Source organism: Triticum aestivum, chromosome 6A, assembly GCF_018294505.1.
Source record: "Triticum aestivum cultivar Chinese Spring chromosome 6A, IWGSC CS RefSeq v2.1, whole genome shotgun sequence".
Lineage (NCBI taxonomy): Eukaryota > Viridiplantae > Streptophyta > Magnoliopsida > Poales > Poaceae > Triticum > Triticum aestivum.
In genome coordinates, this window is record NC_057809.1 from 345,423,048 (window position 1) to 345,495,136 (window position 72,089).

Sequence of the window (72,089 nt, forward strand, 5' to 3'; positions counted from 1 at the left end):
GCGTTGAGTTACGGACGAAACAATCTGACGTTGTAGCAGAATCCAAGTCAAACTACAAGCCCAAAGGTGTTGCATCACCTCCACTTGGGCCCATGAGCCTTGTACGACCTAGGGTTAGTTTTAGGCTGCCTTGGGACGTCCTCCCACCTCCTTGGCTGCCACCCCTTGCTCCTATATAAGTAGATCCATCTAGTAGCTTTTTCCTTGGGATTTGTTTAGTTAAAAGTTAGCCATTGCAACTTCGTGTACTTCGTTTGTTTCCAACGACCAGACCAAGACCGCTTCCGGATCCCCATAATTATTAATACTTCACATATATTTGCAATATTTAGATTGCTTTATCATATTCTTGCTCATTCTTCGATTGCTTGCAGGAATAGACCTTCGTGGTCGGGCTGACCGTGCTTCCAGCATTGTCAGTAACCTCAGGAGATTGGTTTAGCGATTGCTAAGGCGCAACGTTGTGCACGTTTGTAGTCAGATCGTCAAAGTCATCTTCACCAACTCGATAGTTATCATCTCATCGAAAGATCGGGACCCTCACCTCTATCAATAAGTCATTTTGACGTAGAAAAAATAAGGGCAGGACTTTCGGTACGGACCACCGCCGTCTCGAGGCAGAAGTTGGGCAGGATCACTTTTGCCCTCTGGTGGAGCAATTCCGCCAGGGGAACTTCCCTCCCGGAGGGGAAAATCATCGTCATCATCACCAACAACTCTCCCATCTTTGGGAGGGTAATCTCCATCAACATCTTCAAGAACACCATCTCATCTCAAACCCTAGTTCACCTCTTGTGTTCAATCTTGTTACCGAAACTATAGATTGGTGCTTGTGGGTGACTAGTAGTGTTGATTACATCTTGTAGTTGATTACTATATGGTCTATTTGGTGGAAGATTATATGTTCAAATCCAATATGCTATTTAATACCCCTCTGATCTTGAGTATGATTATCATTTGTGAGTCGTTACTTTTGTTCTTGAGGTCACTTGAGAAATCATGTTCAAGTAATCATCTGAACTTGATATCTGTTCGATATTTTGATAGTATGTATGTTGTGATTCCCTTAGTGGTGTCATGTGAACGTCGACTACATGACACTTCACCATATTTGGGCCTAAGGGAATGCATTGTGGAGTAGCAATTAGATGATGGGTTGCGAGAGTGACAGAAGCTTAAACCCCAGTTTATGTGTTATTCCGTAAGGGACTGATTGGATCCAAAAGTTTAATACTATGGTTAGAATTTATTCTTAATTCTTTTCTCGTAGTTGCAGATGCTTGCGGTAGGGTTAGTCATAAGTAGGAGGTTTGTTCAAGTAAGAACATCACCTAAGCATCGTTCCACCCACATATGAAATTATCAAAGTACCAAACACGAATTAAACCAACATGATGGAAGTGACTAGATGAAAATTCTGTGTACCCTCAAGAAGGCTTTGCTTATTATAAGAGACCGTTTTGGCCTATCCTTTGCCTCAAAAGGATTGGGCTACCTTGCTGCACTTTTGTTACTACTATCATTACTTGCTCGTTACAAATTATCTTGCTATCAAACTACTCTGCTACTTACAATTTCAGCACTTGCAGACATTACCTTGCTGAAAACCACTTGTCATTTCCTTTTTCTCCTCGTTGGGTTCGACACTCTTACTTATCGAAAAGAGCTACAATTGATCCCCTATACTTGTGTGTTATTAGTGGCATAGTTGGCTGCGGCTATATGAGCAGACTCCAACTCTAAAGTGATGTCATGGAGCCAGTCATCAGCATCAAGGGGGTGAGTTGAGATGCGGTAGATGACAGGGTTGAGACGTGCAAGGTATTGCAGAGTCACTGGGCTGGTTGCTGATTCATATTGGGAAGGGAGAACTGAGCCATGACATTTTCCATAACTGTCGGTTTAGCTAAAACCGTTGGATCGTACCAGCCATGTATTCGGGCGGCCACTTCCAGCGGATCTAACCATCTTGCTTAAATGCAACAGGGGCAGTTTATCAAGGGGTGGAGCAAGTATATGGAGTCACTCATGATGCAATCAGGTCAATGAGCAAAGGCGCGGCATGTACAAAACAATAGTCATTGAAGACATATAGTTACATATACGAAGCCAATTACACGTCGTTCATATGAGTTTGAGACAAGAGAAACATCATAAACATACTAGGCGGCACACATGCACGTGATGGAGGGCTACAATAGCAAGACATATCAAAGGCTACATCAGCTTCAGATAAAACCACTAGAGTGAGGGATATGCAAGAGACGACGCAGGGTGCCCTTGATAAGAGGATCTTGCGGTCAGTGAACAATGTGAAGCAGATCTCGGCCCTCTATTCGAGAAAAGGGTAATACAAATCTCCGGGTGGATGTGATCACGAGATCCTAATGTTAGGTTTAGTAAAGTCATTTATCCCGAATAGAAGAGAGACCAGAGTCCTAGAGTATAGACAAGGAGTAAAAGATCCTAATATCACCCAATTTGGCTACATGGGCCCATAAGCCACACATCCATGTTAGTAAATCAATTTTTCAAAGACTAGACTCAACTTTGGCCAAGGAGTTGGAAAGGGGGTTCCTACAGACAGTCGGCTCTGATACCAACTTGTGATCGCCCCCGATTCGACCGTACACTAATCATACACGCAAATGTGTACGATCAAGATCGGGGACTCACGGGAAGATATCACAACATAACTCTAGACACAAATTGAAAATAATACAAGCTTTTTATAAACAAGCCAGGGGCCTCGACAGATCGAATACAAAATCTCGATACACAAGAGTCAGCGGAAGCAACAATATATGAGTATTGACATAAGTTAAACAAGTTTTGCCTTACGAAGGATAGCACAAACATCACCGATCAAAGAGGCAAGGCCTCCTACCTAGTACCTCCTAACTGCTCTTGGTCATCGGTGGTCTCCACGTAGTAGTAGGCTCCGTCGGGGTAGTAGTAGCAGTCGACGGGGGTAGCATCTGGCTCCTAGGGTCCACTAACAGGTTGCAACAACTAGAAAGAAGAAATAAGGGGGGAAAGGGGTAGCAAAGCAACCGTGCGTACTCATCCAAAGTACTCGCAAGCATCAGATCTATACTAAGTATGCATTGCTATGAAATGGAATGATTGTATCTATGGACTATACTGCAGAATGCCAGAAAGAAGGGAATGCCTATCCTATCAAAGACTAGCATCTTCAAGCATCTTGTAGCATTCAAAGGAGTACATAATAGCATTTTATAATTAACAAGCATGTTGTAGCATTAATGCTCAGAGATCCTTCCTCGACTCCCTGCGAGAAAGAAATCCCAGAGCCAACATATCGATCACATATCTCAAGTATCCATTCTAGTTGTAACATATCAGGATACAAGTCTGAACGTCCGTTAGCATGGGCATGGCTATTCGAATAGATAATCTTCCATGCAGGGGTGCACCACATTACCCAACACACTTGATTACTCTGGCCAGACACACTTTATTCAATGTCCAGCCTCAGAAGATCAACACGTCATAGCCCTACCTAGGCTCAGTACAAAGGTCCTCGCCGATCTACATCCTAAGCACTCCGGGGTCTTGGGCCCATCGCTCGACGCACTCCGGGTCATAGCGTGCAGGGTGGATACCAGCACCACCTCGGATGGTTGGCACAATTCGGCCTTGCCACAATGTTGAACTGGACGGAGTCGAGGGTGATTCCTCGGGTTTTCCACCTTGATGTTTTAGACACTCGGTTACCTTGACTGTATTTCAGACCTTTGTTAAAGTCGGGCGGGCCAAGTGAACACCCACGAGAGACACCTATGAAAGTCGGGCGGTATCACCCTCGGCACTTGATAGTAACACTATAGAGATCTCATCAGAAGTGATGTACGAGGTATCACCCTCGGCACTCAATAGTAACTCTGCATAGTCGTACAACTAAAGGGGGATGAGGTGCTATATCGGTCTCTGGTCATCGATCATGTTAATCGAGTCATTGGTGAACAAGCTGGGGAATTGGTGACGCGGCACGGGGACAACGACGGACGCGGTTATCACGATGGCGCGGGCGCGGCAGCGTCGGCCATGGTGCGGGAGAGTGAGGGAGAGGAGCTGGGGAGGAGGAGGCGTGTCTACGAGCTCGGGGGAGAAGTGGGTGACCGAACCAGGGCAGCAGAATGGCGAGGGGAGGAAGCAGGGCGGCGGGCAGCTGCGTGGCGCGCGCTGGTGCAGGTGTCGAGCACCTGCCTGCCTGCCTGGCCAAGCCAAGCAGCTCGTTAGAGCGGTGGCTAGGTTGGGCTGGCAGGTGGGCCTGCTAGGTGGGCGCCAGGGAAGCCTCTACTCTCTGTGCTTTCTGTTTTTCTTTTTATTTATTCCTGTTCTGTGTTTTGAAATAGTAAAAATACTATTCCAGTTAGGAAAAACCTAAAAATATTCAGAGGCACATTTGGGAATATTCTCAACAGCATAAAAATACTTACAGGATTATTTGGGCATTTTAAAATATTTATAGGATTTAAATTGCCCAAATGCAAATAGTAATGATTTAATCCAATGACCTTATGTGTCCTAGAAAAAGGTGACCCATTTTGTCTGAGGTTCTAACCCCAAAACAAAAAGGGTGGACTTTTTAGAAGGGCATTTCAGGTTCATTGAAAAAGATGTTAGTAAACCCTAGTTGTTTCCAGGGGGGTGCTGGGGGTTCTGTCATCCCCATTTCAGTTTTCTGGAAGAGTAGACATGATGCAACACTCTAATGCATGAATTAGCTAGGATGTGACAACTCACCCCCACTCAAAAGAATCTTGTCCCGAGATTTATGATCCGTTGGGAAGAAGGTGGGGTACTCAAGTCGAAGACGATCGTCCCTTTCCCAAGTGGCTTCTTTCTCAGAATGGTGTGACCATTGAACCTTGAGAAACTTGATGTTATGGCGTCGAGTGGTACGCTTGGCTTGATCAAGGATACGGACAGGATACTCCCGATATGTGAGATTATCTTGGAGATCAAGTGTTTCGTTGTCCACTCCACGGATAGGATCCGCGAATCAACTCCTGAGTTGAGAAACGTGGAAGACATCTTGAACTCTGGAAAGATGCGGAGGTAGTTCCAACTGGTAGGCAACTTCTCCTCGTATGGCAAGAATGCGAAAGGGTCAAATGTAACGAGGAGCCAATTTGCCTTTGATACCGAAATGATGGGTTCCCTTTAAAGAAGTAACCCGAAGGTAAGCCTTCTAGCCGACTTCATAATTCATGAGCTTATGTTTGCGGTCATATTGGCTCTTTTGACGAGATTGGGCTGTTTTCAATTTCTCACGAATAACACGAACCTGCTCTTCTGCTTCCTGAATCATATCCGGGCCAAAGAGTTGTCTTTCCCCGGTTTCTGACCAGTTAAGAGGCGTTCGGCATTTTCGTCCATAGAGAACTTCGAAAGGAGCTTTGCCCAAGCTAGATTGATAACTTTTGTTATAACTGAACTCCACGAATGGAAGGCATTTCTCCCATTCCATACCGAAAGATATGACAGAAGCTCGGAGCATATCCTCCAGAATTTGATTTACTCGCTCTACTTGACCACTTGATTGGGGGTCGAAGGTGGTGCTAAAAGAGAGACGAGTTCCCATAGCATTTTGGAAACTTTCCCAAAATCGAGAGGTGAAGAGACTCCCACGGTCTGAGAAAATTTCCAATGGGACACCATGAAGAGACACTATTCGGGAGATGTAAAAGTCACCCAGCTGGCTAGCGGTAATACTCTCACGAACAGGTAGGAAGTGGGCTACTTTGGAAAGACGATCGACAATGACAAAGATAGCATTATTCCCTCTCTTGGTCCAGGGAAACCCAGTAATGAAATCCATACTGATTTTATCCCATTTCCATTCAGGAATAGCCAAAGGTTGAAGGGTGCCAGCAGGCCGTTGATGCTCTCCTTTAACACGACGACAGACATCGCAACTAGCAATGTATTGAGAAATTTCTCTCTTCATCCTAGTCCACCAAAACCTCTGGCGTAGGTCTTGGTACATTTTAGTACTATCGGGATGAATGGTGAGAGGGGATTCATGAGCTTCCTTAAGAATCAGCCGCCTCAGGTTTCATGCTTTGGGAACCACTAAACGGTTTCCAAAGTATACAACACCTTGATCATCAACAGAGAAACAATTCGTGACTCCTTTCTTAATGTTTCTCTTAATACGGGAGATCCCGGATCTACCTTCTGTGCTTTGATGATCTGATCCGTAAGGGTAGGTTTCGCCACCAGGGTGGATAGGAGTCCTTGAGGAACAATGTGAAGGTTAAGCTTACGAAATTCCTCGTGGAGAAGTGGTTGACTTTGTTGTAACATCAGGTTGTTACAATAAGATTTACGACTTAGCGCATCAGCCATGACATTGGCTTTGCCCGGGGTGTAAGTTATTCCTAAGTCGTAATCCGAGATCAACTTGACCCAACATCTTTGCCTGAGATTCAAATCTGGTTAGGTGAAGATATATTTCAAACTTTGGTGATCAGTGAAGATCTCGCAATGATTACCGAGAAGGTAATGTCACCAAGTTTTAAGTGCATGGACTACAGCTGCAAGCTCTAGATCATGTGTGGGATAGTTTTCCTCATGTGGGTGTAATTGTCGTGAAGCATAGGCAATTACCTGACGATCTTGCATGCGTATGCAACCTAGTCCTTGTCGCGAGGCGTCGCGGTAGATACTAAAGTCCTTGGAGAAATCTGGTGGTACCAGTACTGGAGCAGATGTCAGGCGTCTTTTCAGCTCCTGAAAGCTAAACTCGCACTGTGGGGTCCACTCGAACTTTTTATCTTTCTTGAGGAGTTCAGTTAGAGGTTTAGCAACCATGGAGAAATTCTCGACGAAGCGGCGACAATAGCTTGAACTCGCTCGGGATTGATAGCAATACCCTTACCAGAGATTACATGGCCTAGATAGGTCACTTTTGGCAACCAAAATTCATACTTGGAGAATTTGGCATAAAGGCGATGCTCTCGAAGTTTCGTCAATATCAGCCTTAGATATTCGACATGTTCTTCCTCTCTCTTGGAGTAGATAAGTATATCATCGAGGTATACCACGACGAATTTATCCAAATACTCCATGAAGACCGAGTTCATTAACCGGGAGAAGGTGGCTGGGGCATTGGTTAAACCGAAGGACATAACGGTGTACTAGTATTGGCCATAACGAGTAACAAAGGCCGTTTTAGGAATGTCCTCGTTCTTGATTTTGATTTGATGGTAGCCCAACCTCAAATCCATCTTGGAAAAGACTGAGGATCCAGCGAGCTGATCATACAGATCGTTGATCATGGGAAGTGGATACTTGTTCTTGATAGTGACCAAGTTGACAGGTCGGTAATCTACAACCATCCGATCCGTTCCATCCTTCTTCTTGACGAAGAGGACGGGGCAAGCCCAAGGAGAGGAACTAGGATGGATGAAACCCTTTTTCAAGGACTCATCGAGTTGGTTCTTAAGCTCGCCTAGTTCTAAGGGTGCCATCTTATAGGGTCTTCTAGAAATTGGGACGGTTCCTGGAACAAGGTCTATCACAAACTCGACATCCCTGTCAGGTGGAACACCTGGCAGTTCTTCTGGAAAGACATCCGGGATGTCTCGGACTACCGGAATATCTTCAAGGTCTGGAAGGGGGTTGGCATTTAGGGAGTAAAGCTGGCGCTTGGCCACTCGAGTTAAGACATTGACTGTCTTGCCCGATGGGTGAGTAAGTTGAACGGTTCTAGTGGCACAATCAATCTTAGCATAATGAGCTGACATCCAGTCCATACCCAAGATGATGTTTATGTCCGAGGACTTGAGAGCTATTAAGGATGCAAGGAAGACAAGTCTATCGACAAGAATTTCATTCCCATGGCTTACTCTAGAAGTTTTCCATTTGGAACTCGGAGTTTGAATTACCATGGAAGTGGGCATGTCATAGAATGTCGTGTTATGCAATCGAGCATAGCTCTCAGATATGAATGAATGAGATGCTCCAGTATCAAAAAGAACAGATGTCGGACGGCAATTAACAAGGAGCGTACCAAGGACAACGTTAGGATCATCATGAGCCTCCTCAGCTGAGGCATAGTTGACATGGCCACATGTAGTGGTGGCTGGCTTAGCGTAGAACGTCTTTCCCACCGGCTTACCACGGCCAACGGACTTTCGAGACTGGTTGGGGTTGCTGTTCTAGGGGCACTCTCGACTGTAGTGACCCGGCTCTACACACTTGAAACATGTCACAACATTGGGGCGTGGAGCAGCATTAGCAGCGGGGCCACCACAGGGCTTAGGCGGTGCAAACTGCTGGTTGGGGCGAGGCGCCTCAAAGGATGGCCTCGGGGTGAACCTGGGTGGCAGCGCCGTGCTTGGAATCCACACCCGACGCTTCTGAGATCTAGAGCCGGATGAAGAACCAAAATCACGAGAGTGCTTGCGTGAAGCATCATAGTCAGTCTGGCCTGTCTCATCACTGATGGCCTTATTGACCAACTTCTGGAAGGAGGTGCACTTGTACAGACAAAGATCGCGGCGAAGCTCGGGGCTAAGTCCATTGTGGAACCTTTCCTGCTTCTTAGCATCGGTGGATACCTCTTCAGGAGCATAACGTGCTAGATTTCCAAACTCACGACTATATGCATCCACGGTCAGTCTGCCTTGGGTGAAATTGTAGAACTCTTCCCTCTTACAATCCATGAGACCTTCCGGGATGTGATGCTCATGGAAAGCCTCACTGGATTCAGCCCAAGTAGTGATTTGGCCGACAGGGCGCATAGCCTCAGAGTTTTCCCACCAAAGGCTAGCAGGGCCTTCGAGGTGATAGGCAGCATAGGTCACCTTATTAGCTTTGGCCACATTGGCAGAACGTAGCTTGTGGGTGATGCTGCGAAGCCAGTCATCCGCGTCGAGGGGCTCGACGGAATGATTAAACTTGGGTGGGTACAACTTGATAAAGTCATTGCTTGACACCAAGTCATTTCACTGATGACGTGGAGTGTTCTTCTCAATCCGCTCCAGCAAGTGGTTAGTCTCACACTTGTTTGTTTCTGCCTCCAGCATAACTTCGGCCAGAGAAGGCGGGTGAGGCAGATTCTCATCTGTAGCTGCACTGGCTTCCCCCTGCCCTGGGGCAGCACGGTTGCTGCGGGTGGTGACCATCCTAGGAAAAACAAGACAATGGTTTAGACAAGGATGGCACAATCTTGGAAAGGAAGTGCAGAATGTAATGGATAACATGGAATGCTGAGATGTTCACTGTACGACATGCTAATATAGAAACTGCCATATATATATATATACCATCGGTCATACACACCGTACATAGTTTAGTACAAGCCCAGGCTAGAGTAAAACTACGGTGAAAGATGTTACATCTCATCGGAGGCATTCCGAACTCCTATACATTATTTTCCTACACCTCCGGAACGTGATACACACTAAGTCATATCCCACGGGTCACGCAAGACTATGGAGAATACAACTATTACAGTACTAGTGAAACAACTACTAGCTCAGACAGCTCCGTAGTAATCCTCGTAAAAGTCACTGCCAAAACCTGGAAGCGGAACATGATCATCTGGGAATAGACGGTCCTGCGGAGCTTGCGGGCCATAGGGACTCGGATGTGGCCTTGGCCCCACAAACGGTGGCAGACGGGGACCACGAGGAGGGGTGATGCCTCCTACATCGCGCCAGTCCAAACAATCTGGCAATCCAGACTGCACGGGGTACAGGTCCCTCATGTCCATGTATCCCGCCTGCACAGCAGGTGCAAAGCGAGTCAAAGTGGCCCAGTGATCAGAACGAGAGTTGAAGAGCTCCATACGCAAGGACCGATTTTCGCGGTCCTTGTCCTCGAGCATCTCGGAAGTGGTGCGGAGTAGTGACTCCTCATGTGTAGAGTCATAGTACAAAGCCTGATAGTACCCCTGTGCTCCAGAGAGTGAGGCTGGCATGTAGCGAAAATTGGTGTTCTGGAGCAAGGCAGTCCTGGCTCGAATGATAGTCATCATTGAGTAGGCTGCGTCCTCCACGGATAAGATGGAGGGGTTCAGTGGCTCCTGGATAAGATGGATATATCCTGAAGGTACAAAGGTAGTGGCTCTGGTTGAAGTCTCGGAACTGCTCTTCGACGGTATATTCAGGATACCATCGATAGCCTGTCTCGACCATCACTTGAACCAACATGGCCGTGTGACCGGGTACATTGAGGCACCGAGTCAGACGAACCACTTGGTTCTGGGAACGGGTGGCCATCTGAAAGCACAGAATAATGCAAAGGCTTTAGAATATTCTAGGAGAAATCGGACAGCATGACGGCTGTAAATGCTGAGAAAAAGATTTGATACATTCACAACATTTTGCAAAACCACTCAACAACATCATATCAAGGTTCTGGTTCAACTGACAACATACTAAAAGTAGTAGCAACTATACTGAGGCTTGTAACAACAATCCTATAAGCTACTACGGATTAGTAACACGTGAACCTGATAGAGAGAAGAGAGCCTAGTCCTTAACCCACGTGGAATGAGAAGAGAATGACTCTGATCAGAGGTCATAAGGTAAAGGAGTAAAAGAGCCTTACGTTCCCTCCCACAATCAATTCCCCTACATATAACTAAAACATTTCTAGACTCGACATCGACCAGTTTGGCTCAACGAACCTACAGGCAGTCCGGCTCTGATGCCAACGCTGTCAGGACCCCGATTCCAAGTCACATCGATCTAGCCGGTAACACCGCATATCACTTTGCGGCCTCACGCACGGTATTCCCACGGGTGTCGCCTTACCATGGCCCGGGACCGTTTGCGCCTTTTGGCTCACGTATATGATAGTGTCCCTAGCATCCATATGACAGAGAACCCGGGCCGACATGGCTAGTTGTGAACCCAAAGCGGCACAAGCCTATGGGTACAGGCATACATGAATCACATCGAGCATGTCGGTCAAGAGCGTGTCAATCCGGGCTGTAGCACTAGGCTAACAGGACTCCGGAGAACCTGGGCTGTAGCAGGCTAGGTAGGACTTCGGATGTCACCGCGTGACATTTCCCTGAAGGGACAGACATAGGAACGAAGTGAAACACATGCCGGCCAGTCAAGTGTCCTTAGCAGTAGAGCTGGGCTAGCAGGACTCCGGTGAACCGGGCAGTAGCGGACTACTATGGCTCAAGGAGGCACTAGACTACATTTCCCCATAAGAGAGGCTGCCAAGGATAAACAACTAGATTGTCGGATTCCACACATACCAAGCATTTCAATCATACACACAATATGCTTGATATGTGTAAATACAACATGGCATCACAACAAAACTCTACAACTCAAGTACGTTATTTAAAGGCTCCGGAGAGCCATACATAACATGTTCATACAGGTAGGCGTCACATGACCCGACACTCAAATCATACAAGCATACAAGCACATGCGGAAGCAAATAAGTCTGAGTACAGACACTAGAAAGAAAGAAGGCTTGACGAAGCCTGTCTATCTACATAGGGCCCTCCATGGCCAGAATCACCACCTAGGTGGCAAGTCACTCATCGACGTCGAGGTCTACGTAAAACCCGTCGGAGGGGGCGGTGTTGTCGTGTAAAAACAGTAATTAAAGCAACATGAGTACAAAGGTACTCAGCAAGTCTTACAACAGATCCTACTATACATGCTCATTCTCAAGAAGGTGGTGGAGTTATTGCAGCAAGCCAGCTTTGACTCTTGGCTAAGCTATCCTACGAGACACCACTAGTAAAATAGTTTTCGCACACGAGTCCACTAATCACCAACACAATACTCCATTGTGGATCCTCCCTCGTCATCCTACGAGAGGGCCATCCGCGACACTCACACTTATCTTGAGTCTTTTAGTAGTAACCCTTAACTTGTCTATGAACTGTATAGGCAACCAAGTAGTCCTTTACCGTGGACGCGGCTATTCGAATAGATGGTGTTAACCCTGCAGGGGTGTACTTCTTCACACACGCTCTCACCACTTACCGTTGTTTACACGACATGTACTCGACAACCTTCAAGCGGAAGCCCAACGAGGGTTTCGGCCACGGCCTACCTAAACACTTAAGTCTCTAGTCCAGGTTTATCAGCTATCCAGGTTGCATCCATAGGGAGTCCGGCCGATGTTTCCACATACGGCCCCGAATGATGTGAACAGGGTTGCCGAGACACCAAACGGGTGACTCGGTACACCGTGACACGGTGTATCTACCGCATCATAGCCCACCCCTAGGGTCAGCGCTACGCACGGCCGCTAACACATAACCTACAAACACCAGAAACTAGTTGCAACTCCTGGACAGAGTACTAGGGTGCTTAAGAAGCCGAGAGGGTCCATTGGTTTCGGGCCCAACGTATGGTAGTAACTGATTCTTGAATCACACATAGAGATCTCAGTTCTTAAGGACGACCTGAATGAAAAAACCCAAAATGTACTCCTACCTGGCCTCTCATCAATACCTTTACCAAATCATGTTCAATACATCCCTCACATTACCGACGTAATCATTTCACTCTAGCCCATCACCCAGATGAACCAGACCTGACACAACTCTAAGCATAGCAGGCATAGGAAGGTAGGAAACACATACATAGCTCAATCAACTCCTACACATGCTAGTGGGTTTCATCTAGTTACTGTGGCAATGATAGGTCATGCAGAGGATAAGGGTTCAACTACCGCAGCACACAACAGTTTGAAACGTTGTTGTCTTAATCCAGTAAATGAGAGCAGGAGGAAGAACATGGGATTGTATCGATATGATCAATGGGGCTGTTTGCCTGATGGAGAAGTAGTAGGGTACTGCCCTTCAGTTGTATACTCAAAAATATCCTCGGAGGCAGAACCTACCACGAAAGAAATCACAGAACACAATCATCACATGGCAATGTGCAACAATATGATGCATGCTATGACATGGTAATATGAGGTGTCATGCCTAATGCATTGTGAAACACGCTGGTTTGAGTCTATTTGAATCAAGGATTCAAATGAAAGCTTATGTTCTTAAGCCATATAAATGCATTAGCTTGTTTCACCTAAACAGCAAGGTTAAAGTGTTTTGTCATGCATGAAACCATTACAGATGGAAAGATTGAATTTTTCTGATCAAATTTCATATATAAATCTTTGCATTTGGAGTTACAGATTAAAAGTTATGAATTTTTGAAGTTTGTAATCTTTTTTGGAATTTCCTGTATAAGAATAATTCCAGTAATTGAATTATTGCGTCAGGGTGACGTCAGTGGTCAATGGGGCCGGTCCAGGTCAAACGTGACCAGTGGGACCCGCATGTCAGTAGTTAATTAACTAACTAAATTTAGTTAGTGCTAATCTAAGTTAATTAGCAGGGCGGTCCCACTTGTCATAGACTGAGGGGGAAGTCAACCTAGGCCCACAATGGGTCAACCAGGGTCAAACTCGCCGGCGTTTAGCCGGTGGCGAGGCCAGACGCCTCTACTAGGAAAAGGGCTATAGATGAAATTGACACTGATGGCGCACCAGACATGTGGTGCGCCACTACTATATACTAATGGCGCACCATGTGTTGGTGGGCCGTTAGTGTCCAAATACTAATGGCGCACCACATCCACGGTGCGCCATTAGTAAAAAGATTTTTTTATTTTTTTTTCAAAATTAGTAATGGCACACCAGGGGATAGTGCGCCATTACTAGTTAAACTTGTAATGACGCACCACATCCACGGTGCGCCATTAGTAAAAAAATTCAATTTTTTTCAATTTTTTTATTATTTTTTGTCAAAACTAGTAATGGCGCACCAGGGGATAGTGCGCCATTACTAGTTTAACTAGTAATGGCACACCACATCAACGGTGCGCCACTAGTAATTTTTTTCAATTTTTTTAATATTTTTTGAAAACTAATAATGGCGCACCGTGGGAGTGGTGCGCCATTACTAGTTCAACTAGTAATGGCGCACCACTTCCACGGTGCGCCATTACTTACTTGGCCCAAAAATTCCCTCGCATGCACCCCCCCGGTGGACCGCCTTTTCAGTTTTAAAAAAATAAAAGAAAATGATGAAAATGTCAAAAAATTTAAAGAAAATAAGTTTCCCATGTGATATGTGGTCTAGTTGTTGGAAAAATTTACAAATATGAATTTCGACTTTATTTGCAAAATCTCTCTAGAATTTATAAAAGGGGCATAACTTTTGCATATGAACTCGGATTAAAAAGTTTTCTATATAAAAAATCATCTACTCAAAAAGTTACATCCGAATTTAACCTCGAAAACCTAACAGAAAAAAAGTTATGGGGCTTTTAAGATCTGGAGGCAAAAAAATTCAAAAAATTTCAAACTTACTAGTGGCGCACCGTATGCTAGGTGCGCCACTAGTAACAGAAAAAAAATTAGTTTCGATTTTTTTGGGATTTTTTTTTCAAAATATGATACGTAATATGAACGGAAGTTTGAAATATTTTTTCAAAAATTTATCACAGTCATGAACAAGAACAAAGTCCTAAACATCAACAATGTTTAATAGGATTGATATGCTAGATATATCAACAAGTGCCTGTGAAGTGAGTTGGTGCTGGGGTTGGATAGAACTCTAAAGTTAAGCGTGCTTGGGCTGGAGTAGTGTGAGGATGGGTGACCTTTTGGGAAGTTTGACCACGGAGTGCGATTTGACTTGAATTTTTTTTTATAAAAAATTAAATTTTTTTCAAAAAAAAATATTTGAAAAAAAATTATTACTAATGGCGCACTTCTATGTGGTGCGCCATTACTAAGTCAGATAGTAATGGCGCACCTCTAGGCATACTAATGGCGCACTATAGTGGCGCACCAGTAGTGCGCCATTAGTAGGCAAAACTGGTGCGCCACTAGTAGGCCTTTTCCTAGTAGTGTGCGGCGGAGCAGTGCAGGTTTTGTACTCCAGCGACCAAAATAACGATGAAGCACATCTACGTGATGCGGGGAGTGAGCCGCGTCGAGTGGTGGTAGTGGGTGGAGCTGGGGTGGCCGGAAACGTCGCCGGCGACGAGCTGTGCGGCTGCTGGAGCTCGGGTGAGGTCGAACCAGAGGCTACGGGGCACAGGGAGGCGCGTGGAGTGGTGCTACGGGTTCCTACGAGTGCGGTGAGTGCGTTGCCCATGGTGGTTTGGCCGGTGGGTGGCCGGAGTCACGTCGGCGACGAGCGCGGTGGCAGCAGGTGCGGGTGAACGTGGTGCGGTGCATATGATGCATGAGGGAGTTAACGGAGAGGGGGAGGACGGATCTGAGCTCATGGCGGTTGCAGCAAGCGTCGAAGCAGGCTCTGGGAAGGCCGGAACTGAGTGGGGCGACGATGGCGATCTCGGCGGCCGGAGTTGGGGGAGACGGGGTCAGGGGCGACTCCAGAGCGGGCGAGCGCTCGGGGCTCGGCCTGCTTGACTTGAATTTTTTTTTAAAAATAATTTTTTTTTTGAAAAAATATTTGAAAAATTTTATTACTAATGGCGCACTTCTATGTGGTGCGCCATTACTAAGTCAGATAGTAATGGCGCACCTCTAGGCATACTAATGGCGCACTACATGTGCGTGTACCGCCCTCGATGCGGCTATAGCTCCCACGTGTCGAGGCACGACTTAGAGACATAACCGCATTGAAAGCAATGTCGCAAGTTAGGCAATCATCACAACATCCCATGTAATATAGATAATAAAAGGGGAGATACATAGTTGGCTTACACTCGCCACGTCAATCAAGTACATAAATAGCATTACAACATCCAAACACTCATGGCCCGACTACGGCGCCAAAATAAAAGATAACCCAACATGCGACACGGTCTCGATCACCCCCAACTGGGCACCACTACTGATCATCAGGGAAAGACACATAGTAATGTTGAGAGTCCTCGTCGAACTCCCACTTGAGCTCAAGCGCGTCACCTGGAGCGGAATCATCAGGCCCTGCATCTGGTCTAATAGTAATTTGTGAGCCACAGGGACTCAGCAATCTCGCACCCTCGGGATCAAGACTATTTAAGCTTATAGGTAAGGCAAGGTAAATATGTGGAGCTGCAGCAAGCGACTAGCATATATGGTGGCTATCCTGTTCGCAAAAGAGAGCGAGAAGAGGAGGCAAAGCGCGAACGAGTAACTAGAGGACAACCTGCGCAAGCATTACTCCAACACCATGTTCACTTCGCGGACTCCGCCGAGAAGAGACCATCATGGTAACTCACTCTGTTGATTCATTTTAATTAAGTTAAGGTTCAAGTTATCTACAACCGGACATTAACAAATTTGCATCTGCCCATAACCGCGGGCACGGCTTTCGAAAGTTCAAATCCCTGTAGGGGAGTCCCAACTTAGCCCATGACAAGCTCTCACGGTCAACGAAGGAATAGACCTCCTCCCGAGACGTTCCGATCAGACTCGGTACCTCGGTTCTTCAAAGATACTTCGACAGGTTAAAACAAATCCAGCAACACCGCCCGAATGTGCCGACAAATCCCGATAGGAGCTGCACATATCTCTTTCTCAGGGCACACTCAGATTGTCCTAGGTACGGGTAGGCCAGCCCAGAGTTGCCCCTGGTGGCCACCGGCAGCTGACAGGTGGACCAACACTCAGAGGAGCACTGGCCCGGGGGGGTTAAATAAGATGACCCTCGGGCTCCTGAAACCCAAGGGAAAAAGAGGCTAGATGGCAAATGGTAAAACCAAGGTTGGGCATTGCTGGGAAAGCTTTAATCAAGGCGAACTATCAAGGGGTTCCCATTATAACCCAACCGCGTAAGGAACGCAAAAATGCGGGAACATAACACCGATATGACGGAAACTAGGGCGGCAAGAGTAGAACAAAACACTAGGCGAGAGGCCGAGCCTTCCACCCTTTACCAAGTATATAGATGCATTAAGATAACATGGCAATATAATGATATCCCAACAAGTAAATAATGTTCCAACAAGGAACAAACTCCAATCTTCACCTGCAACTAGCAACGCCATAACAGGGGCTGAGCAAAGCGGTAACATAGCCAAACAATGGTTTGCTAGGACATGGTGGGTTAGAGGTTTGACATGGAAATTTGGGAGGCTTGAAAGCAAGTGGTAGGCATCGTAGCATTGGCATAGCAAAAGAGCGAGCATCTAGCAAAGCAAAGATAGTAGTGATTTCGAGGGTATGATCATCTTGCCTGCAAAGTTGTCAGAGTTGACTGGATCCTCGAAAGCAAACTCAATGGGCTCCTCATTAGCGAACTTGCCTCCTGGATCTGCCCAAACAAGACAAACAAGCAACAAGGACACAATCAACGACGTGCAAAGCTCAAGCAATATGATGCAAACATGGTATGCTATGCGGGATGCAATATGTGATGCATATGCAAGATTTGACAAGTAATGCATGAACCTGGCGTCAACATGGAAATCCAAGTGTTCCACTGGAAAGATGAGATGAAATCGCTTGAAAACGATATAAATAACGCCGGAATCGGAGCTACGGTTTGGAAATGGCAAGCGATTCAAATATGGCCATGTTCTGTGATTTACAGCAAGTAGCCATCTAAATGCAACAAGATGAACATGCTACAACACTCAAACATGGCATCAAAATACATGGCAGGGATTCATTCAAGAAGTTTAACAAAAGTCTAGCACTGCGCTACGGCCAATTAATCCATTAACAGGTTCAAACAAGCATGGCAAAAAAATGCATTTGACAAACAGATTTCAGACTTAGTGAAATTAACACTTGTCTGGAATTTCAGATCAAATAGCACACTTTGGAGCAACAAAACTACGTGCTACAAGACCTGAACATGGCAAGGTAAAGCATGTCATGGAGCTACTCAAAGAGCTTAACAAAAGTCCCTTAGTGACCTTGAGCCAAAAGGGATCAGAAAATATAATTGCAAGCATGTGAACATGGCAAAAACATAATCAGTTCTCAGACTTAGTGAAAACTGGAGCATGCTGAAACAGATATCAAGTAGGCATGTTTACTAGCTCGATTCACTCACCACAGAGTAAGTCATGACAAACTAAGCATACATCCATCAAGAATACACAAAATGCAAGCTAGACATGGCAAGAACAATAACATAGCATGCACGGATCAACTACAACATCCCCGGCAAAATTGCTAACAAGTAGACAATCTGCCCGGATTCACGAAATAGCAAAAGTAGAGCTCGATTGACTCAAGCTAGGTTGCTCCATAATTGCAAACAAAGACATGGATGGATAGAGCACTACAAATTTAACAAAACATCCTTACTGATCATCCTCAAAAGAGGCACGGATCACTAGGAAACAACATGAACATATGGCCATATGAGATAAACAGCTCAAGGACTTAGTGCAAATGCTAAGTCCCTGAAATCAGCATTAACAAATGCCTCACTTTGCAAGCTTGTGCTAGTCACCACACACATCACAAAAATACATGGGTTGCACCTCTGGAAAGATGGCAAAACCCTTAACAGAACATATGTAGAGCTCATGGCATATCATGCACACATTAATCATGGCAAAAATGACAAATATCTAAATGAAGCAGCAGATCTGACAATTATCTCATGTAGCACTCTTCTAATAGCATTTCGGGCATCAAGATGAACTCAAATGAAAATGATGCAATGATATGAAATGATATACTCTCGGAGACGAACATTTTGATATGCTATATGCCCAAAAAGGAGTTACGGATGCAAAGTTACGATGCGATGAACAAGGGCATATGAACTAGAGTTTCGGGAGAAAGTCAACCCGAGATATTTCTCAGATCCAGATCCACACGCTTTACGAGGTTCGTTGGAGGATCACTGTTCGCCGGAGGGCTCGGGTCGGTGTCGGACTTGCCGGGGCGGTGCATACGCCGAGGAGGGAGGAGGAGGCCGGGGCGGAGACGGCGGCGGTCGGGCGCGCCGAGGGGCGGTGAGGGGCGGCCCGGTGGCGGCGCGGCGACCGGCGGGTGTCGACGACGACCGGATGCGGCGGCTCGCTGGCGTTGAGGCAGAGGAAGGCGGCGGCTCGGGCGCCGCGGAGGAGGAGGACGAAGGCGCGCGGGCAGGGCGCCTATGGCCCGGGCGGCTCGCGAGGAGGCCCGGCATCGGGCCCGGCGGGCTTCTGCGGCGGCGGATGGCGGGGAGCCACGTGGCAGGCGGCGATAGGTCGGCGGTGGCGGGCGGACGCGTCCGGTTGCGACCGGATGTGTCCGATGGCGGCGGAGCTGAGATTTTTAGGGTTTTGAGGAGGGGATCCGAGATTTGGAATGAGGGGTCTATATATAGAGGTAGAGGGAGCTAGGAGTGTCCAAATGAGGTGCGGTTTTTGGCCACGCGATCGTGATCGAACGCTCTAGGTGATGGAGAAGGTTTAGGTAGGTTTTGGGCCAACTTGGAGAGGTGTTGGGCTGCAACACACATGAGGGCTTTTCGGTCCCTTGGTCAACCGTTGGAGTATCAAACGAAGTCCAAATGGTACGAAACTTGACATGCGGTTTACCGGTAGTAAACCAAGGCCGCTTGGCAAGTCTCGGTCCAATCCGGAAATGTTTAATCCCCACACACGAAAGAAAGGTAGAAATGACCACCGGAGGAGAACGAAGTGCCGGAATGCAAAACGGACGACGGGGAAAAAGCTCGAATGCATGAGACGAACACGTATGCAAATGCAATGCACATGATGACATGATATGAGATGCATGACAACGATAACAACACACGGAGACAAAAACCCGAACCCAAGAAAATAAAATAACTTAAGGCCGGAAACTGCAAGAGTTGGAGTACATATTGGGTAAATCACATTCGGGGTGTTACAACACTCCACCACTACGAAAGGATCTCATCGCGAGATCTAGGACTGAAAGAATGCCGGGTACTCAGAGCAGAGGTGATCCTCGCGTTCCCAGGTAGCTTCACGGTCGGAATGGTGTGACCACTTGACTTTGAGGAATTTGATTGACTTGTTGCAAGTCTTGCATTCAGTCTCTTCAAGAATAGCAACTGGGTGCTCACCATAAGAGAGATCTTCTTGGAGCTCAATGTCCTCGAAGTTGACGGTGTGGTTAGGAGTCTTGAAGCACTTTCGGAGCTGAGAGACATGGAACACATCATGAACATTTGCAAAGTTTGAAGGAAGCTCGAGTTGATAGGCGAGATCGCCTCTCTTGCTGACTATCCTGAAAGGTCCCACGTATCTAGGGGCAAGCTTCCCTTTGATACCGAAGCGACGAGTACCTTTCATAGGAGAGACGCGGAGGTAAACATGATCTCCGATCTCGAAAGCCAAATCACGGTGCTTACTATCATAGTAGCTCTTCTGGCGGGATAAGGCTGCTTTGAGGTTATCTCGAATGACTTTACACATTTCCTCTTCCTCTGTGATTAAGTCATTTCCGAGAAGTTGACGTTCGCCGGTTTTGGACCAGTTGAGAGGGGTACGACACTTCCTGCCACACAGAATTTCAAAGGGGGCCTTGCCCGAACTTGCTTGAAAACTGTTGTTGTAGGAGAATTCAGCATATGGAAGACAATCCTCCCACTTAATGCCGAAGGAGATCACACAAGCCCTGAGCATATCTTCAAGAATCTGATTGACACGCTCGACTTGACCTCTAGTTTGAGGATGGAAAGTTGTGCTGAAGCGGATGTTGGTGCCCATGGCCTTCTGAAAAGAATCCCAAAACTTGGAGGTAAAGATGCTGCCACGGTCTGAAGAGATCACTTGAGGAATAACGTGCAGAGAGACAATTCGAGAGGTATAGAGTTCCGCCAATTGAGCTGCAGTGATTGACTCTTTGATAGGCAGAAAGTGAGCCACTTTAGTGAGTTTGTCGATGACAATGAATATAGCATCATTGCCACGCTTGGACTTTGGAAACCTAGTCACGAAGTCCATCTCAATGTGGTCAAACTTCCATTTTGGAATGGCAAGAGGTTGGAGGAGACCAGCTGGCCTTTGGTGTTCTGCCTTCACTCTTCTGCAGACATCACATTCATTCACGAATTGAGCAATCTCGCGCTTCATTCGAGTCCACCAATAAGCCTTCTTGAGGTCCTGATACATCTTCGTGCTCCCAGGGTGGATGGAGAGGAGAGAATTGTGAGCCTCGTTCATGATCACTTTACGAAGGTCACCTTTGGGTACAACAATACGATCCTCGAAGAAGAGAGTATCCTTGTCATCAAGGCGGTAGCACTTGTACTTGGGTTGACTCTTGGCAATCCCAATCTTCACCTTCTTCACCATAGCATCAAGAAGCCGAGCTTGGCGAATCTGGTCTTCCAATGTAGGAGAGACTTGAAGGTTGGCGAGGAAACCTTGAGGAATAACTTGCAGATTAAGTTTGCAGAAAGCTTCACAAAGCTCGGGTTGATAAGGCTTGAGAATCAGACTATTGCAATAAGCCTTCCTGCTCAATGCGTCAGCAATCACATTGGCCTTGCCTGGAGTATACTCGATACTCGGATTATACTCTTGAATCATTTCGACCCATCGAGTTTGCCTGAGGTTGAGATTAGGCTTAGTGAAGATGTACTTGAGACTCTTGTGATCAGTGAAAATGTCCACTTTTCTCCCCAATAAGAGATGTCTCCAAGTCAAAAGAGCATGCACAACTGCCGCCAATTCGAGATCATGAGTGGGGTAGTTCTTCTCATTGGGCTTCAACTGGCGAGAGGTATAAGCAACAACTTGCTTCTCATGCATCAACACTGCGCCAAGACCTTGGAGAGAGGCATCACAAAAGACTTCGTATGGCTTGGATTCATCAGGCGGAGTCAGAACTGGAGCAGTGACCAATTTCTCTTTCAAAGTTATGAAAGCAATGTCACACTCCAGAGAGCAAACGTACTTGACGTGCTTCTGGAGAAGCTTTGAGAGAGGCTTCGCGATCTTAGAAAAGTTTTCAATGAATCTTCAACAGTAGCTTGTGAGACCGAGGAAGCTACGGAGTTGCTTCACGTTCTGAGGAGGTTCCCAATTCACAATTGCAGACACCTTCTCAGGATTCACTGCAATGCCCTTGGCAGAGATGATATGACCAAGATAAAGAACCTCATCGAGCCAAAATTCGCACTTGGAGAACTTGGCGTAGAACTGGTGTTCCCTCAGCTTATTGAGTACCAAACGCAAGTGCTTGGCATGATCTTCCTTGTTCTTCGAGAAAACCAGAATGTCATCGAGATAGACCAGAACGAAGTCATTGGTGTAGGCATTGAAGATGAAGTTCATCATGCGAGAGAACGTCAGAGGAGCGTTGACTAGGCCAAAAGACATGACAGTGTATTCATATGAACCATAGCTTGTCCTGAAAGCCGTCTTGGGAATATCTTGCTCACGGATTCGAATATGATGATAACCCATATGGAGATCAAGCTTGGAGAATACTTGGGCACCTTTGAGTTGTTCGAACAGCTCGTTGATGTTGGGAAGTGGGTATTTGTTCTTGATGGTCTTCTTGTTCAATGGACGGTAATCAACACAAAGTCGGTCCGTTCCATCCTTCTTCTTCACAAAAATAACACCACAACCCCACGGAGAAGAACTAGGCCGGATGAGACCCATTCTCTCTTGAATATCGAGTTGCTTCTTCAGCTCCTTCAACTCTTCAGGTCCGAGCTTGTAAGGACGCTTGCACACTGGTTCCGTGCCATGGTCAAGATCGATGACGAATTCAACTGGCCGGTGCGGAGGCATTCCTGGAAGCTCTTCTGGAAAGACGTCTTGATATTCGCAAATGACTTGAATTTGTGAGATAGCATCCAGTTCACCCTTCTCATTGAGAGAAAATAGACGGATGGTATCATCACGAGCTGCAAAGACAATTACATCCTCAGACGAATGAGTCAATTGAATCTGCCTGGCTGCACAATCAAGCTGAGCCTTGTGCTTAGAAAACCAATCCATTCCGAGAATAAGATCAATATCCGAGTCACCAAGAACCGTTGGAGAAGCCAGAAACTTGTAGTCACCCAAGGTGATAGTAACATCCGGAACGATGGAGTTAGCATGCATGCGCTTACCGGGAGAGACAACTTCTAACGGACTAGGCAAAACTTGCGAAACCAATTCATGCCTAGATGTAAACGATCTCGAGATGAAACAATGCGATGCACCAGTGTCAAAAAGAACTCTTGCGGGAATATCGTTAACATGAAGGTTACCCATGATGACATCTGACGAATCCTCTGCCTGAGCTGTGTTCATCAACTTGACCTTGGCGTGCTTGGGGTTATGCTTGACCACAGCTGTACTTGCCGATCTCACAGGAGGAGGAGGAGGAAGACGCCTCTGATTGAAGCATTTGTTGGCATAGTGACCCTTCTGTTGGCACTTGTTGCATGTGACCTCTGAAAGCGGACGGTGATACGGGGCACTCGATCTTGGAGCTTGAGACGAAGTCTTGTTCTGAAAGCCAGGGTTGGGTGGGTGGGAAGATCCACTGCCACCTTTGCTCTTCTGCTGATACGACTGACGGAATGGAGGAGGAGGAAGCCAATACTTCTGCTGCTTGGCCACTTGAGTAGAGGAAGAAGGAGTAGCATCTCTGACTCGCTTCTTGGAAGCATCACACCTCTGTTGAGCGGCCTCTTGCTTCAGTGCCATGTTGTAGAACTCATCGTACCTCAAGGGCTCAAAGAGAACAAGAGCTAGCTGGATTTCTTCTCTGAGACCACCCCTGAACTGGTATATCATACTCTTCTCATAAGGGACGTCCTGCTTGGCAAAGCGGGCGAGCTTCTGAAACAACTTGTTGTAGTCATAGACAGACAAAGAGCCTTGCTTCAGGTTGCGTAATTCCTCACACTTGCTTTCAACCACGCTTTGAGGGATATGATGAGCTTTTAAGTCTTGACGGAATTTATCCCAAGTGATCACACGTCCTCCTCTGGAATCCTTGTACTGCTGGAACCATTCTGCAGCTTGATCTTTGAGTTGGAAGGAAGCGAACTTGACGAAGTCCTCAGGCCTGACGTTACTGCACTCGAAATGCTTGCACAGATCCACGAGCCAATCGTTAGCATCAATTGCCTCAACACAATTGCTGAAAGTTTTTGGCCCATTAGGAAGGAACTGGTTGAGTGTAGCAAAGTGATTCTGATTGTTGCCTTGGTTCCCTTGGTTCACTTGATTGCGCTCTTGAAGAATTTGCATGATTAACTGTGTGTTTCCATTGGTTGCGGCCATCACAGCTTGCCATGCCTCTGGAGGAGGTGGAGGTGGTGGCGGATCTTGATTCTGATTCTGATTGGTGCTCTTAGCGGGAGCCATCCTGAAGAGGTTGACCACCGTTAGCACATTGACAGATAAATATTGAAGCTGGATCCAACGGAATGAAAATTGCAACATAAAGTCTTCACATCCGAACAAAATGAATGAATGCATTCCTCTTGAAATGGTCACATATCCATAAATTGAGAAGCCACTTAGAATTTAGGTAGAGAAATAAATCAACAAGGTACGGATCAAGAACGAATACTCGGTAAGAAATCCCAATCTCAAACCAAATATCCGTGGAAGAAGAACTAGAGCTACGAGAATTCCCACCTACGAAACTCCCGAACCTTTCCGGTTATGCAATCAGGTGTTGGGGATACAGGGTAAGCATAATATCTCACCCAAATCTAGCAAATCCTACATCTAGCTGTATCCATCCTTCAACACATAACCGAGAAAAACTTCGGAAACCATCTACCTCAACCTTCGAAAAGCATCCGTTATACAAGTTATGGCGATACTCTCGAACTCCCGCCCCAGTACTGGGTGGCGTCGAGGTTATCTCACCAACGAACTGCATAAAAGAGATTTTCAATGTCGGCGTACTAAACTCAGGTATTCCAGAACTACAATGTTAAAATTATGACGACAACACCTCAGAGCTCAACTCCCCGGGACACTTCCACAAACCCCTGATAGGAGGCACCAAGACAATGTTCTCGTCATAAAACCATCGGAACGATTCCAAGATACCCGCGTGATCCTAATTTTTTTTTGTGAAATTTGAGAAGAGAAGAGTCAAAACTCTATGTCAGGATGCCTTACCAGAGCGATGAGGAGACTGGGAAGTCAAAAGAAATCCTAAACTCTCCGATATATAATTCCTAAATGACTCAAAACATTTTTTCTGGACACAACTTGACCACTAATAACGATCAAGCAATGGGGCTCCTAAGGTCGGGGAAGGCTCTGATTACCAACTTGTAACGCCCTCGATGCGGCTATAGCTCCCACGTGTCGAGGCACGACTTAGAGACATAACCGCATTGAAAGCAATGTTGCAAGTTAGGCAATCATCACAACATCCCATGTAATATAGATAATAAAAGGGGAGATACATAGTTGGCTTATGCTCGCCACGTCAATCAAGTACATAAATAGCATTACAACATCCAAACACTCATGGCCTGACTACGGCACCAAAATAAAAGATAACCCAACATGCGACACGGTCCCGATCACCCCCAACTGGGCACCACTACTGATCATCAGGGAAAGACATGTAGTAACATTGAGAGTCCTCGTCGAACTCCCACTTGAGCTCAAGCGCGTCACCTGGAGCAGAATCATCAGGCCATGTATCTGGTTTAATAGTAATTTGTGAGCCACAGGGACTCAGCAATCTCGCACCCTCGCGATCAAGACTATTTAAGCTTATAGGTAAGGCAAGGTAAATATGTGGAGCTGCAGCAAGCGACTAGCATATATGGTGGCTATCCTGTTCGCAAAAGAGAGCGAGAAGAGGAGGCAAAGCGCGAACGAGTAACTAGAGGACAACCTGTGCAAGCATTACTCCAACACCGTGTTCACTTCCCGGACTCCGCCGAGAAGAGACCATCACGGTAACTCACACTGTTGATTCATTTTAATTAAGTTAAGGTTCAAGTTATCTACAACCGGACATTAACAAATTCCCATTTGCCCATAACCACGGGCATGGCTTTCGAAAGTTCAAATCCCTGCAGGGGAGTCCCAACTTAGCCCATGACAAGCTCTCACGGTCAACGAAGGAATAGACCTCCTCCCGAGACGTTCCGATCAAACTCGGTACCTTGGTTCTTCAAAGAAACTTCGACAGGTTAAAACAAATCCAGCAACACCACCCGGATGTGCCGACAAATCCCGATAGGAGCTGCACATATCTCTTTCTCAGGGCACACTCAGATTTTCCTAGGTACGGGTAGGCCAGCCCAGAGTTGCCCCTGGTGGCCACCGACAGCTGACAGGTGGACCAACACTCAGAGGAGCACTGGCCCGGGGGGGGGGGTTAAATAAGATGACCCTCGGGCTCCGGAAACCCAAGGGAAAAAGAGGCTATGTGGCAAATGGAAAAACCAAGGATGGGCATTGCTGGAAAAGCTTTAATCAAGGCGAACTATCAAGGGGTTCCCATTATAACCCAACCGCGTAAGGAACGAAAAAATCCAGGAACATAACACTGATATGACGGAAACTAGGGCGGCAAGAGTGGAACAAAACACTAGGCGAGAGGCCGAGCCTTCCACCCTTTACCAAGTATATAGATGCATTAATATAACATGGCAATATAATGATATCCCAACAAGTAAATAATGTTCCAACAAGGAACGGACTCCAATCTTCACCTGCAACTAGCAACGCTATAAGAGGGGCTGAGCAAAGCGGTAACATAGCCAAACAACGGTTTGCTAGGACATGGTGGGTTAGTGGTTTGACATGGCAATTTGGGAGGCTTGAAAGCAAGTGGTAGGCATCGTAGCATTGGCATAGCAAAAGAGCGAGCATCTAGCAAAGCAAAGATAGTAGTGATTTCGAGGGTATGATGAGATGAAATCGCTTGAAAACGATATAAAGAACGCCGGAATCGGAGCTACGGTTTGGAAATGCAAGCGATTCAAATATGGCCACGTTCTGCGATTTACAGCAAGTAGCCATCTAAATGCGACAAGATGAACATGCTACAACACTCAAACAGGGCATAAAAATACATGGAAGGGATGCATTCAAGAAGCTTAACAAAAGTCTAGCACTGAGCTATGGCCAATTCATCCATTAACAGGTTCAAACAAGCATGGAAAAAATGCATTTGACAAACAGATTTCAGACTTAGTGAAATTAACACTTGTCTGGAATTTCAGATCAGATAGCACACTTCGGAGCAACAAAACTACATGCTACAGGACCTGAACATGGCAAGGTAAAGCATGGCATGTAGCTACTCAAAGAGCTTAACAAAAGTCCCTTAGTGACCTTGAGCCAATAGGGATCAGAAAATACAATTGCAAGCATGTGAACATGGCAAAAACATAATCAGTTCTCAGACTTGGTGAAAACTGGAGCATGCTGAAACAGATATCAGGTAGGCATGTTTACGAGCTCGATGCACTCGCCACAGAGCAAGTCATGACAAACTAAGCATACATCCATCAAGAGTACACAAAATTCAAGCTAGACATGGCAAGAACAATAACATAGCATGCACGGATCGACTACAACATCCTCGGCAAAATCGCTAACAAGTAGACAATCTGTCCAGATTCACGAAATAGCAAAAGTAGAGCTCGATTGACTCAATCTAGGGTGCTCCATAATTGCAAACAAAGACATGGATGGATAGAGCACTACAAGATTAACAAAACATCCTTACTGATCATCCTCAAAAGAGGCACAGATCACTAGGAACCAACATGAACATATGGCATATGAGATAAACAGCTCAAGGACTTAGTGGAAATGCTAAGTCCCTGAAATCAGCATTAACAAATGCCTCACTTTGCAAGCTTGTGCTAGTCACCACACACATCACAAAAATACATGGGTTGCACCTCTGGAAAGGTGGCAAAACCCTTAACAAAACATATGTAGAGCTCATGGGCATGTCATGCAGACATTAATCATGGCAAAAATGACAAATATCTAAATGAAGCAGCAGATCTGACAATTATCTCAAGTAGCACTCTTCTAACAACATTTCGGATATCAAGATGAACTCCAATGAAAATGATGCAAGGATATGAAATGATGTACTCTCGAAGACGAACATTTTGATATGATATATGCCCAAAATGGAGTTACGGATGCAAAGTTACGATGCGATGAACAAGGGCATATGAACTAGGGTTTCGGGAGAAAGTCAACCCGAGATATTTCTCAGATCCAGATCCACACGCTTTACGAGGTTCGTCGGAGGATCACTGTTCGCCGGAGGGCTTGGGTCGGCACCGGACTTGCCGGGGCGGCGCGTACGCCAAGGAGGGAGGAGGAGGCCGGGGCAGAGACGGCGGCGGTTGGGCGCGGCGAGGGGCGGCGAGGGGCGGCCCGGTGGCGACGCGGCGACCGGCGGGCGTCGACCGCGACCGGATGCGGTGGCTCGCCAGCATCTAGGCGGAGGAAGGCAGCGGCTCGGGTGCCACAGAGGAGGAGGACGAAGGCGCGCGGGCAGGGCGCCTCTGGCCCGGGCGGCTCGCGGGGAGGGCCGGCCTCGGGCCCGGCGGGCTTCGGTGGCGGCGGATGGCAGGGATCCAGGTGGAAGGCGGCGATAGGTCGGCGGCGGTGGGCGGACGCGTCCGGTTGCGGCCGGACGTGTTCGATGGCGGCGGAGCTGAGATTTTTAGGGTTTCGAGGAGGGGATCCGAGATTTGGAATGAGGGGTCTATATATAGAGGTAGAGGGAGCTAGGAGTGTCCAAATGAGGTGCGGTTTTCGGCCACGCGATCGTGATCGAACGCTCTAGGTGATGGAGAAGGTTAAGGTGGGTTTTGGGCCAACTTGGAGGGGTGTTGGGCTGCAACACACACGAGGCCTTTTCGGTCCCTCGGTCAACCATTGGAGTATCAAACGAAGTCCAAATGGTATGAAACTTGACAGGCGGTCTACTGGTAGTAAACCAAGGCCGCTTGGAAAGTCTCAGTCCAATCGAGAAATGTTTAATACCGACACACGAAAGAAAGGTAGAAATGACCACCGGAGGAGAACGAAGCGCCGGAATGCAAAACGGACAACGGGGAAAAAGCTCGAATGCATGAAACGAACACGTATGCAAATGCAATGCACATGATGACATGATATGAGATGCATGACAACAATAACAACACACGGAGACAAAAACCCGAACCCGAGAAAATAAAATAACTTAAGGCCGGAAACGGCAAGAGTTGGAGTACATATTGGGTAAATGACATCCGGGGTGTTACAGTGCGCCATTAGTATCTGGTATACTAATGGCGCACTATAGGCGCGCCATTAGTATCTGGTATACTAATGGTGCACCCACCATTAGTAAAAAAATACTAGTTGCGTGGTACTAGTGGCGCACCAGTAGTGTGCCATTAGTAGGCAAAACTGGTGCGCCACTAGTAGGCCTTTTCCTAGTAGTGCGCGGCGGAGCGGTGCGGGTTTTGTGCTCCAGCGACCAAAACAACGGCGAAGCACATCTACGTGATGCGGGGAGTGAGCCACGTCGAGTGGTGGTAGTGGGTGGAGCTGGGTGGCCGGAAACGTTGCCGGCGACGAGCTGTGCGGCTGCTGGAGCTCGGGTGAGGTCGAACCCGAGGCTACGGGGCACGACGAGGTGCGTGGAGTGGTGCTACGGGTTCCTACGAGTGCGGTGAGTGCGCTGGTCATGGTGGTTTGGTCGGTGGGTGGCCGGAGTCACGTCGGCGATGAGCGCGACGGCAGCAGGTGCGGGTGAACGTGGTGCGGTGCATACGATCCAGGAGGGAGTTAACGGAGAGGGGGAGGACGGAGCTGAGCTCACGGCGGTTGCAGCAAGCGTCGAAGCGAGCTCGGGGAAGGCCGGAACTGAGTGGGGCGACGATGGCGATCTCGGCGGCCGGAGTTGGGGGAGACGGGGTCAGGGGCGACTCCAGAGCGGGCGAGCGCTCGGGGCTCAGCCTGCTGGACGTAGTCAACGACGGCAGAGCGAACGGACACGGTGACGTGGCATGGGGACGACGACGGACGTGGTTATCACGGTGGCGCGGGCGCGGCAGTGTCGGCCTTTGTGCGGGAGAGCGAGGGAGAGGAGCTTTGGAGGAGGAAGCGTGTCTACGAGCTCGGGGGAGAAGTGGGTGACCGAACCAGGGCAGCAGAACGGCGAGGGGAGGAAGCAGGCGGCGGGTAGCTGCGTGGCGTGTGCTGGTGCCGGCGTCGAGCACCTGCCTACGTGCCTGGCCAAGCCAAGCAGGTCGCTGGAGCGGTGGCTGGGTTGGGCCGGTAGGTGGGCCTGCTAGGTGGGCGCCAGGTAAGCCTCTACTCTCTCTGCTTTCTGTTTTTATTTTTATTTATTCCTGTTCTATGTTTTTAAATAGTAAAAATAATATTCCATTTAGGAAAAGCCTGAAAATATTCAGAGGCACATTTGGGAATATTCTCAACAGCCTAAAAATACTTTCAGGATTATTTGGGCATTTCAAAATATTTATAGGATTTGAATTGCCCAAATGCAAATAGTAATGATTTAATCCAATGAACTTATGTGTCCTGGAAAAAGGTGAACCCATTTTGTCTGAGGTTCTAACCCCAAAACAAAAAGGGTGGGTTTTTAGAAGGGCATTTCAGGTTCATTGAAAAAGATTTTAGTAAACCCTAGTTGTTTCCGGGGGGTGCTGGGGGTTCTGTCATCCCCATTTCAGTTTTCTGGAAGAGTAGACATGATGCAACACTCTAATGCATGAACTAGCTAGGGTGTGACAGTGGTGGTGGTGGATTGCCTCTTGGGCTGATGATGAACAATACAAGGGCAGAACGATCTCCTGAGGTTGAGGTGTTCTTGTGCGTATGAACTTGTGTGTCTCCCCCTTCTCTCTACTCCGATCCCCCCTCCCAATGTGGTGGCTAGTCCTATTTATAGAGGCCCTGTCCTCTTCCCAAATATCAAGCGGGAAGGGAGCCAACAATGGCGGGCTAATTTGGAGGGGGGCGGCTAGTACAAGCTATCCTGACAAAAGGTAGTCTTCGCCTGCACAAAGCTCTGGTGGTGACCCTGTCTTGGGCTCCACGATGACCTCCATCTTGCTGTCCATGGTCTTGGTCTTGTTGCACCGAAATGGCAACCTTTGCCCGAGGCCTCGGTACTTCGCGACTGCGCTTGCCTCCCTTGCACCAAAGAGGAAACAAGGATGCTACGCGCGCTGGCGCCCGCTTGGTGTTGATCGTCATGGCTCACATCACGAGGGCCTTGTGAGGTTCTCCTCGCCTTGATATCTCCGCTCCTCGTGAGCCTGCCTAGCTAGGCCACTCCAGAGGAGGTCTTGCGTCGTTCGCCTCGCGAGGCTTGGCCCTCGCGAGGGTCTTGGGTGCTTTGTTGGTGGAGATGGGTCGTACGGCCTGCTGGCTCAGCCACGCCGCGGGCCGCAGGCAGGTAAGTCTGGGGACACCCATTCCCAGAACAGTGACAGTAGCCCCCGGGACCATGGTGCGCTCGGGCTTGGCTTTGCGGCGAAGCCAAGGGCCAAGCTCGAAGCGCCGCAGGCCCCAAAAGCCTGTGGCCTCGGTTGATGCGTGGCGGTTGATTGAACATGGGCGTCTCTGCTTCCCCACGCTGCTTCGGCGACTACACGACTTGACAAGTCCCTGCGACATGCAAGGGAAACCATCATTACCTGCGATCGCGGGGGACACCGGTAGGCCTTCTCTTGCTATAAATGGGGAGGGGGGCGGAGCCCCCGTTTCCCATCTCTTCCTTGCGTGCTTCCTCCTTCTAGCTCCATTGCTCGCAGTGCCTCTGATGGCGCCTCAAAGGAAGTTCTCTGCCGCCGAGAAGGGTAAGGCCCCTCGCGAGGGTCGTGGTTCCCCGGTGCCCAAGCGCAGTCGCGGCCGCCCGCGCAAGCACGCTGCGACCCCGCCATGGCTCACCGTCGAGGCGGCGCCAAGACACACGGAGGGGGCCGTCCCAGCCGTGGCGGTCCAGTCGACGGGGGCAGGTGTGCGATGGTGGCGAGGCCTCCCCGCCCGCACTTCCATTCAGCGGAGGCATCGCCAGAGTTCGTTGTTTGGTCAAAAAACCCGGCCGACAACTGGCTCCAGCTTCCGCGCTTCTTTGTCGCTGAGCTGCCGGCCCCTGGTCCAGCGGGGCTCCGGTTGCAAGCAGGTGGTTGCTGCAGTAAGGCCTCCTGGGTCGCGGTCGAGACTTCTACCGCGGGCAACATAGCCCTGGCCCGCAGCTTGCAGACGTTCGCCTGCGCGCAGCCTGGGCAGGCGGTGCACGCTCCACATCAAGTATGAAGGCGGGTCGACCCTTTTCGTAAGGGTGTTCGGGGAAGATGGCCGCCGCACCGGATGCTGCCCCGAGACGAATGACGACGAGGAGGTGCTCGGCCTTGGCGACGGTCGTGACGAGGGTGAGGGCGAGCCTGCCCTCAGCGACGACCGCATCTCCTCCAGTTACGGTGGCTCTCCCTCATGCGACAGCTCCAGCAACAGTGGCTACGATTAGCCGCCGCACCGCCATGCTCGATTTGAAGGGGGCAGAGGGTCATCTCGTCGCTGCGCCTCCGTGAAGCGCGAGGAGGGGTCTGGCTAGGCTTGAGCGTCGCCAAGGGCCTGCCCTCGCAGATTGTTGAAATGCCGCTTTGTGTGGTTTTTTTCCTTTCTTTCCCTGCACCATAAAATGAAACTAGTATGGGCCCAGAGGGGCGTGTATCGAACTATGGTTCTTGGTTAATGCAACATGCGTGTTATTCCCATGCCAAGCTATTATTTTGCGTAGAGATAACCTAACCTGGCGTGTTTGCGACGCCCCTTCCTTCACGAGATATCTGCATTTGCTCAGGAACTGCAATAATTTGTTAGGGGGTGTGCTAGAGGATTTTACCGTTCACCCGAACCTTGACTTGGCGCTTTGCATCGCGGTCCCGAGGGGCACGGATTTAGCAGAGTTGCGCCAGCTTCCAGGCTCGAATGAGGGTGACTCGCGAGAAGGTAGAGAGAAGGAAAAGCTCGCGAGGGCATGTGCCTAGCCCCCTCGCGAGGTAAGCGAGAGAGAGAGATCACGGGTAACCCAGAGCCGAAAAACGCGGTAAAAGGCGAAGGAACCAAATCAGCAAGCAACGCCAAAGGCAAACTCGATTAAGGAAAAGCAAGCCAACTACAGAAAGCAAATGAAAAGCCGTGTCCGGCACCTAATCTAGTCTTCGAGTCTTCTCACCAGTGCGGAGCTAAGTGTTGTCCACTAGGCGTGGGAGGGAGCCCTAGGTCCTGAGGCCGGCCCTCCTGAGACTTCGGGGCGTGTACAGCCCCAACTCGTTATTACGTGAGAGTGTCACGGGCGGCGATTCTTCACAGGCACCGGGCCTTGCTTCACAGGCTCTGCGCCTTGCTTCATATGCAATGGGCCTGGCGATGTGAGTGACCCTGAACGGGCCCTCGCACATGGGTGAGATTTTGTGCAGGCCTTCCCTGGAGAGGACCCGCCTCAGGACCAGGTCACCTGTCTCGAGTGTCCTGGAGCGAATGTTGCGGCAGTGGTAGCGCCACAGCGCTTGCTGGTATCTTGCCGCTCTTAACACAGCTTCGCGATGTTGTTCCTCCCCTAGCATGAGATCCATACCCCGCATGGCGTCCTGCTGCATTTCGTCAAATGCCAGGACCCGTGCGAAGCGATGCCTGACCTCGTGAGGGAGGACCGCTTCAGCTCCATAGACGAGGAAGAACGGAGTCTCGCCCGTTGGCTTGGTACCGGTGGTGCAGATGGACCACACCACGGATTGGAGCTCGTCGTGCCAGCCCCTGCCGCAGGCCTCCAGCTTCTTATTGAAGGTCCTGGTCTTGAGGCCCCTCAGGACCTCACTGTTGGCGCGCTCGGCCTGACCATTGCTCCTGGGGTGGGCTACCGAAGCGTAGCAGATCTGCGTTCCAAGGTTAGCACAGTAGGTCTTAAAGAGGTTACTAGTGAACTACGAGCTGTTATCTGTGATGATGCGGTTGGGGACCCTGAAGCGGCTCACAAGGCCCTTGATGAACTTGACGGCAGAGCCGGGTGGAATGGTTCAGACGGCTTCCACCTCGGCCCACTTAGTGAACTTGTTGATGGCGACGTAGAGATAGCGGTAGCCCCCTGGCGCTCGTGGGAACGGGCCTAGGATGTCTAGCCCCCAGCCCACGAATGGCCACATGAGCGGGATGGTTTGGAGGCCCTGAGAAGGCTGATGGATTTGCTTGGCATGGAATTGGCAAGCTTCACAGGACTTCACTATCTCGGTTGCATCGTTAAGTGTTGTAGGCCAATAGAATCCGCTGCGGAAGGCCTTGCCGACGAGGGTCCGTGATGAGGAGTGATGTCCATAGTCCCTGCCGTGTATGTCAGTCAGCAGCTCCCTCGCTTGATCACTGGATTGCAGCGCAGCGTGACATTGTTCGGTCGTTTCCTGTACAACTCACCGTCTTGAATGCAGTATGCCATGGCCTGTCGCGACACGCGCTCCGCGTCCTCTTCTTTCTCCGGCAGTGTCCCATGCATCAGATACTCCCTGAACTCCTTAGTCCAGCACTCCTCCTAGGGCTCGAGCGCCAAGAGCAGCCGAACTCCTGAGGTTGGGCCGCAATCTGGGGCTCCCGAGGCCGCGGGCTGAGGGAGCTCCTCCCGAGGCTGAGTCGTGCTTGAGAGAGGAGGCGTAGCTGACGGCTTGAAGAGTCACTCTTCGAAGACACCGGGCTCCTACGGTTGCCGCTTGGATGCTCTTTTGGTGATGTCGTCGGCTTACTTGTTGGTGCCCCGGGGCACGTGCTGCAGCTCCAAGCCTGTGAACTGCTTTTCCATTTTGCGCACCTCAGCAAGGCAGGCCTCTATGTGCTCGTCCTTTGGCTCGTACACTTTGTTGGAGAAGTTGACGAGGAGCTGCGAGTCGCCCTTGACGGTAAGGCGTCTCACCCCCATAGCCGCCGCAACCTTTAGGCCGGCTATGAGGCCCTCGTATTCTGCAATGTTGTTAGAGACCTTCTCGCCGTGTTAAAAGCAGAGTTGCACGGTGTAGCAAAGCTTGTCCTGAGTGGGCGAGATGAGCACTGCTCCAGCCCCTGCGCCCTGGTGCGCAAAGGCTCCATCAAAATACATGACCCAGCCGTCTTGCGCCTCGCTCCCTAGGGAAGTGGACCACTCTTCTCCTTCCTCAAGAGCCAGGTCATATGTCCATTCTGCCACAAAATCGGCAAGCGCGGGTCCCTTGATGACCCTAGTGGTGCTAAACTCCAGTTGAAATACTTGCAGCTCGATGTTCCATTCAGCAACCCTTCCTGCTGAGTTTGGGCTCGTGAGTATCCTCTCCAACGGGTAAGGAAAGATGACCTTGATGGGGTGCCCCTGGAAGTAGTGCCGCAGCTTGCGCGAGGCCACCAAAAGTGCGACCAGGAGCTTCTGCGGCATGGGGTGGCGTGCCCTCGCGTTCCGCAGTACAGTGCTGACGAAGTACACTGGGTGCTCGACGAGGGCCGGTACACCATTGAGTCTCGGGTCCCGTGAAGATTGCGACATATCCTGAGGTGATGGGTCTCCTGAGACCTGACCGCCCTTGGGAGCCTTCGCTATGTTGCTCTGCTGACCTAGGTCTTCCGCCGCCGTTGGCTTCGCTGCACCTCTCCGGCCCAGTGCTGTATCAACTCTACCCTTATCTTAACGCTCTTCTCGAACCGCCACCAATGCCATGCTGGCATAGTACGGGGTAGTGGCAAGGTAGAGCAAGAGAGGCTCGAGAGGCTGTGGTGCCACCATCACCGGGGAGCCGGTGAGGTATTTCTTGAGGTCTCGGAAGGCCTGGTCGGCCTCCAGGGTCCACTCGAACGGGCCTTTCTTCTTCAAGAGCTTAAAGAAGGGCAGGGTGTGCTCGCCTAGCTTAGAGATGAAACGCCCTAACGCGGTCACCCGTCCTGCCAGTTTTTGCATCTCCTTGAGGGTCTGTGGTGGGCTCATGTCTTCGATGGCCTTGATCTTTTCCGGGTTCGCCTCGATCCCTTTGTGGGATACGAGAAATCCTAGCAACTTGCCGGACGAGACGCCAAACAAACACTTTTCCAGGTTAAGCCTCAAGTTCACTTGGCGCAAGATCTCGAAGGTCTCCTCCAAGTCTTGAATCAACGTCCTCGCCTCGCGAGATTTAACCACTATGTCATCAACGTAGGCCTCTGTGTTCCTGCCGAGCTGCCGCCCCAACACGATGTGCATCAGCCGTTGAAAGGTTGCACCCACGTTGTGAAGGCCAAACGGCATGCAGGTGTAGCAGTACACCCCACATGGTGTCAAGAAGGTCGTCTTCTCCACATCCTCCACTGCCATCTTGATCTGATGGTATCCAGAGAACGCATCCAAGAAACACAGCAGGTCGCACTCGGCGGTGGAGTCGATGTTTTGATCGATGCGTGGAAGGGGGAACGGGTCTTGGGGGCAGGCTTTGTTTAGGTTGGTGAAGTCGACGCGCATCCATTCCTTCCCGCCTTTCTTCGGAACTACAACGTTGTTCGCCAGCCATTCGGGGTATCGAACTTCTCGGATTGTACCCGCCGCCTCCAGCTTGCGTGTCTCTTGGACGATGAAGGCCTGCTTCTCAGTGGACTGCCTTCTTGCTCGCTGCTTCACGGGCCGTACATTGGGGCACACCTTCAGATGGTGCTGGATGACCCCTCTCGGGACCCCTACTGGTTCATCGGGCTCCCACGCGAATATCTCCTTGTTCGCGCGCAAGAACCTCACCAAAGCTTCTTATTGCCCTTGGTTCAGGCCAGTTCCTATGGTGAAGGTGGATCCTGAAGACCCATCCTCGTTGACCGGCACCTACTTGGTCTCTGCCTTGTCTTGGGTGAACAACTGCTTTTTCCTTGGTGGGCGCGGCGTCCTTGGCCTCCAGCGCGCCAGTGCCGGATGGCTGCGCTGCTGCCGCGGTCTTGAAGGCGAGCCTGAGCACCATCATGGCCTCCTTAGCATCCCTTGGGATGGTGAGGACGCCCTTGCTCCCTGGCATCTTCATGAGGTTGTAGGCCGGGTGAGTTGCCGCCATGAACTGAGCGAGAGCCGGGTACCCGAGGATGGCATTGTACGGGAGACCGATGCGGGCCATGTCGAAGTCCACCAGCTCAGTGCGATAGTTATCCCGAGTGCCAAAGGTGACAGGGAGGCGGATCTGCCCCAAGGGGTGAGCAGCTCCACCGCCCACCCCTGTGAAGGGCTTGCTGAGGCCGAGCCGTTCGAGGGGCACATGAAGAAGGCTGAAAGCTTCCACGGAGAGACGGTTGAGACCAGCGCCACCGTCGATGAGGGTCTTGGTGATGGCCACGTTGTAGATGGTGGGCGTGCAGAGCATCGGAAGCATCCCTAAGCCGGCGGTGGAGCCGGGGTAGTCTTCCGAGTCAAAGGTGAGGTCGGCTTCCGGCCCGGCCCAACCCGGCGGAGCCCCTGGGCGCTTGCAGGCGGCTCCAATCTGGCAAAAGAAAGGCTTGACGTGGCGATCTGAAGGAGGTGCTTGGTTCCCGCCCAGCAGTGCCGCAACTGCGTGGTGTGTCGGTGCCACATAGCACGCAGTGAAGAGGTCGCAGAGTTCCCCCCAGGACGTCACCGTGGATCCCTGGAGGCTGAGCAGCCAGGCGCGCGGCTCGCCAGCGAGGGCCAGGGGGAACTAGTTTGCCATGATCTTGTCGTCACCTCCGGCTTCGAGGACAGCCTCCTCGTACGCTAGCAGGAAGAGCGCCAAGTCTGCCACGCCATCGTAATGCGGCGGCATCTCCGGCCTGAACTTGACCGGCCACTGCACCCGCCAGAGGGCGGGGGCTAGGGCTCGGTACCCAGACTCCCCGCTGTTGGCGCCGGTCGAGGAGGTCGATGGCGAGGTACCTGTCATGGGAGCGCGGTGCAGCGGTACAGGGCGCTGGTTGATGGAGAAAAGCTGCGGCGCACCCCTACCTGGCGCGCCAAATGTCGTGGTATGGGGTCCCGGCAAACCCTTAAGGTTCGAACACTAGGGTGCACGCAAAGTGTTTCCCTCCAACCGGTCTACGCTCTGGCTTGCGAGGATCTTGCGAACGAACTCGACGAACTCACAACACAGAAGGACACAGGGTTTATACTGGTTCGGGCCACCGTTGTGGTGTAATACCCTACTCTAGTGTGGTGGTAGTGGATTGCCTCTTGGGCTGATGATGAACAATACAAGGGCAGAACGGCCTCCTGAGGTTCAGGTGTTCTTGTGCGTATGAACTTGTGTGTGTCCCCCCTTCTCTCTACTCCGATCCCCCTCCCAATGTGGTGGCTAGTTGTAACACCCCGGATGTAATTTACCTTATATGTACTCCAACTCTTGCCGTTTCCGGCGCTAAGTTATTTTATTTCCTCGGGTTCGGGTTTTTGTCTCCGTGTGTTGTTGTTGTTGTCATGCATCTCATATCATGTCATCATGTGCATTTCATTTGCATACGTGTTCGTCTCATGCATCCGAGCATTTTCCCCGTTGTCCGTTTTGCTTTCCGGCGCTCCTATCTCCTTTCGTGGTCCTTTCTACCTTCCTTTCGTGTGTGGAGATCAAACATTTCTGGATTGGACCGAGACTTGCCAAGCGGCCTTGGGTTACTACCAATAGACCGTCTGTCAAGTTTCGTACCATTTGGACTTCGTTTGATACTCCAATGGTTAACCGAGGGACCGAGAAGGCCTCGTGTGTGTTGAAGCCCAACACCCCTCCAATTTGGCCCAAAACCCACCAAAACCCTCTCCATCATCTAGAGCATTCGATCACGATCGCGTGGCCAAAAACCGCACCTCATTTGGACACTCCTAGCTCCCTTTATGCCTATAAATAGCCCCTCCTCCGAAATCCCGGATCCCCTCTTTCAAACCCTAATTCCCCGCTTCTGGCCGCACCGGACACGTCCGGTCCGGCCGGACAATGTTTGCTGCCGCATCCGCAGCCAACCGGGACGTGCCACGTGTCCCGGCTGGACTCCTTCCGCCGTCGGCTCGTCCCGGCCGAGGGCGGGCCCTCTCCGCCGCCAACCGGGCCGCGCCCCGCGCCCGCTCGCGCCGCCGCCTCCTTCGGCACCGGACGCCCGACGCCGCTGCGTCCCTCGCCGCTCTGCCGCGGCAAGTTCACCGCCGGCGCCACCCTCCTCGCTGCCGCACGCGCTCTGCCTGCCGCCCGGTCGCCACCGCACGCGCTCCGCCCTGTCGCCCGCGTCCTCCACCCCCCTGGCCGTGCTCCGGTGATCTCCTCCGCCGGCCGGAGCTCCCGCAGCCACCCCTGCCTTCTCCGGCGCGGATTCGGCGAGATCCGCCACCGCCTGGTTCTTGCGCTGCCCGAAACCCTAGATCCGCGAGGTGACGAATTCTCTAAGTCCCCAGACCCAGTATTTTTTGCCATCTTCATCGCATCGTAACTCCGCATACGTAGCCCCGTTGTGGGCGGGTCGCATATCAAAATGTTCGTCTCAGAGAGCATATCATTTCATCTCATTGCATCATTTTCATTTGAGCTCATCTTGATGCCCGAAATGCTGTTGGAAGAGAGCTATTTGAGATAATTGTCAGATCTGCTGCACCAAATAGCTATTTGTTATTTTTTGCCATGATTATTGTGTGCATGATATGCCCATGAGCTCTACATGAGTTTTGTTATATGCTTTGCCATCTTTACAGAGGTTCTATCCATGTATTTTTGTGATAAGTGTGGTGACTAGCACAAGCTTGCAAAGTAGTGCATTCGTTAATGTTGATTTCAGGGACTTAGAGATTTCACTAAGTCCTTGATCTGCTTTTATCAATATGCCATATGTTCATGTTGTTTCCTAGTGATCCGTGCCACTTTTGAGGATGATCAGTAAGGATGATTTGTTAATCTTGTGGTGCTATATCCATCCATTTCCTTGTTTGCAATTATGGAGCACCCTAGCTTGAGTCAGTCAAGCTCTACTTTTGCTATTTCGTGAATCCTGGCAGATTGTCTACTTGTTAGCGATTTTGCCGAGGATGTTGTTGTTGATCCGTTCATGCTATGTTGTTGTTCTTGCCATGCATAGCTCATACAATATGTATTCTTGATGGGTGTATGCTTAGATTGTCATGCATCGCTTTGTAGTGAGTGCATCGAGCTCGTAAACATGCCTACTTGCTAACAGATTTGCATGCTCCAGTTTTTCTCTAAGTCTGTAACCTGATTATGTTTTTGCCATGTTCACATTCTTGCAATTGTATTTTCTGATCCCTTTTGGCTCAAGGTCACTAAGGGACTGTTGTTAAGATCTTTGAGTAGCTTCATTCCATGCTTTACTTTTCCATGTTAAGTTCCTGTAGCATATAATTTTGATGCTCCAAAGTGTGCTACCTGATCTGAAATTCCAGGCTTGTGTAAATTTCACTATGTCTGAAACCTGTTTACCAATTGCACTTTTGCCATGCTTGTTTGGACCTGTTAGTGGATGAATTGGCCTTAGCTCAGTGTTCATCTTTTGTCAAGTTTTATGAGTGGATCGCTGACATGTATTTGGTTGCCATGTTTGAGTGCTGTGGCATAATTAACTTGTTGCAGTTAGATGGCTACTTGCTGTTTACCACAGACCGGTGCCATATTTGTATTGCTTGCCATTTCCAAACCGTGCATCCAATTCCGGTGTTCTTTATATCGATTTCAACCGAAATCACCTCACCTTTCTAGTGGCACACTTGAATTCCCATGTTGAGGCCAGGTTCAATCATTCCTTGTCAACTCTTGCATATGCATCACATATCGCATCCCGCATAACATACCATGTTTGCATCATGTTGTTCGAGCATTTGCACGTGGTTGATTGTGTTCCTTTTGCTTGTTTGTCTTGTTTGGGTAGAGCCGGGAGACGAGTTCTCTAATGAGGAGCCCGTTGAGTTTGCTTTCGAGGATCCAGTCAACTCTGACAACTTTCCAGGCAAGATGATCATACCCTCGAAATCACTTCTATCTTTGCTTGCTAGATGCTCGCTCTTTTGCTATGCCTATGCTATGATGCCTACCACTTGCTTATCATGCCTCCAAAATTGCCATGTCAAACCTCTAACCCACCATGTCCTAGCAAACCGTTGATTGGCTATGTTACCGCTTTGCTCAGCCCCTCTTATAGCGTTGCTAGTTGGAGGTGAAGATTGGAGACCGTTCCTTGTTGGAACATTATTTTCTTGTTGGGATATCACTATATTATCTTGTTATCTTAATGCATCTATATACTTGGTAAAGGGTGGAAGGCTCGGCCTTTTGCCTAGTGTTTTGTTCCACTCTTGCCGCCCTAGTTTCCGTCATATCGGTGTTATGTTCCCGGATTTTGCGTTCCTTACGCGGTTGGGTAATAATGGGAACCCCTTGACAATTCGCCTTGAATAAAACTCTTCCAGCAATGCCCAATTTTGGTTTTACCATTCGCCACCTAGCCTCTTTTTCCCTTGGGTTTCCGGAGCCCGAGGGTCATCTTATTTAAACCCCCCCCCCCCCCCCCGGGCCACCCCCCGGGCCAATGCTGGATTTGTTTTAACTTTTCAAAGTTGTCTTGTAGAACCGGGATACCAAGTCTGATCGGAATGTCTCGGGAGAAGGTATATCCTTCGTTGACCATGAGAGCTTGTCATGGGCTCAGATGGGACTCCCCTGCAGGGATTTGAACTTTCGAAAGCCGTGCCCGTGGTTATGGGCAGATGGGAATTTGTTAATGTCCGGTTGTAGATAACTTGAACATTAACTTAATTAAAATGAATCTACTCTGTGTGTTACCGTGATGGTATCTTCTCGACAGAGTCCAGGAAGTGAACACGGTGTTGGAGTAATGTTTGTCGTAGGTTGTTCTCTAGTTCTTTGTTCGTGCTTTGCCTTCTCTTCTCGCTCTCTTTTGCGAACAGGTTAGCCACCATATATGCTAGTCACTTGCTGCAGCTCCACATATTACCTTGCCTTACCTATAAGCTTAAATAGTCTTGATCGCAAGGGTGCGAGATTGCTAAGTCCCCGTGGCTCACAGATTACTTCCAAACCAGATGCAGGGCCCGATGACTCCATTCCAGATGATGCACTTGAGCTCAAGTGGGAGTTCGACGAAGACTCACGCCGTTACTATGTGTCTTTCCCTGATGATCAGTAGTGGTGCCCAGTTGGGGCGATCGGGACCATGTCGCATGTTGGGGTTGACCTTTTATTTTGGTACAGTAGTCGGACCATGAGTGTATTGGATGATGTATTGCTATTTATGTACTTTGTGTGACGTGGCGAGTGTAAGCCAACTATGTACCTTTCCCCTTATTATCTATTTACATGGGTTGTTGTGAAGATTACCTTACTTGCGACATTGCTTTCAATGCGGTTATGGCTCTAAGTCGTGCTTCGACACGTAGGAGATATAGCCGCATCGAGGGTGTTACAAGTTGATAATCAGAGCCTTCCCCGACCTTAGGAGCCCCACTGCTTGATCAAATTAGCTGCCGAGTTGAGTCTAGAAAAATGTTTTGAGTCATTTAGGAATTATATATCGGAGAGTTTAGGAATTCTTTTTACTCCCTAGTCCCTTCATCGCTCTGGTAAGGCATCCTGACGTAGAGTTTTGACTCCTCTCTTCTCACATTTCACTATTTTTTTTAAGACCACGTGGGTATCTTGGAATCGTTCCGATCGATTTGTGACGAGAACATTGTTCTTGGTGCCTCCTGTCATTTAGGGGTTGTGGCAGTGTCCCGGGGAGTTGAGCTCCGAGGTGTTGTCGTCACAATTTTATCGTTGCAGTTCTGGAATTCCTTAGTTTAGTTCACCGACATAGAAAATCTCTTTTATGCAGTTGTTGGTGAGATAACCTCGACGCCACCCAGTACTGGGGCGGGAGTTCGGGAGTATTGCCATAACTTGTATAACAGATGCTTTTCGAAGGTTGAGGTAGACGATTTCCGAAGTTTTTCTCGGTTATGTGTTGAAGGATGGATACAGCTGGATGTAGGATTTGCTAGATTTGGGTGAGATATTATGCTTCCCCAGTATCCCCAACACCTGATTGCATAACCGGAAAGGTTCGGGAGTTTCATAGGTGGGAATTCTTGTAGCTCTAGTTCTTCTTCCACGGATATTTGGTTGAGATTGGGTGATCTTTACCGAGTATTTGTTCTTGTTCCGTACCTTGTTGATTTTATTCCTCTACCTAAATTCTAAGTGGCTTCTCACTTTATGGATATGTGACCATTTCAATTGGAATGCATTTGTTAATTTTGTTCGGATGTGAAGACTATATGTTGCAATTTCTACCCGTTGGAATCAGCTTCAATTTTTGTCTGTCAGTGTGCTAATGGATGTCAACCTCTTCAGGATGGCTCCTCCAACGCGCACGACTCTGAATCCTAATCCGCCACCACCACCCCCTCCTCCGGAGGCATGGCAAGCTGTGATGGCCGCTACCAATGCAAACACGCAGTTGATCATGCAAATTCTTCAAGAGCGCAACCAAGCGAACCAAGGCAACCAAGGCAACCAGGGCAACAATCAGAATCACTTTGCTACACTCAACCAGTTCCTTGCTAACCAGCCAAAGACTTTCAGCAATTGTGTTGAGGCAACTGATGCTGACGATTGGCTCATGGACTTGTGCAAGCATTTCGAGTGCAGTAACGTCAGGCCTGAGGACTTTGTCAAGTTCGCTTCCTTCCAACTCAAAGACAAAGCTGTAGAATGGTTTCAGCAGTACGAAGAATCTAGAGGAGGCCGTGAGATTACCTGGGATGAATTCCGTCAAGACTTCAAATATCATCATATTCCTCAGAGCGTGGTTGAAAGCAAGCGTGAGGAATTCCGCAACCTGAAGCAAGGCTCTATGTCTGTCTATGACTACAACAAGATGTTTCAGAAGCTCGCCCGCTTTGCTAAGCAGGACGTCCCTGACGAGAAGAGCATGACATATCAGTTCAGGGGTGGTCTCAGAGAAGAAATCCAGCTAGCTCTCGTTCTCTTTGAGCCCAGGAGGTACGATGAGTGTTACAACATGACATTGAAGCAAGAGGCCGCTCAACTGAAGTGTGATGCTTCCAAGAAGCGAGTCAGAGACGCTACTCCTTCTTCCTCTACTCAAGTGGCTAAGCAGCAGAAGTATTGGCTTCCTCCTCCTCCGTTCTGTCAGCCGTATCAACAGAAGAGCAAAGGTGACAGTGGATCTTCCCACCCACCCAACCCTGGCTTTCAGAACAAGACTTCGTCTCAAGCTCCAAGATCGAGTGCTCCGTATCACCATCCGCTTTTAGAGGTCACGTGCAACAAGTGCCAACAGAAGGGTCACTATGCCAACAAATGCTTCAACCAGAGGCGTCTCCCTCCTCCTCCTCCTGTGATATCAACAAGTACAGCTGTGGTCAAGCCTAACCCCAAGAAGGCCAAGGTCAATCTGATGAATGCAGCTCAGGCAGAGGACTCGTCAGATGTCATCATGGGTAAGCTTCCTGTTAATGATATTCTAGCTAAAGTTCTTTTTGACACTGGTGCATCGCATTGTTTCATCTCAAGATCGTTTGCATCTAAGAATGAGTTGGCTTTGCAAGTTTTGCCTAGATCGATAGCAGTTGTCTCTCCCGGTAGACGCATGCTTGCTAACTCCATTGTTCCGGATGTTACTATCACTTTGGGGGACTACAAATTTCTGTCTTCTCCTACAGTTCTTGGCGACTCGGATATTCATCTTATTCTCGGAATGGACTGGCTTTCTAAGCACAAGGCTTAGCTTGATTGTGCTGCCAGGCAGATTCAATTGACTCATTCGTCTGAGGATGTAATTGTCTTTGCCGCTCGTGATGACACAATCCGTCTGTTTTCTCTCAATGAGAAGGGTGAACTGGATGCCATCTCGCAAATTCCAGTCGTTTGCGAATATCAAGACATCTTTCTAGAAGAGCTTCCAGGAATGCCTCCGCACCAGCCAGTTGAATTCATCATCGATCTTGAGCCTGGCAAGGAACCGGTGTGCAAGCGTCCTTACAAGCTCGGACCTGAAGAGTTCAAGGAGCTGAAGAAGCAACTCGATATTCAAGAATGAATGGGCCCATCCGACCTAGTTCTTCTCCGTGGGGTTGTGGAGTTCTTTTTGTGAAGAAGAAGGATGGAACGGACCGACTTTGTGTTGACTACCGTCCATTGAACAAGAAGACTATCAAGAGAAAGTACCCACTTCCCAACATCAATGAGCTGTTCGAACAACTCAAAGGTACCCAAGTATTCTCCAAGCTTGATCTCTGTATGGGCTATCATCAGATTCGAATCCGTGAGCAAGATATTCCCAAGACGGCTTTCAGAACAAGCTGTGGTTCATATGAATACACTGTCATGTCTTTTGGCCTCGTCAACGCTCCTCCGACTTTCTCTCGCATGATGAACTTCATCTTCAACGCCTACACAAATGACTTCGTTTTGGTCTATCTCGACGACATTCTGGTCTTTTCGAAGAACAAGGAAGATCATGCCAAGCACTTGCGTTTGGTGCTCGATAAGCTCAGGGAACATCAGTTCTACGCCAAGTTCTCAAAGTGCGAGTTTTGGCTCGATGAGGTTCTTATCTTGGGCATATCATCTCTGCCAAGGGCATTGCGGTGAATCCTGAGAAGGTGTCTGCAATTGTGAATTGGGAACCACCTCAGAACGTGAAGCAACTCTGTAGCTTCCTCGGTCTCGCAAGCTACTGTCGAAGGTTCATTGAGAACTTTTCAAAGATCGCGAAGCCTCTTTCAAACCTTCTCCAGAAGCACGTCAAGTACGTTTGGTCTCCGGAATGTGACATCGCTTTCAACACTTTGAAAGAGAAATTGGTCACTGCTCCAGTTCTGACTCCTCCTGATGAATCCAAACCGTTCGAGGTCTTCTGTGATGCCTCTCTTCAAGGTCTTGGTGCAGTGTTGATGCAAGAGAAGAAAGTTGTGGCTTATACCTCTCGCCAGTTGAAGCCCAACGAGAAGAACTACCCCACTCATGACCTCGAGTTGGCGGCAGTTGTGCATGCTCTTTTGACTTGGAGACATCTCTTATTGGGAAGAAAAGTGGACATCTTCACTGACCACAAGAGTCTCAAGTACATCTTCACTCAGCCTAATCTCAACCTCAGGCAGACTCGTTGGGTCGAAATGATTCAAGAGTATAATCCGAGTATCGAGTATACTCCAGGCAAGGCCAATGTGATTGCTGACGCTTTGAGCAGGAAGGCTTACTGCAACAGTCTGATTCTCAAGCCTTACCAACCCGAGCTTTGTGAAGCTTTCCGCAAACTCAATCTGCAAGTTGTTCCTCAAGGTTTCCTCGCCAACCTTCAAGTCTCTCCTACCTTGGAAGACCAGATTCGCGAGGCTCAACTTCTTGATGCTATGGTGAAGAAGGTGAAGATTGGGATTGCCAAGAGTCAACCCAAGTACAAGTGCTACCGCCTTGATGACAAGGATACTCTCTTCTTCGAGGATCGTATTGTTGTGCCCAAAGGTGACCTTCGTAAAGTTATCATGAATGAGGCTCACAATTCACTCCTCTCCATCCACCCTGGGAGTACGAAGATGTATCAGGACCTCAAGCAGGCTTATTGGTGGACTCGAATGAAGCGAGAGATTGCTTAGTTCGTGAATGAATGTGATGTTTGCAGAAGAGTGAAGGCAGAACACCAAAGGCCAGCAGGTCTCCTCCAACCTCTTGCCATTCCAGAATGGAAGTTTGACCACATTGAGATGGACTTCGTGACTGGGTTTCCAAAGTCCAAGCGTGGCAATGATGCTATATTCGTTGTCATCGACAAACTCACTAAAGTGGCTCACTTTCTGCCTATCAAAGAGTCTATCACTGCAGCTCAATTGGCGGAGCTGTATACCTCTCGAATTGTCTCGCTGCATGGTATTCCATAGGTGATCTCTTCAGACTGTGGAAGCATCTTTACCTCCAAGTTTTGGGATTCTTTTCAGAAGGCCATGGGCACCAACATCCGCTTCAGCACAGCTTTCCATCCTCAAACTAGCGGTCAAGTCGAGCGTGTCAATCAGATTCTTGAAGATATGCTCAGGGCTTGTGTGATCTCCTTCGGTATGAAGTGGGAAGATTGACTTCCATATGCTGAATTCTCCTACAACAACAGTTTTCAAGCAAGTTCGGGCAAGGCCCCTTTGCAAATTTTGTATGGCAGGAAGTGCCGTACTCCACTCAACTGGTCTGAAACCGGTGAACATCAACTTCTCAGAAATGATTTAATCACAGAGGCATAAGAGATGTGTAAAGTCATTCGTGATAGCCTCAAAGCAGCGCAATCGCGCCAGAAGAGCTACTATGATAGTAAGCACCGCGATTTGGCTTTTGAGATCGGAGATCATGTTTACCTCCACGTCTCTCCAATGAAAGGTACTTGTCGCTTCGGTATCAAAGGGAAGCTTGCCCCTAGATACGTGGGTCCTTTCAAGATCATCAGCAAGAGAGGCGATCTCGCCTATCAACTCGAGCTTCCTTCAAACTTTGCAAATGTGCACGACGTCTTCCATGTCTCTCAGCTCCGCAAGTGCTTCAAGACTCCTGACCGCACCATCAACTTCGAAGACATTGATCTCCAAGAAGATCTCTCTTATCGTGAGCACCCCGTTGCTATTCTTGAAGAGACTGAACGCAAGACTCGCAATAAGTCAATCAAATTCCTCAAAGTCAAGTGGTCACACCATTCCAACCGTGAAGCCACCTGGGAACGCGAGGATCACCTCCATTCTGAGTACCCGGCGTTCTTCCAGTCCTAGATCTCGGGACGAGATCCTTTCGTAGTGGTGGAGTGTTGTAACACCCCGAATGTAATTTACCTTATATGTACTCCAACTCTTGCCGTTTCTGGCGCTAAGTTATTTTATTTCATCGGGTTTGGGTTTTTGTCTCCGTGTGTTGTTGTCATTGTCATGCATCTCATATCTTGTCATCATGTGCATTGCATTTGCATACGTGTTCGTCTCATGCATCTGAGCATTTTCCCCGTTGTTCGTTTTGCTTTCCGGCGCTCCTATCTCCTCCGGTGGTCCTTTCTACCTTCCTTTCGTGTGTGGGGATTAAACATTTCCGGATTGGACCGAGACTTGCCAAGCAGCCTTGTGTTACTACCGGTGGACCGCCTGTCAAGTTTCGTACCATTTGGACTTCGTTTGATACTCCAACGGTTAACCGAGGGACCGAGAAGGCCTCATGTGTGTTGCAGCCCAACACCCCTCCAATTTGGGCCAAAACGCACCAAAACACACTCCATCATCTAGAGCATTCGATCACGATCGCGTGGCCGGAAACCGCACCTCATTTGGACACTCCTAGCTCCTTCTATGCGTATAAATAGCCCCTCCTCCAAAATCCCGTATCCCCTCCTTCAAACCCTAATTCCCCGCTTCTCGCCACACCGGACACGTCCGGTCCGGCCGGACAACGTCCGCCACCGCATCCGCAGCCAACCTGGACGTGCCGTGTGTCCCGGACGGACTCCTCCCGCCGCCGGCTCTTCCCCGCCAAGGGCGGGCCCTCTCCGCCGCTCATCGGGCCGCGCCCCGCGCCTGCTTGCGCCGCCGCCTCCTTCGGCACCGGCCGCCCGACGCCGCCGCGTCCCTCGCCGCTCCGCCGCGGCAAGTTCACCGCCGGCGCCACCCTCCTCCCCGCCGCACGCGCTCTGCCTGCCGCCCGGTCACCGCCGCACGCGCTCTGCCCCGCCGCCCGCGTCCTCCGCCGCCCCGGCCGCGCTCCGGTGATCTCCTCCGCCGGCCGGAGCTCCCGCCGCCGCCCCTGCCTTCTCCGGCGCGGATCCGGCGAGATCCGCCTCCGCCTCGGTTCTTGCGCTGCCCGAAACCCTAGATCTGCGAGGTGACGAATTCTCCCCAGACCCAGTATTTTTTTGCCATCTTCATCGCATTGTAACTCTGCATACGTAGCTCCGTTTTGGGCGTGTAGCATATCAAAATGTTTGTATCAGAAAGCACATCATTTCATCTCATTGCATCATTTTCATTTGAGCTCATCTTGATGCCCGAAATGCTGTTTGAAGAGATCTATTTTAGATAATTGTCAGATCTGCTGCACCAAATAGCTATTTGTCATTTTTGCCATGGTTATTGTGTGCATGATATGTCCATGAGCTCTACATGAGTTTTGTTATATGCTTTGCCATATTTACAGAGGTGCTATCCATGTATTTTTGTGATAAGTGCAGAGACTATCACAAGCTTGCAAAGTAGTGCATTCGTTAATGCTGATTTCAGGGACTTAGAGATTTCACTGTCCTTAATCTGTTTTTTCAATATGCCATATGTTCATGTTGTTTCCTAGTGATCTGTGCCTCTTTTGAGGATGATCCATAAGGATGATTTGTTAATCTTGTGGTGCTCTATCCATCCATTTCGTTGTTTGCAATTATGGAGCATACTAGCTTGAGTCAATTAAGCTCTATTTTTGCTATTTTGTGAATCCTGGCAGATTGTCTACTTATTAGCGATTTTGCCAAGGATGTTGTTGTTGATCCATGCATAATATGTTGTTCTTCTTGCCATGTCTAGCTTATACAATATGTATTCTTGATGGGTGTATGCTTAGATTGGCATGCCTCGCTCTGTAGTGAGTGCATCGAGCTCGTAAACATTCCTACTTGCTAACAGATTTGCATGCTCCAGTTTTCTCTAAGTCTGTAACCTGATTATGTTTTTGCCATGTTCACATGCTTGCAATTGTATTTTTTGATCCCTTTTGGCTCAAGGTCACTAAGGGACTTTTGTTAAACTCTTTGAATAGCTTCATGCCATGCTTTACTTTGCCGTGTTAAGTTCATGTAGCATATAGTTTTCATGCTCCAAAGTATGCTACCTGATCTGAAATTCCAAGCTTGTGTAAATTTCACTAAGTCTGAAACCTGTTTACCAATTGCAGTTTTGGCATGCTTGTTTGAACCTGTTAATGGATTAATTAGCTGTAGCTCAGTGTTCATCTTTTGTCAAGCTTTATGAGTGGATCCCTGCCATGTATTTTGTTGCCATGTTTGAGTGTTGTAGCATAATTAACTTGTTGCATTTAGATGGCTACTTGTTGTTTACCGCAGACCGGTGCCATATTTGTTTCGTTTGCCATTTCCAAACCGTGCATCCGATTCCGGTGTTCTTCATATCGATTTCAACCGAAATCACCTCAACTTTCCAGTGGCACACTTGGATTTCCAAGTTGAGGCCAGGTTCAATCATGCCTTGTCAACTCTTGCATATGCATCACATATCGCATCCCGCATAGCATACCATGTTTGCATCATGTTGTTCGAGCATTTGCACGTGGTTGATTGTGTTCCTTTTTATTGTTTGTCTTGTTTGGGTAGAGCGGGAGACGAGTTCGCTAACGAGGAGCCCGTTGAGTTTGCTTTCGAGGATCCAGTCAACTCTGACAACTTTGTAGGCAAGATGATCATACCCTCGAAATCACTTCTATCTTTGCTTGCTAGATGCTCACTCTTTTGCTATGCCTATGCTACGATGCCTACCACATGCTTATCATGCCTCCCAAATTGCCATGTCAAACCTCTAACCCACCATGTCCTAGCAAACTATTGATTGGCTATGTTACCGCTTTGCTCAGCCCCTCTTATAGCGTTGCTAGTTGCAGGTGAAGATTGGAGACTGTTCCTTGTTGGAACATTATTTTCTTGTTGGGATATCACTATATTATCTTGTTATCTTAATGCATCTATATACTTGGTAAAGGGTGGAAGGCTCAGCCTGTTGCCTAGTGTTTTGTTCCACTCTTGCCGCCCTAGTTTCCGTCATATCGGTGTTATGTTCCCGGATTTTGCGTTCCTTACGCGGTTGGGAAATAATGGGATCCCCTTGACAATTTGCCTTGAATAAGAATCTTCCAGCAATGCCCAACTTTGGTTTTACCATTCGCCACCTAGCCACTTTTTCCCTTGGGTTTCCGGAGCCCGAGGGTCATCTTATTTAAACCCCCCGGGCCAGTGCTCCTCTGAGTGTTGGTCCAACCTGTCAGCTGCCAGTGGCCACCAGGGGCAACTCTGGGCTGGCCTACCCGTACCTTGGACAATCTGAGTGTGCCCTGAGAACGAGATATGTGCAGCTCTTATCAGGATTTGTCGGCACATTCGGGCGGTGTTGCTGGATTTGTTTTAACTTGTCGAAGTTGTCTTGTAGAACCGGGATACCGAGTCTGATCGGAATGTCTCGGGAGAAGGTATATCCTTCGTTGACCATGAGAGCTTGTCATGGGCTAAGTTGGGACTCCTCCGCAGGGATTTGAACTATCGAAAGCCGTGCCCGCGGTTATGGGCAGATGGGAATTTGTTAATGTCCGGTTGTAGATAACTTGAACCTTAACTTAATTAAAATGAATCTACTCTGTGTGTTACCGTGATGGTCTCTTCTCAACGGAGTCCGGGAAGTGAACACGGTGTTGGAGTAATGTTTATTGTAGGTTGTTCTCTAGTTCTTCGTTCGTGCTTTGCCTTCTCTTCTCGCTCTCTTTTGCGAACAGGTTAGCCACCATATATGCTAGTCGCTTGCTGCAGCTCCACATATTACCTTGCCTTACCTATAAGCTTAAATAGTCTTGATCGTGAGGGTGCAAGATTGCTGAGTCCCCGTGGCTCACAGATTACTTCCAAACCAGATGCAGGGCCCGATGACTCCGTTCCAGATGATGCGCTTGAGCTCAAGTGGGAGTTCGACGAAGACTCACGCCGTTACTATGTGTCTTTCCCTGATGATTAGTAGTGGTGCCCAGTTGGGGCGATCGGGACCATGTCGCATGTTGGGGTTGACCTTTTATTTTCGTACCGTAGTCGGACCATGAGTGTATTGGATGATGTATTGCTATTTATGTACTTTGTGTGACGTGGCGAGTGTAAGCCAACTATGTACCTTTCCCCTTATTATCTATTTATATGGGTTGTTGTGAAGATTACCTTACTTGCGACATTGCTTTCAATGCGGTTATGCCTCTAAGTCATGCTTCGACACATAGGAGATATAGCCGCATCGAGGGCGTTACACTAGTCCTATTTATAGAAGCCCTGGTCCTCTTCCCAAATATCAAGCAGGAAGGGAGCCAACAATGGTGGGCTAATTTCAAGGGGGACAGCTAGTACAAGCTATCCTGACAAAAGGTAGTCTTCGCCTGCACAAAGCTCTTGTGGTGAAGCCATCTTGGGCTCCACGATGACCTCCGTCTTGCAGTCCATGGTCTTGGTCTTGTTGCACCGAAATGGAACCTCTGCCCAAGGCCTCGGTACTCCGCGACTACGCTTGCCTCCCTTGCATCAAAGAGGAACAAGGACGCTACGCACGCTGGTGCCCGCCTGGTGTTGATCGTCATGGCTCACGTCATGAGGGCCTCGTGAGGTTCGCCTCGCCTTGATATCTCTGCTCCTCATGAGCCTGCGCAGCTAGGCCACTCCAGAGGAGGTCTTGCATCGTTCGCCTCGCGAGGATTGCCCCCTCACGAGGTTCTTGGGCGCTTTGTTGGTGGAGATGGGCCATACAGCCTGCTGGCTCAGCCACGCCGCAGGCCGCAGGCAGGCAAGTCTGGGGACCCCCATTCCCTGAACGCCAACACTGGTGGAGGGCGAGGCGGAGAGAGGGATGGCGTAGTGGAGCCCCCTGCGGTGCGGACAAGCTCGGAGATGCGGTCGAGTCAATCCTCGTAGAGATCATCGACCGGGCGGTAGCGCAGGAGCTCGTGCGCCATGAGGAGCGCGGCCCGTGCGTCCATGGGAGGGCGACGTGCATGGGAAGAAGAACCAGCCGGGGTCAGCGATGGAGTGGCGGTGTGGCCGTCCCGCCGCACCGAGGGTGCAGCAAGGATGCTTGCTGCTCGTTCCCCGCCGGGCCAGTGGCGGTGTTGGCGGCAGGCGACGGGGAACGACGAGGTGGCCCGCCGACGGGAGTCGTCTGAGAGACGTGGGCGGCGAGGGCAACCCGGCGCTCAGCACGAGCATGGCGCGCGTCTTCCATGGAGACGACGAAGCAACGAAGTGCAGAGCAATGGAAGGAAGCTTCGGCACACCCCTACCTAGCATGCCAAAATGTAGGATCACGGGTTCCGGCAAACCCTTGAGGTTCGAACACTAGGATGCGCGCGAAGGTTTTCTCCCTATTGATCCACGCCCTAGCTCTCTAAGATCTTGCGGACGAACTCGACGAACTCACAACACAGAAAGACACAAGATTTATACTGGTTCGGGCCACCGTTGTGGCGTAATAACCTACTCTAGTGCGGTGGTGGTGGATTGCCTCTTGGGCTGATGATGAACAGTACAAGGGGAAGAACAGCCTCCTGAGGTTGAGGTGTTCTTGTTCTTGGTGAACTTGTGTGGGCGAGATGATCTTGGATCCGCTCTCAATTTGTGATGAGGTCGATCCCCTCTACTATGATGACTAGTTCTACTTACATAGGCACTGGTCCTCTCCCCAAATATTGAGCGGGAAGGGATCCAATAATGGCCAATTCGGAAGGGGACAACTAGTACAAGTTATCCTAACAAAACATGGTCTTCGCCTGCCAAAGGTTCTGGTGATGACGCCGTCTTGGGCTTCATGGTGAGCTCCGTCCTGCCGTCCTTCTGGTCTTGGTCTCGTTGCACCAATATGGAAACCTTTGCTTGATGTCTCTGTACTCCGCACCTGCGCTTGCCCCCTTGGCACCAAAGAGGAAGCAAGGACATTGCGCGCCCTGGCGCCCGCCTGCTCTCGATCGTCATGGCTCATGTCACGAGGACCTCGCGAGGTTTTCCTAGCCTTGATCTCTCCGCCCCTCGTGAGCCTTCCTGGAGAAGCCGCTCCTGAGGAGGTCTTGCGTCGTCCGCCTCGTGAGGCTTGGCCCCTCACGAGGGTCTTGAATGCCTTGTCGATGAAGATGGGCCGTACAGACCTGCCAGCCCAGCCACGCCGCGGGCTGCAGGCAGGCAAGTGTGGGGACCCCCGTTCCGAGAATGCTGACACTAGTGTCCCATAGGGGGATCGAGGCCAACCCAGAGAAGGTCAAGGGGATAGAAGACATGTGCCCACCGCAAACTCTTAAGGAGATGCAGAAGCTTGTGGGCCGCGTGACCTCGCTGGGGCGCTTCATCTCCAAGGTGGGAGAACGCGCCCTGCTGTTCTTCAAGCTGATGCAGAAGAAGGGCCCGTTTGAGTGGACCCCGGAAGCCGACCAAGTATTTCAAGACCTCAAGTGATACCAAACCATCCCCCCGATGATGGTGGTGCCTCGCCCTCACGAGCCCCTGGTGCTTTACCTTGCCGCCACTCCCTACTTCGCCAGCGCAGCTCTGGTGGCGGTCCAGGAGGAGCGTCAGGCCAGGGGGCTGCCGTGCCACGTCGTGTCACCAGCCGAGGTGATGTAGGATCCGGAGGGTACTACAAGGGCCGAAGCAAGGCTAACGAGTGACCAGGCCCAGCAGGACGGCGTTCGCCGGCCGGCAGGGGCCCCAGCAGGCGATCCGGCTCTTGAGGTCCCGTCATCTCAGGAGCCACCCCAACTACCGGCAGGCACAAGCTCCGTCAACGTTCCTGCCCTCGTCGAGCACGCGGTATATTTAGTTAGGATGTTATTATGGGATGCAAGGGCACAGTACCCCATGCCTCAGAATCTCTTGCTCGTGCTTCTGGTGGCCTCACGCAAGCTGCGACACTACTTCCAAGGTCACCCAATCAAGGTCGACTCGGCCTCCCGCTGGAGAAGGTACTGAGGAGCCCCAATGCCGCTGGAAGACTCGCTGAATGGAACATCGAGCTACAAGCATTCCAGCTAGAGTTCAGCACAACTAGGGTCATCAAGGGGGCCGCGCTCGCCGACTTCATGGCAAAATGGACCGATGCCCCAGGTTTTGAAGCTGGTGAGGACCGATATCTCTCACCAGGAAGTGAAGCACCATATGGCTGGGTCAAGTATTTCGATGGCGCATTCGCACGCGAGGGCGCGGGGGCTGGAGCAGTGCTCATCTCTCCTACTCAGGACAAGCTTTGCTATGTCGTGCAGCTCTGCTTCTAGCAAGGCGAGAAGGTCTCTAACAACAACGCGGAGTACGAAGGCCTCATCGCCGGCCTCAAGGTCGCGGTGGCCCTAGGGGTGAAGCGCCTCACCATCAAGGGCGACTCGCAGCTCCTCGTCAACTTCTCGAAAAAGGTATATGAGCCCAAGGACGAACACATGGAGGCATACCTCTTGGAGTTACGCAAAATGGAAAAGCATTTCCTGGGTCTAGAGCTGCAGCATGTACCCCATGGCACCAACAAGGAGGCTGACGACATCACCAAGAGGGCGTCCAAGCGACAACCCCAAGAGCCTGGCGTCTTTGAGGAGCATCTCTTCAAGCCGTCGGCAGCACCCCCGCTCCCGGAGTCGGCGCCGCCTCGGGAGGAACTCCCCCAACCACCTCGGGAGGAACTCCCAGAGCTGGCGCCACCTCGGGAGAGCGCCTACTCCTGGTGCTCGAGCCTCGGGAGGGGTGATGGACCAAGGAGTTCAAGGAATACCTGACGCAAGGGATGCTACCGGAGAAGAAGGAGGACGTGGAGCGCGTAGCCCGACAGGCTACGACAAACTGCATCCAGGACGGTGAGTTATACAGGAAGCGTGAGCTCCTGGTGCTCGAGCCTCCGGGAGCGTGCCTCCGCTCTCGGAGCCGGCGCCGCCTCGGGAGGAACTCCCCCAACCACCTCGGGTGGAACTCCCGGAGTCGGCGCCGCCTCGAGAGGAACTCCTCCAACCACCTCGGGAGGAACTCCCGGAGTCGGCGCCGCCTCGGGAGTGCGCCTCCTCCTGGTGCTCGAACCTCAGGAGGGGTGATGGACCAAAGAGTTCAAGGAATACCTAACGCAAGGGATGCTGCCAGAGAAGGAGGAGGATGCGGAGCGCGTAGCCCGACTGGCTACGGCATACTGCATCCAGGATGGTGAGTTATACAGGAAGCGGCCAAATGATGTTACCTTACAATGCATCTCTAGGGAACAGGGGAATGAGCTGTTGGCCGACATACACACCGAGGACTGCGGGCACCACTCATCATCACGAACCCTCGTCGGCAAGGCGTTCCGCAATGGTTTCTACTGGCCTACAGCTCTCAATGACGCAACCGAGCTGGTGAAGTCCTGCGAGGCCTGCCAATTCCACGCCCAACAGATCCACCAGCCTGCTCAGGGCCTCCAGACCATCCCGTTCTCGTGGCCGTTCGTAGTCAGGGGCCTGGATATCTTAGGCCCATTCGCTCAAGCGCCTGGGGGCTACCACTACCTCTACGTCGCCATCGACAAGTTCACCAAATGGGCTGAGGTAGAAGCCGTCCGCACCATCCTGGCTGGATCTGCGGTCAACTTCATCAAGGGTGTCGTCAGCTGGTTTGGGGTCCCTAATCGCATCATTACTAACAATGGCTCGCAATTCACTAACATTCTTTTCAACGCATATTGTGCCAACCTGGGAACGCAGATCTGCTACGCTTCAGTGGAACACCCCAGGAGCAACGGTCAAGCCAAACCCGCCAGCACGGAGGTCCTCAGGGGCCTCAAGACCAGGACCATCAAGAAGAAGCTTGAGGCCTACGGCAAGGGCTGGCACGACGAGCTCTAGTCTGTGTTGTGGCCCATCCGCACCATCGCCACCAAGCCAACATGCGAGACCCCATTCTTCCTCGTCTACGGAGCAGAAGCGGTTCTCCCTCATGAAGTCAAGCATCTCTCCGCGTGGGTCCTGGTGTTCGACAAGACGCAGCAGGACACCATGCGGGGGATGGACCTTATGCTGGGGGAGGAATGCCGCCGTGAAGCCTCGCTCCGAGCGGCAAGGTACCAGCAGGTGCTGTGACGGTACCACTGTCGCAGCGTCCGCTCCAGGACGCTCGAGGTGGGCGATCTTGTCCTGAGGCGGGTGCTCTCCAGGGAAGGGCTGCACAAGCTCTCTCCCTTGTGGGAGTGAAAGTGCGTTATATCGACTAGAGGGGGGTGAATAGGCGATTTTTATGGAAGTCTTCAGAACGTGGAAGTTTTGAAGACAAACGATAGAAATAAACCTATTACCATGCAGCGGAAGGTAGACTACACTAGGCAAACCATATTCAAGTATTCAATGAAGTGAAAGCACAATGACTAATAGCAGCTAGGTAGTAAGGATCAGGTAGGAAGATATTGTGAAGCCAATCGGAACAAGCAGTCACTCAGTGAAGACAAAAGATAATGCAATCATACAATGACTTCACAAGGACCAACAGTAAGTAAAGGGAAGGGAAGGATGAAACCAGTGACTCGTTGAAGACAATGATTTGTTGGACCAGTTCCAGTTGCTGTGACAACTGTACATTTGGTTAGGGCGGCTAGGTATTTAAACCCGAGGACACACAGTCCCGGACACCCAGTCCTGAACACGCAGCTCAGGACACCCAGTCCTCACCGTATTACCCTTGAGCTAAGGTCACACAGACCTTGCCCAATCACTCTGGTAAGTCTTCAAGGTAGACTCCCAAACCTTCACAGACTTTGTTCACCGGCAATCCACAATGACTCTTGGATGCTCAGAACGCGACGCCTAACCGACTGGAGGATTCACAGTCCTCGAGTGTAATAAGTCTTCAGATCACACAGACAGGCAGACTTAAGTGATGCCTATCACTCTTTGGCTCTCGGTGTTTAGGGCTTTATCCTCGCAAGGAATTCTCTCTCAATGGCTTCGAGGTGGGTTGCTCTCAAACGACAAAAGCCGTACTCTAACTCTGAGCAGCCAACCGTTTATGGTTGTAGGGGGTGGGCTAATTATAGCCACTAGGCAACCCGACCTGATTTCTCCGAAATGACCCTGGGTCACTAAGGAACTGACACGTGTTCCAACGGTCAGATTTCAAACACACACGACAACTTTACTTGGGCTACAAGCAAAGCTGACTTGTCCAACTCTGGACAAGATTTGCTCTCATAGTCTTCACTCGAAGACATAGGATTTTGGTTAAGCATCACTTTAGTCATTCTGACTTGTTCTCTTGGACCCCACTTAACAGTACGGTGGTTCCGATGACTCAAGAAAGAAGAAAAAGAACTACGAAAGATCTAAATCTTCACGCTCCATAGTCTTCATGCGATGTATTCTCTTGTCATAGTCTTCAATGTGAATGTCTTCACATACCGCCTTTAACTTCAATGTCTTCATACATTTTTAGGGGTCATCTCTGGTAGGAAAACCAAATCAATGAGGGACTTCTACCTGTGTTATCCTGCAATTCTCACAAACACATTAGTCCCTCAACTAGGTTTGTCGTCAATACTCCAAAACCAACTAGGGGTGGCACTAGATGCACTTACAATCTCCCCTTTTTTGGTGATTGATGACAAACTAGTTGTAGTTTTCAACGGGGAATATAATATGTGAAATTGTAAAGGATAAGGAATTGTCTTCATATGTTGTAAGGGCTCCCCCTGAAGATGTGCATATAAGTAATTTGCTTTTGGAATGCAAATGCACATGGCAGGTTGTACTTGTGGAGACCCTCTTCAACTTATGATGACAACTCATCATGCATGAAAGGTATGAGAAGATAATGACATGCATAATGGAAAATGGGCGTCTGCAAAATGATCGAAGTGCGGAATTTATCATCGCACATGCGGAATTTATCATCGCATCACAAAGTAGCAAATGAGTAGCAGACGACCATCGAGTTTAAGTGTTACAACTCAAAGAACCAAATGTATCAAAATGAAAGTTGTAAACACTAGGCAAAGCATAAAGTAACCGCCCATATGGACCCGCTTGAAGACTATCAAACTCATATGCTTCTCCCCCTTTTGTCAGTAAGGACCAAAAAGGTTCGACGACATAGAGCATCTACTCGTTCCCTGAGGAGTAGGTGAAGTAGCAAGGTCGTCGGTGTTGTTAGGCGGTGCAGACGAGCTCGGGGCAGTGTCGTCGTGTGCTGAAGGAGGGGGCGGTGAAGTAGCATCGTCTTCGTCCTCGATCACTCTGGCATTCATAGTTGCCACAGAGGAAGAGAACTCAGAGTCTTCAAGAGAGGGAGTTCGTCGCAGCACAGCCCTTCGGGGAGGTGTGGAGTCAAACATGAAACGGTCAGTGAAGCCATCCTCTTGAAGATCATCCTCAGAGCACATAAGCGTCAGCCCTTTCCATGTATGCCGACAAGTTTCATGGGCAACAAAGGCATTCTTGGTGGCAAGATTGCGAATGCGGTTGACATCCACCAAGAGGCTTTTCATTTGACGCTTCAGCCAGTCATGATGCCGATCCTGTTTCTAATGAAGGGCAACCAGAAGCTCTCGGTCATTGAGAACATGAGATTGCTTCTTGGGCCGTTGGGAAATGGTGCTTTCAGTGGCTTCAGTGAGGGCACGATGAGGTGCACGTGTAGTTCCAGCCAGAGGATAAACACGAGTGACTGCTTCAACTCCTTCAATGTTCTAAGAGAAACTTTGATGCACCGCATTCTGAAGACTAAGAGGCTCCTTGGCAGGCTCTGGATAGAGGGCTTCAATGGACATATCCACGTCAGGCATAAAGATCTGATGATTGCGAGCAGAGGGCTCATATGAGATAGCTGAGTGGAGTTTGATTAGCCGCATTATCCATGGAGCGTAGAACTTCAATCCAAAAAGATCAGATCTTGAAGCAGCAAGTTGGCGGATGAAGAAGTCTTGTGCGTTGAAGCATTTGCCGTGAAGAATATAGAAGACCAAAGTCTTCATTGCACCTTCCAGCTTTGCATGTGGGGAATGTCCTTTGATGGGCCAGAGAGTTCGCCTTAAAATGTGATAGATGGTCCTTGGCAGATACTCCAGGTCTTCAACAAGGAACTCCTTAGGATATGCAGCGTCTTGTGATAGAGGCTTCATCATGCTGAGCATCTGACTCATGTTCGGTTTAGGCTTCTGAAAGATGCTCTCCATAGCTTCACTGTGAAGTTGACATCCAGGTTCATAGAGATCTCCAGGAGTGGGAAGACCAGTGAGCTCAATGATATCAAAGGCTTTTGCTTCGTGATGAACATTTCTTGTCATCCACTCAAGGACCCAAGTCTTCGGATCTCTGTTGTAACCACGTATGTGAAGTGTGGCATAAAATTGGAGCAGCAACTCTTCGTTCCACTGCTCTTGGTCGGTGATGAAAGGCAACAATCCAACCTCTTTGAAGCAGTCCAGAGCTTCTTCCAAGTAGGGCAGACCAGCTATTGCTTCGGTGTCAAGACGCATATGTGGGAAGATGCGATCTTGATTGTACAGAATGCAGGAGTAATAGCTTCGCTGCGGATAGCTCCAGAACCGATCAGAAGATATTCGTTCCCTTGAGTAGTGGTTCTTGGAGCTATTGAAGAAGGTGTTGTCTACTTTGAAGCTATTGACATTGAAGGATCCTGGTGCTGATGCAGGACCTGGAAACCTGGGCAACCTTGGCATTGGCTTCTGTACCTGAGGCTTATGCTCTATATGATAGTCAAACCGAGGACCAGCAGCAGGCGTAGTAACAGAAGCAGTAGCATCATTGGCTTCGCTGACTTCTGGTTCTTGGGTTGGTGTAGGCTCCACATTTGCTTCAGCCATGATAGCGTCAGTGGCTTCATTGGTGTTGGTGGTGGCAGCTTCAAGATTTTCTACCTCCACTTGATGAGCTGGAAGGTCGGGCACAGACATGTTCTCTGCGAGAACAGCTTCGTTAGTAGTTGGGGGAGTGGGGACACGTTCTTCTTCTTGGGTGTCATCGGCTGATGCAGCCTGAATATTTTTAGCAACTTTAGCTTCAGATTCAGAGACTGGAGGCGTTGGTCCTTTGCGAAGCCTGCGTGACGCTGGCGACGCTTTTGGAGAAGGAGTTGGCTGGGCCTCAAGGTCATCTTCTTATTGTTCTTGTGGGTGATTAGCCCATGATGCATCCTGAGCAATTGGCGTCAGAGGACGACCAATGCTGATGAGTTCGTTGTGCGTAAGCACAGGCGATGATACCTGTTGGTGCTCGATCTGAGGAAGAACTGCATCATCTTCAACATGGCCATAGTGACCAATGTCGTCAGCAGTAGTGGGATCAGCTGCTGGAAAGTCTTCAGCTTCGTGAGCCTCTGTGAAAGCAGGCTCATGGACAGTCAGTTGGCGCTCTTGACGTTCAGCGGCAGGGCGAACCATGGAGATGGGTTCAACAATTAAGGGCTCTGTGGGAGCATCCCGTTCCTTCTTGGTCTTCCGCTTTTTCTTGGAGGGAGCAAGAGCAGAGGCTTCAAGACGTTTCCTCTTTCTGGCTTCAGCCTCAGCAATCCTCGTCTTCTTCAGTTCTGAAGCGGTAGACCTGGCTTTTGGCTTCGAGCCAGTCATGCTGGTTGGGAAGACAATGGGATGTGCTTCCTGCCTTGGTGCGTCAGGTTCGGCCATAGCAGGCTTCTTCTTCTGCTTTGCAGCCATCCTGGGGTCGATGCCAGGACGACCAAGGGCCTTGCGCTTCTCAGCCTCATTGTAGGCTTGCACACTCTTGTCAGCCAGGATCTTCATGCACTCACGAGAACCTTGAGCTTCTGCATGTTTCTTGAGAAAGGCTTCTTTGAGCTCGTGCAGCATAGTCTTGAAGTTTTTCACCTCTTGCATGCTGAGCTTGGCCATGTGCTTCTTGAACTGGGCTTTCTCAAGGTCAATCTTTTGCTTCAATTCGATGATGCGCCGAGCTAGAGCTAGCTCTGAAGCAATGGCGCCATGGAAGGCGACACTGAGGCCAATTGGAAGTTGCAGATCTTCAAACTGAGGTTGGGCGTGTCAAACCACTCATCAATGAAGTTGTGGATGATTGCCACGTCAAAGAGAGGCAGATCATTGAAGATTTCTGCTTCTTCTTTGCTCTTTATCAGTTGCTCAAGAGCGTCATCTGCAAGATCTTCATCACTGGACAGATCAATGGCATCGTTGCGCAGAATAGCAGCAGCAGTCAGTTCTTGACTGGTGTGTGGCAGAGGCATCTTGACTTTCTGGGGCTTGGAGATGCGTGACAGATCTTCAGACTGCACACTGTCTTCAGGAGGTGTAGTAGCTAGTGGCTTCGCCCGTGAGATTTTTGGTGCTGAGGCAGGCTTTGAAGTTTTAGGCTGCTTCAGTTTCTTTAGCTTCGGCGCTGTAGGTGCTTCACCTAATTCAGTGTCATCTGCAGGCTCATCCACAACTGTCCCTTGAACCACGATATGAGTGATGAGACCTTCCAGGTTGTAGAAGGGCCCAACAAGATTGGGTTCAGCTTCGCGGGTCCCATCGGCACGGGGAGCAGAGGGACCAGGGTTGAAGTCTAATCCCAAAGACTTCTTGTTCTGCTTCGCCGAATTCTGGGCAAACTGGGAGTTGCGCTTGAACAGATTGTCGTCTTGACACCATAGCAGTGACAATGGGTCAGCATCCGCAGGCTGTGGTCCATGGACCATGCACGGATAGAAGCCTTGTTCAATGGTTTCATCTCTGGACCTGGGTTGAAGATTTTTGTAGAGGATGTCTCCCCATGGTCGCTTGATGGCATTCTTCTCAGCATATTCCTTTGTCACAAACCTGTACTTGAACCACTGTTCTGCCCAATATCGTCGAATCCATTGGATTCGTGTCTTGCGCTGATTCTAATCCTCTTCAGGATCTGTCTTGTACAGCTCTGAGAGGTCATCAGGCAAATCTCTTGATGTTCCCCCACGACGTTGTCTGCCACCCTTCCTTGCTGATTTCTCTGCAGTCATGAACTTCAAACTGAATGGCTTCAACATGTTCAAAGGCATCAAAGGCTTTCACTTGCTGGACAAACAGGACATGGCTTCGGGAGAATTTATGTGATACTGTAAGAATTTTGCAAATGAATGCAGACTATGAGAACCAAGGGATTCTCCCACGGACATGTACATATGACAGCATTAAGGTGCGAGGGAAGGGGAAGAGGTCATATGCACTCTCAGAAGATTTTGAAGATAAATCAGTTTAGAAGACATTGACCTCATCGTGCGAAGACATTCACTCATAGATAAGGAGTTGGTTCTAGATTTGTACGAATCCACGGATCAGTACAAGTGAGGAATCTAACTACTTTGTGAAGCATAAGTGAATATACGAGGCATATTATGAGATCCAACTTGTGTGAACATAAACTGCTTGTGGTAGAAAGTGACGAATCTATAGGATCAAAGGGGCCATAAAAAGGAAGTTTTATTTACCACATGAAGAACTGCTAGACGGAGTGGAAGAGGAGGCCGAGCAGTTCGATCGTCCATACCCTAACTTGGCGACGGAGGACACCTACAGCGACGACGGAGAAGACGATGTCCGCGGTCGGCGTGAAGACGGCGTCGGAGAGGTTGCGGCAGCTAAGCGCTTTGTCACCGGCGTTGTCGTGGGCTAGCGGTGGCGCTAGGGTTCGTGCGAGAGTGGAAGAAGAGATAATGACTGTGGTGAGGCGTGTATTTATAGGGACAGAGGCGGCTCAGTCTTATTACACAGGTGCCCCTGGCGATTCACATCTGAGGAACACGTGGCCATCATGCAGCATATTGGAGGTTGTTCCACATCCCACACACGCCTGGATTGTCGGGTGGTCGTTCCCACTTCTCCGGGTTTCAGGTGAAGGAATTAGCATTGAAAGCGGACTTAATGTTTGTCTCTGTATCTTCTGCTGACAAGGACGCAAAGAAGACATTTGACAGTTTCAAGAGAATGCATATGATTTGGAGAGATAGAGTTTGAGATAGAAAGCATAGAGAGGTTAGGGTCCGATCACATTCACTTAGTTCAAAAGATTCAACAAGAAGACATAGCTATAAGTGAATGCTGTAGAGGACAGAACACTAGTATATATATATAATCAACATAGTGAAGATAATCATGAAGACATGTTGAGATTGAAGCCAAACCAAATGTGAAGACATAGCAAATGTAACGCCATGAGTGAAACACTTCAAACAGAACATTTGGTGGTGGCGTTACCCACCGTATAGGAAGTATTAGACCCAGACACGGCGCACAATTATCGTGGCGCTCCGAAGTCAAATTCCTCATTAATGTATTCACACTTAGAATGCATGTCTTCATTGATTGAAGATATACTTTACTTCGTGTGTTGCACATCTAAGTCATCAATATGCATAAGTGTTAGGATGTGTGCCTGATCACAGGACATTTGAGGATTCCAAGATATTTAGCTCACACCGTAACTTGCAAAATCTCTTCTCATCCAAGGGCTTGGTGAAGATATCTGCCAATTGCTCTTCAGTGTTGACGTGTATGATATCAATATCTTCCTTCACAACATGATCTCTGAGAAAGTGATGACGAATCTCAATGTGCTTTGTCTTCGAGTGCTGAACTGGGTTGTTGGCAATCTTGATGGCGCTTTCGTTGTCGCAGTAGAGTGGCACTTGCTTCAGATGAATGCCATAGTCTTTGAGTGTTTGCTTCATCCACAGAAGCTGAGCGCAGCAAGATCCAGCAGCAATGTATTCAGATTCAGCAGTGGAGAGAGATACACAGTTCTGCTTCTTTGAGGACCAACATACAAGTGATCGTCCCAGAAAATGACATGTGCCTGATGTAGACTTGCGATCCACCTTGTCACCAGCATAATCAGCATCCGAGAATCCAACCAGATCAAACTCTGAGCCCTTTGGATACCATAATCCTAGAGTTGGGGTGTAAGCCAAATATCGAAGAATTCGCTTCACAGCTAAGTGATGCGATTCCTTTGGTGCCGCTTGGAATCGAGCACACATGCAAACACTAAGCATAATATCTGGCCTAGATGCACATAGATAAAGTAAAGAACCAATCATGGAGCGGTATACCTTTTGATCGAACTCTTTACCATTGTCGTCGGGACCCAGATGATGTTTGGCTGGCATTGGCGTCGTGAAGCCTTTGCAGTCTTGCATACCGAACTTCTTCAGGCAATCTTTGAGATACTTCTCTTGAGATATAAAGATGCCGTTGCGTTGCTGTCGTATTTGAAGACCAAGGAAGAACTTCAGCTCTCCCATCATGGACATCTGATATTGCTCTTGCATCATATATCCAAACTCTTCACTGTATTTCTGATTGGTGCAGCCGAAGATAATGTCATCCACATATATTTGGCACACAAACAGTTCACCATCATATGTCTTCGTGAAGAGAGTGGGGTCGAGGGAACCAGGTGTGAAGCCTTTGCTCTTCAGGAAGTATTTGAGTGTGTCATACCAAGCCCGAGGGGCTTGTTTGAGGCCATACAGTGCCTTGTTGAGCTTGTATACCATGTCAGGATGTTTTGGATCTTCAAAGCCAGGCGGTTGTGCAACATACACTTCTTCTTCAATCTTGCCATTGAGAAAAGCGCTCTTCACATCCATTTGATATAGAAGTATGTTATGATGATTTGCATAGGCCAGCAGTATGCGTATGGCTTCAAGTCGAGCCACAGGAGCAAATGTTTCATCGAAGTCAATCCCTTCAACTTGAGTATATCCTTGAGCAACGAGACGAGCTTTGTTTCTGACAACTTGACCATGCTCATCTTGCTTGTTGCGGTATATCCATTTGGTGCCTATTATATTGTGCTTCCGAGGATCAGGACGCTTAACCAGTTCCCATACATTATTCAGCTCAAACTGTTGAAGCTCTTCTTGCATAGCTTGAATCCATTCAGGTTCCATGAAGGCTTCTTCAACTTTCTTGGGTTCTGTTATTGAGACGAATGCGAAGTGCCCACAGAAATTTGCTAGCTGTGTTGCCCTTGAACGAGTGAGCGGACCGGGTGCATTGATGCTATCAATTATTCTCTCAATCTGCACTTCATTGGCAACACGAGGATGTACAGGGCGAAGATTTTGCTCTTGCTGATCATTGTCATTGTTAGAGGGATTGTCTTCAGGCTGAGCATTGTCTTCAGGTTGATCAGGTGCGGAGATGATAAGTTCCTCTTCAGGTTGAGCTTCAGAGGGTATGATTTCTCCAGTTCCCATAAGTTTGATTGATTCACTGGATGGAACTTCATCTAGCACATTTGGCAGGTGCTCTCTTTGTGAGCCGTTAGTCTCATCGAACCGCACATCCACTGTTTCAACCACTTTATAATGAAAGAGATTGAAGACTCTGTAGGAGTGCGAATCCTTTCCATATCCAAGCATAAAACCCTCATGTGCTTTTGGTGCAAATTTTGAAGTGTGATGTGGATCCTTGATCCAGCACCTGGCGCCAAATACTCTGAAGTAACTGACATTTGGCTTCTTGCCAGTAAGGAGCTCATAAGATGTCTTGTTCAGAAGCTTGTGAAGATAAACACGGTTGATTGTATGGCATGCAGTATCAATGGCTTCAGGCCAGAATTTTCTTGGAGTCTTGTATTCATCAAGCATCGTTCGGGCCATCTCAATGAGTGTTCTGTTCTTGCGTTCGACGACGCCATTCTGCTGTGGCGTGTACGGAGCTGAGAATTCATGTGTGATGCCCAAAGTATCAAGATATGTATCAAGGCCAGTGTTCTTGAATTCAGTGCCATTGTCACTTCTGATGTGCTTTATCTTGGCGCCATAGTTGTTCATTGCTCGATTGGCGAAGCGTCTGAAGACATCCTGCACTTCAGTCTTGTAGAGGATTATATGCACCCAAGTATATCTAGAATAATCATCAACAATGACAAAGCCATAGAGACAAGCAGTAGTAGTAAGAGTTGAGTAATGAGTGGGACCGAAAAGATCCATGTGGAGCAGTTCGAAGGGTCGAGTTGTTGTCATGATTGTCTTCGAGGGATGCTTGGCCCTCGTCATCTTTCCTGCTTCACAGGCACCGCATAAGTGATCTTTCTTGAACTTGACGCCCTCGATGCCTATGACATGCTTCTTCTTTGCAAGGGTGTGGAGGTTCCTCATGCCAGCATGCCCTAGCCTCCGATGCCAGAGCCAGCATTCTGAAGCTTTTGCTAGAAGACATACGGCAAGCTGTGGTCCTGCTGAGAAATCTACCACGTACAAATCATCTTTCGATACCCTTCAAACACTAGAGACTTGTCAGATTCCATTAGAACAAGGAAACGATATTTTCCAAACATCACAATCATGTTTAAATCGCAAAGCATTGAGACAGTCATTAAGTTGAAGCCAAGGGATTCAACAAGCATGACTTTATCCATGTGTTGATCCTTTGAGATTGCAACTCTACCTAGACCCAATACCTTACTTTTACCAGCGTCAGCAAATGTGATGTGACTTTTGTCGGATGGTTGTAAGGTTGAGTACATAAGAAGGCTTCTCTTCCCAGTCATGTGATTGGTACACCCACTATCAATAATCCATTATGAAGCTGCTGGTGTCGTACCCTACAGTGCAGTTAGGGGGATAGGCTTCACGAAGAGAATTGTGAAGCAAAAACATTTGACGAACCAGTGGGTTATGAAAGCTTAGATCGAGATTTGGACTGATAGGACGAGTAGCAAGCGATTCAGGAACAAAGTACATAATAAGACCATTTGGGCATTTGATCTTGCGCCCTACAAGATGTTTAAGGTCCCCAGCAATAGCGTCATACGATTTTGGTTTTCTGCTGGAGACCTTTCCCTTGGCACCGCGTGCCATGAAGCAGTAGGTAGGAGCGGAGTAGTCCTTGTCATTTGCATCGGTGTCGGTGATGAAGTCGTTGTCTTCAGTGTTGAAGATGGACTTGGCAACGTATGCTATAGCCAGACTCGCAACGCCAGAATCGGACTCCTCCTCAGACTCTACCTCCGCCTCCTCAGAAGCGGACTCCTCTGCTGAATCCATTTCCTTGCCAACAAACGCACGTGCCTTGCCAGATGAGCTCTTCTTGTGTGATGAAGACTTGGAGGAAGACTTTGAGTATTTCTTCTTCTTCTTGTCGTCAGAGTCATACTCTTTGATCTTTTTCTTCTTCTTGTTCTCATTGTCCCACTGCGGACACTCAGAGATGTAGTGGCCAGGTTTCTTGCACTTGTGGCATGATCTTTTCTTGTAGTCATGAGCAGAAGCTTCATCATTCCTTGAGCTTGATCGTGAAGACTTTCTGAAGCCTTTCTTCTTGGTGACTTTTTGGAACTTCTTCACAAGCATAGCAAGCTCCTTTCCAATGTCTTCAGGATCATCAGAACTACTGTCAGATTCTTCTTCAGATATGGAGACAGCTTTTTCCTTCAAGGCACGAGTTCGCCCATAGTTGGGACCGTAGATGTATCTTTTCTCAGAAAGCTGAAACTCGTGTGTGTTGAGCCTTTCAGGTATGTCAGACGGATCGAGTGTCTTGAAGTCAGGATGTTCTTGAATCATTAGGGCTAGGGTGTCAAATGAGCTATCAAGTGATCTCAGGAGTGTCTTGACGACTTCATGCTTGGTGATCTCAGTGGCGCCGAGAGCTTGAAGCTCATTTGTGATGTCAGTGAGTCGATCAAACGTGAGCTGGACATTCTCATTGTCATTTCTCTTGAAGCGGTTGAAGAGGTTGCGAAGGACACTGATTCTCTGATCTCTCTGGGTTGAGACGCCTTCATTGACCTTGGAGAGCCAGTCCCACACTAGCTTAGATGTTTCCAAAGCACTTACACGACCATACTGTCCTTTGGTTAGATGACCACAGATGATGTTCTTGGCAGTGGAGTCCAGTTGAACGAACTTCTTGACATCTGTAGCGGTGACACCTTCACCAGCCTTGGGAACGCCATTCTTGACGACATACCATAGGTCGACATCAATGGCTTCGAGATGCATGCGCATATTATTCTTCCAGTAGGGATATTCAGTTCCATCGAAGACGGGGCACGCAGCGGAGACTTTAATTATCCCTGCAGTCGACATAGATAAAACTCCAGGTGGTTAAACCGAATCACACAGAACAAGGGAGTACCTCGCTCTGATACCAATTGAAAGTGCATTATATCGACTAGAGGGAGGGTGAATAGGGGATTTTTATGAAAGTCTTCAAAACATGGAAGTTTCGAAGACAAACGATAGAAATAAACCTATTACCATGCAGCGGAAGGTAGACTACACTAGGCAAACCATAGTCAAGTATTCAATGAAGTGAAAGCACAATGACTAATAGCAGCTAGGTAGTAAGGATCAGGTAGGAAGATATTGTGAAGCCAATCGGAACAAGCAGTCACTCAGTGAAGACAAAAGATAATGCAATCATACAATGACTTCACAAGGACCAACAGTAAGTAAAGGGAAGGGAAGGATGAAACCAGTGACTCGTTAAAGACAATGATTTGTTGGACCAGTTCCATTTGCTGTGACAACTGTACGTCTGGTTAGGGCGGCTAGGTATTTAAACCTGAGGACACACAGTCCTGGACACCCAGTCCTGAACACCCAGCTCAGGACACCCAGTCCTCACCGTATTCCCCTTGAGCTAAGGTCACACAGACCTCACCCAATCACTCTAGTAAGTCTTCAAGGTAGACTCCCAAACCTTCACAGACTTCGTTCACCGGCGATCCACAATGACTCCTGAATGCTCAGAACGCGATGCCTAACCGGCTGGAGGATTCACAGTCCTCAAGTGTAATAAGTCTTCAGATCACACAGACATGAAGACTTAAGTGATGCCTAACACTCTTTGGCTCTGGGTGTTTAGGGCTTTATCCTCGCAAGGAATTCTCTCTCGCAAAGGCTTCGAGGTGGGTTGCTCTCAAACGACAAAAGCCGTACTCTAACTCTGAGCAACCAACCGTTTATGGTTGTAGGGGGTGGGCTATTTATAGCCACTAGGAAACCCGACCTGATTTGTCCGAAATGACCCTGGGTCACTAAGGAACTGACACGTGTTCCAACGGTCAGATTTCAACACACACGGCAACTTTACTTGGGCTACAAGCAAAGCTGACTTGTCCAACTCTGGACAAGATTCGCTCTCATAGTCTTCACTCGAAGACATAGGATTTTGGTTAAGCATCACTTTAGTCATTCTGACTGGTTCTCTTGCACCCCACTTAACAGTACGGTGGTTCCTATGACTCAACAAAGAAGAAAAAGAACTACGAAAATTCTAAATCTTCGCGCTCCATAGTCTTCATGCGATGTATTCTCTTGTCATAGTCTTCAATGTGAATGTCTTCACATACCGCCTTTGACTTCAATGTCTTCATACATTTTTAGGGGTCATCTCTGGTAGGAAAACCGAATCAATGAGGGACTTCTACCTGTGTTATCCTGCAATTCTCACAAACACATTAGTCCCTCAACTAGGTTTGTCGTCAATACTCCAAAACCAACTAGGGGTGGCACTTGATGCACTTACAGGGAGGGCCCGTTTAGGATCATCCGTGTCTCCAGGCCTGGAGCCGCGCGCCTGGAGACACAGTCCGGGATCCCCATCCAGAACGTCTGGAACATCCAGCCCCTCCGGAGGTTCTACCCATGAAGTAAGGCCCAACGCCTATGAAGCAAGGCCCCGTTCCTGTGAAGATCTCTGCTCATGACACTCTCACGTAATAATGAGTGGGGTTGTACACGCCTCGAAGACTCAGGAGTGCCGCCCTTGGGCCTCGTGGGCTCCCTCCCACGTCTTAGTGGCAGCACTTAGCTTCGCGCTGGTGAGAAGACAAGAAGACTAGACTAGGTGCCGGACACAACTTTTCATTTGCTTTCCGTAGATGGCTTGCCCCTTCTTCTTAATGGAAGTTTGCAGTCTTGACTTTCTTGTCCTCTTTGTTCGATCGCCCTCCCCTCTATTCTTCCATGGATTTTTGTTTCGGTCCGTGCTCACCCTCGCATGCCTCGCGAGGGGGATAGATAGGTGCCCTCATGGGGGTGGCCTTGTGAGTGTTTTTCCTGTTCTTCGCGAGGCACCCTCGCCCGAGCCCGCAAGCCGGTACACCTCTCTCAACCCGTGCCCCTCGGGTACCGCGATGCGAAGCGCTGGGTCATGGCCGGCGGCACCTGCGACCAGGATTTGGAAGAATAAGAGTTTCCTAACCAATTTTTGTAATTCCCAGATGCCCTCCGAGCAAAGGAGGCCTTGCTAGGCACTGGGGAATGCTCGCCTCACGAGGCGGAAACTACTTCAGGAACATAAAGCTAACTTATCTCTACACGCGCACATAAAATGTTGGTACCACAACACGACGCAGGGACGATACACATAACATAGAAACTTGGAAATTATGGTTCATTACACGCCCCCGCAGGGCCAAAACTTGTTTCTTCTTAAACGCAGGAAGGAAAGAGCAAAACAAAAGTGGCGCGTGCCCCCACAGTAGTTCGCGAGGGCGGATCAATGGCGCTTCCCCGAGCTCAGCCAGACCCCTCTTCGCGCTTCACTGGAGCGCGGCAATGAGACGACCCACTGCCTCCCTCGAAACATGCGCGGTGGCTGGTCATAGCCGCCTGTGACGCCCCGAGACCGTTGCGCCAGGTGTCTTCTAGTTATTCGATGTCGTTGCCTTGTGATTCGCTTAAGTGTTGCATCTTGTCATGTCATCATGTGTATTGCATCGTCATGTTTTCAAAACTTGCATCCATCTCGGCCTCCCCGTTCCTTCTGTTGTCCGTTCTGAGTCGAGACACCCTTGCACGCGCCCGCGACATGTCCGAAATATTATTTTATAAGTGGTCGAAAAATGTTCTCGGAATGGGATGAAAGTTGGTGTGTGGTCTTATCATAGTGTAGATAGACCGCCTGTCAAGTTTCATCGCATTTGGAGTCTGTTTGATGCCCCAATGGATAACTATAGGGGTAGTATAGCCGGTCTTTTCGTCGGACGTTTTTGGTCTCCGAAAACCGTGCCGGGCTGCTTCTCTCCCCTCTTCTCCCAGACCAACCCACTCTCCACAGTCCACACTTAACCTCGTTCGCCTAACCCCTATCTGCACAGTGCTTCGGCCCCTCGCGTGTGTACGAAGCTGTCCCGAACCCGACCCGGACAATCGTCACCGTTGGATCCGGATCATCCCCAAACATCTACAAAACGTCTCCATTTTGTTAATTGGACTTCCTAGCATATTTTTTTCCGTCCGTCCGATTACGATCGGAGGGAGTAGATAGCCCCTACCCAATTCCTACCTGCTATCTATAGCAGATGAAACCCTAACCCTAGAACCTAGCCGTCCCATCCATCCTTTCCCGCAGCCACCGCCGCCATTCTCTCGCATCCCCTCGGGATCTCCTCCCGATCCAATCTCCCGACCACCTCCCTGGTTTTCCGCGCCGCCTAATCACTACAGCCACCACCAAATCCTCCTCGAATTCCACATCGAGCCTACCAC